Genomic DNA, 72,089 nt, shown 5'->3' with positions numbered 1-72,089 from the left:
TGTCTGCTTGTCATACTTAGCGCATATGAAACATCTGGGCGAGTACTTATCATTGCATACACGATAGATCCAATAGCCGAGGCATATGGCACTCTACTCATGCGATCCCGCTCATCAGCAGTCGAAGGACACTGAGTCTTGCTGAGATGTATGCCATGTGACATAGGCAAGAATCCTTTGTTTTCCTCTTCCATCCTGAACCGCTTCAACACTTTGTCAATGTAAGTTTCTTGGCTTAAACCTATAAGCCTTCTCGATCTATCTCTATAGATCTTAATGCCCAGAATATATGCCGCTTCCCCTATGTCCTTCATCGAAAAACTATTTTTTAGTGAAGTCTTTACGGACTCAAGCATAGGAATGTTATTTCCAATCAGTAATATGTCATCCACATATAAGATTAGAAATACTATAGAGCTCCCACTAACCTTCTTGTAAACACAAGACTCTTCTTCATTTTTGGTGAAGTCAAACCCTTTGACCATTTCATCAAAATGAATGTTCCAACTCCTAGATGCTTACTTCAATCCATAAATGGATCTTTGAAGCTTGCATACCTTTCCAGCATTTTTCGGATCGACAAAACCCTCAGGCTATATCATATACACGTCCTCAGCTAGGTTTCCATTTAGGAAAGCTGTCTTGACATCCATCTACCATATCTCATAATCGAAATATGCAGCTATAGCTAGAATAATCTGAATGGACTTAGCATCACTACGGGCGAGAAAGTCTCATCGTAGTCAACTCCTTGAACTTATCGAAAACCTTTTGCGACAAGTCGTGCTTCATAGATGTGAACATTTCCATCCATGTCCTTTTTCTTCTTATAGATCCACTTGCACTCTGTGGCATTAACACCATCAGGCGGGTCAACCAAGTTCCAAACTTGATTGTCTCCCATGGACTCTATTTCGGATTGCATGGCACTCTGCCATTTTTCGGAGTCTGGGTCCATCATTGCTTCTGCATATGTCGCAGGCTCATCATTGTCCAACAATAATATTTCCCGCATTTCGCGGAGCCTTGCCGACCTTCGTGGTTGTGGTGATGCTTCTCTTGCCATGGGTATCTCAACTTTTTCTGCTACGTTAGCATCACTCATTGATTCTTGCTCGATCGGTTCATCTTAAACTTCTTCAAGATGCACTGTCTTTCCACTCTTTTCTCCTTTGAGAAACTCTTTCTCTAGGAAAACCCCGTTCTGAGCGACAAATACTTTGCCCTCTGACCGGTTGTAGAAATAATATCCCAAAGTTTCCTTTGGATATCCCACGAAAATGCACTTATCCGACTTGGGTGTGATCTTGTCCGACTGAAGTCGCTTGACAAACACTTTGTTGGGATACGAGGTAGGCTATACTAGCGCAAATCAAAATTTCTACCGCGTATAACCAGTAAGAACTGCCGTATAAGGATCACGGGATTACCACTCGACGCACCACTGGTGCGGAAGATGTAGATATGCGTCGATGCAGTGAAGACGATCACGTAGTCGTACGTAGTCGATCAACGTAGTCGTACGTAGTCGATCACGTCCAGCAGCTCCTCAGCAGCTCGTCCACGTGCAGCAAGATCGCCTCCGGTGCCGCGGCTCATCGTCGGCTCGTCGGTGGCTCGTCGGCGGCTCGTCCAAGTGCTGCAGGCGCAACACCTCCAAGGTATCCACATGTGCAGGAAGGAAGCGTCGCAAGCCGGACTGCTAGATCCGTGAGTTGCAACAGGTGAGGGCGTGGGAGGCGCGGCAGGTGTGTTTCGCCAAAAGGTGTAAACCCTAGGGCGCCCCCACCCCTCTATTTATAGAGGTTCCTGATGGGCCTCTGGATCCGAGGCCCATTAGTACTCCTAAACCTAATCCAACTCGGATCACATCCGAATTGGGCTTCCAGCCCCTTAAGTGTGTGACCCTATGGGTTTGGATACGTATAGACATGGTCCGAGTACTCCTACTCGGCCCAATAGTCGGTAGCAGCCTCTAGCAAGACGTGCCAACTCCTATACGCACACGAAGATCATATCAGACGAACCATCACAACATAATATACATGCTATTCCCTTTGCCTCACGATATTTGGTCTAGCTTCAAGCCGACCGCTCTTTCTCGATCCTGTGATTCGGAATCGCTTTGTAGGTTAACTCTTAACCGTACGTAGCATGGCCATGCATTTTCGGATCCAATCACTCGAGGGGCCCAGAGATATCACTCTCAATCAGAGAGGGGCAAATCCCATCTTGACGGACCATGTCTCATAGCATGCTTCTTGACAAACCCGAAAGCTACCTTTATAACTACCCTGTTACGGCGTAGCGTTTGATAGCCCCTAAGTAGGTCGATCCACATCTAGAATACATGCGACAGTCTCAGGTCTAAGGACAAAGCATATATGTTGTTTAAAGAGAGAACTACTTCTCGTGTTGGGTCAGTCCTAGCACATGTCTCCACATGTGTCTACATTATTAGTTCAACATCTCCATGTCCATGACTTGTGAAACATAGTCATCAACTAATACATGTGCTAGTCTAATATTCATGTGTGTCCTCACATGAACTCCGAGTAGGGACAACTTTAGAATAACCATACAAGTAAAGAGTTTCACATACAATTCACATAATTGCAAATCAATTCAAGTAGCCTTCAATGGATATTCAATGAACACAACATACAAATCATGGATACAAATGGAATATCATCATCTCTATGATTGCCTCTAGGGCATACCTCCAACAGTCTCCCACTTGCACTAGAGTCAATCTAGAAGGTAACTAATACCCATAGATCTTACATGTGCATCATGCTTAGCCTGCGGGAGTGGTTTTGTCAACGGATCAGAAATGTTCAGATCCGTGTGTATTTTGCATATCTTGATCTCACCCCGGTTAACGAAGTCTCGAATGAGATGAAATCGCCGCATTACGTGTTTGTTCTTCTGGTGGTTCCTTGGCTCCTTTGCTTGCGCAATTGCCCCATTGTTATCACAGTAGAGATTCAATGGGCTGGACGCATTCGGGAACACACCAAGCTCAATGAGGAAATTCCTTATCCAAACACCTTCCTTCGCGGCTTCCGAAGCCGCGATGTACTCGGCTTCTGTCGTAGAATCAGCCACCGTCTCCTGCTTGGAACTCTTCCAACTAACAGCACCACCATTCAGCGTCAACACAAATCCTGATTGTGACTTTGAATCATCTCTGTCGGTTTGGAAACTAGCATCGGTGTAACCTGTTACAACGAGCTCCTCCTCACCTCCATAGACGAGGAACATATCTTTAGTCCTTCTCAAGTACTTAAGAATGTTTTTCACCGCTGTCCAGTGACTCTCACCTGGATCAGATTGGTGTCTGCTTGTCATACTTAGCGCATATGAAACATCTGGGCGAGTACTTATCATTGCATACATGATAGATCCAATAGCCGAGGCATATGACACTCTACTCATGCGATCCCGCTCATCAGCAGTCGAAGGACACTGAGTCTTGCTGAGATGTATGCCATGTGACATAGGCAAGAACCCTTTCTTTGCCTCTTCCATGCTGAACCGCTTCAACACTTTGTCAATGTAAGTATCTTGGCTTAAACCTATAAGCCTTCTCGATCTATCTCTATAGATCTTAATGCCCAGAATATATGCCGCTTCCCCTAAGACCTTCATCGAAAAACTATTTTTCAGTGAAGTCTTTACGGACTCAAGCATAGGAATGTTATTTCCAATCAGTAATATGTCATCCACATATAAGATTCGAAATACTACAGAGCTCCCACTAACCTTCTTGTAAACACAAGACTCTTCTTCGTTCTTGGTGAAGTCAAACCCTTTGACCACTTCATCAAAATGAATGTTCCAACTCCTAGATGCTTGCTTCAATCCATAAATGGATCTCTGAAGCTTGCATACCTTTCCAGCATTTTTCGAATCGACAAAACCCTCGGGCTGTATCATATACACGTCCTCAGCTAGGTTTCCATTCAGGAAAGCTGTCTTGACATTCATCTGCCATATCTCATAATCGAAATATGCAGCTATAGCTAGAATAATCCGAATGGACTTAAGCATCACTACGGGCGAGAAGGTCTCGTCGTAGTCAACTCCTTGAACTTGTCGAAAACCTTTTGCGACAAGTCGTGCTTTATAGATGTGAACATTTCCATTCATGTCCTTTTTCTTCTTATAGATCCACTTGCACTCTATGGCTTTAACACCATCAGGCGGGTCAACCAAGTTCCAAACTTGATTGTCTCCCATGGACTCTATTTCGGATTGCATGGCATTCTGCCATTTTTCGGAGTTTGGGTCCATCATTGCTTCTGCATATGTCGCAGGCTCATCATTGTCCAACAATAATATTTCTCGCATTTCGCGGAGCCTTGCTGACCTTCGTGGTTGTGGCGGTGCTTCTCTTGCCATGGGTATCTCAACTTGTTCTGCTACGTTAGCATCACTCATTGATTCTTGCCCGATTGGCTCATCTTGAACTTCTTCAAGATGCACTGTCTTTCCACTCTTTTCTCCTTTGAGAAACTCTTTCTCTAGGAAAACCCCGTTCCGAGCGACAAACACTTTGCCTTCTGATCGGTTGTAGAAATAATATCCCAAAGTTTCCTTTGGATATCCCACGAAAATGCACTTATCCGACTTGGGTGTGATCTTGTCCGACTGAAGTCGCTTGACAAACACTTCACATCCCCAAATCTTTAGAAAAGACAAACTAGGAACCTTTCCAGTCCACATCTCATATGGTGTCTTAACTACGGATTTAGATGGTACCCTATTAAGTGTGAAAGCTGCTGTTTCTAGAGCGTATCCCCAAAATGACAGCGGTAGGTCCGACTGGCTCATCATTGATCGAACCATGTCTAACAAAGTTCGATTACGTCGCTCGGACACACCGTTTCTCTGAGGTGTTCCAGGCGGTGTAAGTTGTGGAACAATTCCGCAACTCTTTAGATGATTGCTAAACTCGTGGCTCAAATACTCGCCTCCACGATCAGATCATAAGGCCTTAATTTTCAACTTCATTCTGAAATTCCTTGAACTTTTTAAAGGTTTCAGACTTGTGCCTCATCAAGTAGACATAGCCGTATCTACTAAAATCATCAGTGAAAGTTATGAAGTATTGGAATCCTCCTCTAGCCGTCGTGCTCATTGGTCCGCATACATCACTATGTACGAGTTCCAACAAGTCTATTGCTCTCTCAGGAAATCCTGTGAAAGGCGTCTTGGTCATCTTGCCTAGCAAGCAAGCCTCACATGTCTCGTATGATTCAAAATCAAACGAAGTTAGAAGTCCATCAAAATGGAGCTTCTTCATGCTCTTTTCACTTATATGACCCAAACGACAATGCCACAAGTAGGTCGAACTCAAATCATTAGGCCGAGGCCTTTTAGCACTTACGTTACAGACAGGTGAACCATCAAAATTTAAAACAAATAATCCATTCACAATGGGTGCAAAAGCCATAAACATATCATTCTTATAGATCACACAACCATTGTTTTCACTCGCAAATGAATAACCATCCTTCATCAAGCATGAAGGAGACCAAATGTTTCGACTTAAACTAGGAACGAAATAACAATTATTCAACTCCATAATAAATCCTGACAGGAGGTGGAGTTGCATCGTCCCGACAGTCAATGCAGCAACTCTTGCATTATTGCCCACGCGGAAATCAACTTCTCCTCTTTCCACGCTTCTACTTCTTATCGTTCCCTGCATCGGATTGCAAATATGAGCAACCGATCCGGTATCAAATACCCAAGAATTAATAATTGTATCAGTGAGAAAAATATTGTCTATAACATTAACAACAAGCGTACCTGAGGTAGAAGTACTCTTACTTCCGCCATTCTTCAATGAAGCTAGGTACTGCTTGTAGTTTCTCTTCTAGTGACCAGGTTCGTGACAATAAAAGCACTCTTTAGCCTTGGACGTTGGGTTTGGCTTGGACACTCCAGCCTTACCCTTCTTCTTCCAAGAATTGCCCTTCTTCTTGAAGGTAGGCTTGTTCTGTACAGCCATCACATGGCTGGTACTAGCGCGTTTCTTAATGTCTACCTCTGCTGTCTTGAGCATACCACACAGTTCATTCAGACCCTTTTTCGTCCCATGCATATGGTAGTTCAAGATGAAGTTTCCATAGCTAGGCGGAAGAGATAAAAGAATGAAGTTTGTGGCCAACTCGTTGCCCATTGGGAAGCCCAGCTTCTCCAATCGCTGAGTGTAACCAATCATCTTGATTACATGTGGTCCTACTGCTGCGCCTTCTGCTAGCTTGCACTCCAGAAAGGCTTCGGACACATTGAACCTTTCAGTCCTAGCCTGTGTCTGAAACATGTCCTTGAGCGCCACAATCATATCGTGTGCCTCATGATTTGTTTCGAACTGCATCTGCAGCTCGGGTTCCATGCAAGCAAGCATAAGGCAGCTTACCTCAAGATTAGCATCAAATGCCTTCTTGTAAGCAGCCTTAATGGCAGCAGATGCATCATCAGCAGGTACTGGTGGTAGTGGGGTGTCTAGAACATCTTCCTTTTTATCAGCCCTGAGAATAATTCTCAGGTTACGGATCCAATCCGAGTAGTTTGTTCCATTCAACTTGTCCTTCTCAAGGACCGAACGCAAAGCAAATGGTGTGGTGTTGCTAGGTGCCATTTAATCTACAACAAAAGTAATGCAAAATATACTAAGACAAACGTATCCATGATAGAGCAAATCACATTAAACTATTTTAACAGAATCTACTCCTACTAAAATCAATATCCCTCTATTGATACTTAGTGATTCAGGATCCACAACTAACAAGTCTACTAGTGAGCTTTAGCATCACCGCTAGCAAACAAGGTAGATCGGTAAGCAACTTTTGCTAATCATATCACATATGACTCCTGTTGTTGGGTGACATCTCCATGTCTCGGCGCCCAACCTTTATGCCCCAAGGTCCTTAACCATTAAGTTAACCTTGTTAAGCAAACCAACCCTTATGCGTGTAAGTGTCCGACACAAACCCGTCTAATCAAGGAAAACTAGTGGCACCCTAATTTCATAGACCCACCACTAATTGTACAAGACATGGGATGGTGCAAGTTTTAGTTGGGAGGGCATACTAACTTAAACTTTGTGAGGGATCATTCTACTTCTAACATCACAGCATGCAGAAAGTAAAACATAAACAGAATAGCATTCACACAGTTGTGACACAGTATGGCCCGTTTTCATATGGTGATCTCCATCTCCATAGAACCTGTTCACCATGGTGATCTCCATCTCCATGTTCCATGTGTGCCATCCTCCTGGTGATGAGTCCTCCAAGAACTAGAACATGCTATTACACCTAATAGCTAGTAAAGAAGCTAGTAATGAAGATTACATAGTTGATTGGATCATCACAGATTGGTACACAGACCATTAAATCCATTAAGGTGACAACACATATGGCTCCTGCCGTGTTGCCGTACGTGCGACACGCAGGTCACGAATGAGTTACACACATGCATCACATACACAAAGGGGCCATACTGATCACAAGATACATACATCCTGCAAAACAGAGTTAAGCGTCCTAACGTTCCAAACTTCGGAGGCCCGAAACTCCATCTTCCAAGCCGAATTTGGAAAATCTAATTTCGTAGAAAATGGCAAAGACATTGAATTTCATGTGTAACTTTTTCTTTAGATCAATTTTCATATAAAATTCGCCCCGATCCGAGATCGTACCGAAAAGTTACGGCTGATTTACCGAAGCATACGCACACGGCAAAATCCCGACCCCGGCAGTAGATCCCATCTACTATTGCACATCTCATGCGCCTGGCGTATAAACCTGGATTTTGATTCGACCAATCACATTGATCTTCGCTCACTGCAATTGGAATTACGTGTATCACTTAACTCCGATGGCGGAAACCCGACCGGTAGGAGTATGTCGTTACACTACTATAGCACCAAGAACACGAAACCAGGACATAGATCAAATTGAAAACTCGCATATCTCCATATGCACACATCCCGAATCCAAAACTAAATAGCTACAACTCTGATACCACTGTTGGGATCCCAGGTAGGCTACACTAGCGTAAATCAAAAAAAATTCTACCGCGTAAACCAGGAAAACTGCCGTATAAGGATCACGGGATTACCACTCGACGCACTACTGGTGCGGAAAATGTAGATTTGCGTCGATGCAGCGAAGTCGGTCAACGTAGTCGTACGTAGTCGATCAAGTCGATGTCCAGCAGCTCCTCAGCAGCTCGTCCACGTGCAGCAAGATCTCCCTCGTGCCGCGGCTCGTAGTCGGCTCGTCGTGGCTCGTCGGCGGCTCGTCCAAGTGCTGCAGGCGTAACACCTCCAAGGTATCCACACGTGCAGGGAGGAAGCGTTGCAAGCCGGACTACTAGATCTGTGAGTTGCAACAGGCAAGGGCGTGGGCGTGGGAGGCGCGGTAGATGAGTTACACCAACAAGGTGTAAACCTTAGGGCACCCCCACCCCTCTATTTATAGAGGTTTCTAACGGGCCTCTGGGTCCGAGGCCCATTAGTACTTCTAAACCTAATCCAACTCGGATCACATCCGAATTGGGCTTCCAGCCCCTTAAGTGTGCGACCCTATGGGTTCGGATACGTATAGACATGGCCCGAGTACTCCTACTCGGCCCAATAGTCGGTAGCGGCCTCTAGCAAGACGTGCCAACTCCTATACGCACACGAAGATCATATCAGACGAACCATCACAACATTATATACATGCTATTCCCTTTGCCTCACGATATTTGGTCTAGATTCAAGCCGGCCGCTCTTTCTCGATCCTGTGATTCGGAATCCCTTTGTAGGATAACTCTTAACCGTACGTAGCATGGCCATGCATTTTTGGATCCGATCACTCGAGGGGCCCAGAGATATCACTCTCAATCAGAGAGGGGAAAATCCCATCTTGATTGACCATGTCTCATAACATGCTTCTTGACAAACCCGAAAGCTACCTTTATAACTACCCTGTTACGGCGTAGCGTTTGATAGCCCCTAAGTAAGTCGATCCACATCTTTAATACATGCGACAATCTCAGGTCTAAGGACAAAGCGTATATGTTGTTTAAAAAAGAGAACTACTTCTTGTGTTGGGTCAGTCCTAGTACATGTCTCCACATGTGCCCACATTATTAGTTCAACATCTCCATGTCCATGACTTGTGAAACATAGTCATCAACTAATGCATGTGCTAGTCTAATATTCATGTGTGTCCTCACATGAACTCCGACTAGGGACAACTTTAGAATAACCATACAAGTAAAGAGTTTCACACACAATTCACATAATTGCAAATCAATTCAAGAAGCCTTTAATGGATATTCAAGCAACACAACATAAATCATGGATACAAATGGAATATCATCATCTCTATGATTGCCTCTAGGGCATACCTCCAACAAAAGAGAAGGTAAAAATCGGGTACTCCTAGAGGGGTATGTCGCAGACAGATTCGTAACAATTGGGACAAATCTCAGCCCAGATGAAGAGTGTGACCTCGTCGAATGCCTCAATAAGAATAAGGACATCTTCGCTTGGTTCGCAAGTGATCTAAAGGGAGTGGATAGGGAAATCATTGAGCACAGCCTCGACATTAAACAAGGAGCTAGGCCAAAGAAATAGAAGCTAAGAAAAATGTCCAACGAGAAGGTCCAAGCAGTAAAGGTCGAAGTTGACAGGCTACTCGAAGTCAACATAATCAGGCCAATACAGTACCCCGACTGGCTAGCCAACACAGTACCAGTTAAAAAGAAAAATGGCAATTGGAGAATGTGCATAGACTTCACAGACCTCAACAAAGCCTGCCCAAAAGATGACTACCCCCTCGAAAGAATTGACAAGGTGGTAGATGATACTGCAAACAGCGAAATGCTCTCGCTACTTGACCTCTTCTCTGGGTACCACCAGATCAGAATAAAAAAAGAAGATGAAGGCAAAACAAGCTTCGTGACACCCTTCGGAACATTCTGTTTCGTCCGTATGCCAGAGGGGCTAAAAAATGCAGGCCAAACATTCTCAAGAATGATAGCAACAGTCCTGGATAGCCAACTTCGGCGCAATATTTTGGCCTATGTAGACGACATCATCGTAAAAAGCATCAAACGAAGCGACCACATAAAGCGATCACATCAGGGACCTCACAGAAACATTCGATAACCTGAGGTCGGCCAACTTAAAGCTAAACCCAGATAAATGTGTATTCGGAGTCCAAAGGGGAATGATCTTAGGCTGCTTGGTAACCACAAAGGGCATCGAAGCCAACCCAGACAAAATCATGGTGCTAGCCAACATGTCAGAGCCAACGTCACTCAAGCAGATGCAACGGCTCACTGACAGGATTGCAGCACTAAACCGCTTTATTCCAAGAGCAGCAGAGCGAAGCCTTCCTTTCTTCAAAACGCTCCGAAGCTCCAAAACATTTGAATGGGGACACGAGCAAAGTAGAGCATTCCAGAACCTCAAGGACTACCTGCATTCCATGACGAAGCTATGCCCACCAGAACCCAAGTCACCACTGCTGCTCTACGTATCAGCCTCTGCAACAGCTTTCAGTGCTGCATTGATCCAAGAAAAAGAAATCGAAGGCAAAATCAAACAGACACAAGTTTACTTCGCATCCGAGGCGTTGAGCGGTTCAAAGATGCATTACTCTGAGTTAGAAAAAATCGCATATGCGGTTGTCATGGCAGCACGGAAGCTACGACACTACTTTGAGGGGCACAAAATAGTCGTGGTGACCAGCCAACCTCTTCATGACCATTTCTCAAACAGAGAAGCTTCTAGCCGCATCGCCAAATGGGCGTTTGAGCTCTCGGAGTTTGTCGTCGATTTTGAAAGGCGCACAGCTATAAAATCCCAAGTGCTGGCTGACTTCGTCGTCGATTGGACCTCGCCTAAGCAAGAACCAAAGCAGCTAGAAAAGCCATGGGTCGTCCACTGTGACGGAGCATGGTGCCGCAGAGGAGCAGGTGTCGCAGCAGTGGTCACCTCGCCAATAGGTGTCAGAATCAAGTACGCGGCAAGGCTAGATTTCCCACCAACTGCGAAGTCAACCAACAACACCATAGAATACGAAGGACTGCTCCTGGCCCTAAGAAAAATGAAAGCCATAGGGCAGCAATCATTCGTCGTCAGAAAGGATTCGAAGGTGATCCGTGATCACATCGAGAAGGATAGCGAGGACAAAGAGCTAGAGCTTGTCAAATACCTCCAGGCAGTCCGAGCCATGGAAAAACATTTCAAGGGGTTTGATGTCAGAAACATACCGAGAGCACAAAATGACAAAGCTGACAAGCTTGCAAAGGCAGCAGCAGAAGGCGAGCCAATCCCGCCAGATACATTTTACGAAGTCATAACTTCGCCGTCAATCAAATAAGAAGACCCAGCCACCGTCAACGCCATCCAGCGTTATGATTGGCGCACAAGCATAATGGCCTTCCTCAGAGGCCATTTTGAACCTCAGAACGAAGCTGAATGCGCACGCCTAAAGCAAAGAGCAAGGGGCTACGCAATCATTGAAGGCCAGCTATACAAAACAGGCATCTCAACACCATGGCTTCGGTGCGTCGACTACGAAATAGGCAGTGAACTGCTCAAAGAAATACACGACGGTTTCTGTGGAGCTCACATTGGCTCAAGAGCCCTGGCAGGAAAAGCGATCCGTCAAGGGTTCTACTGGCCATCAGTCCACACGGATGCACACCTGCTTGTATGAAGCTGCGAAGCATGCCAAAAAACAGCAAGGCAAACACATGCACCCTCACTCCCCATCCAGCTCATACCACCCTCGTGGCCTCTCCAAAGATAAGGGATGGACCTTGTCGGCCCACTCCCAGCAGCACAAGGAAACTGCAGGTTTGCAGCAGTGGCAATAGACTACTTCACCAAATGGGCCGAAGCCAAGCCACTCGCCATCATCACGTCAGCTTCGGTGCAAAAGTTTTTCTGGCAAAACATTGTCTGTCAGTTTGGAGTCCCAAGGGAACTAACCGTCGACAATGGCAAGCAGTTTGATTGCATTTCATTTACAAACTTTTGCGCCAGCTTAGGCACAAAGATAAAATTCTCCTCCGTATACCACCCACAGTCAAACGGAGCTGTAGAAAGAGCCAATGGCACGATATTTACAGCAGTCAAGAAATGTCTCTTCAACCAGAAAAAGGGAAAATGGGTCGACGAGCTCCCAAGAGTCATATGGTCCCATAACACAACACAATCTAGAGCAACAGGCTTTACCCCATTCAAGCTCTTATTCGGGGCCGAGGTTGTAACACCTGAAGAAATAAAAAACAAAAGCCTAAGAGTCCTCAAGCACGGTGATGTTGATGAAATCGCATGAGTAGAAAAAGACATGATCGAGCTTGACATCAACGAGGCCATTGAGAACCTGGACAAATACCAAGAAGAAACCCGAAGATGGAAGAATCAACACATCCGAGAAAGACAGATCAATGTCGGTGACCTCGTCATCAAAAGGAAGAATAATTGGGAAAACCCAGGCCAACTGCAAGAGGCCTGGGAAGGCCCCTACATTGTCGCAAGAGCTGGCAGGCCCAGCTCCTTCCATCTCACAGATCAACAAGGAAATGCTCTCCCACACACATGGAATATCGACAGTTTGTGCAAATACTACCCATAACTATACACGTTACCTTCGGCCTGCAAAACTATAAGCAGTGCTGAAGGCAACAAGTAATTTTTCCCTTTCTTTCTTTCTTCCTTTCTTTTAAGCTTACCTCGTTTGCAAGGTCATAGAGTTTGGGCTGCACTCTTTTCCTTGCTAGGGGCTCCATAATGGAGGCAAGGTTTTTAACGAGGCAGATCCATGTACACCTTTTCCCATAAAGAAAGGAAAAAGTTCTCCCCTAAGAATGTTTTTTCATTGAGAAACAACAACAAGTTGCGTAACCTCGCGCTAGTGCGCGGAGGAGCTTTTTGATTGAGAAGCAACAACAAGTTGCGTAACCTCGCGCTAGTGCGCGGAGGAGTTTTACGTGTAAGAAAGCAACAACAAGTTGCGTAACCTCGCGCTAGTGCGCAGAGGAGCTTTTTGATTGAGAAGCAACAACAAGTTGTGTAACCTCGCGCTAGTGCGTGGAGGAGGTTTTTGATTAAGAAGCAACAACAAGTTGTGTAACCTCACGCTAGTGCGCGGAGGAGTTTTACCTGTAAGAAAGCAACAACAAGTTGCGTAACCTCGCGCTACTGCGCGGAGGAGGTTTTTGATCAAGAAGCAACAACAAGTTGCGTAACCTCGCGCTAGTGCGCGGAGGAGTTTTACGTATAAGAAATCAACGACAAGTTGCGTAACCCCGCGCTACTGCGCGGAGGAATTTTCTCATTTGGGGCACAAACAACAGACTGACAAGCAAGCTTCTCCCATGCAGCCTCGGCAAGGCTTCAACAACGCTTTTTCGAAAAACGTGGAAAGTCTCTGCGACCTCGCAAGAGAAGAGCCCGCAAGCTTAAGTCATCTAACCTCTCTCTCGCAATGTCGCAAAAGGGGGGTGACGTTTTTCGAAAACATCTTCAAGAACACCTGTTTCCAAAAACAAGTCACCACACAAATCTCACGCGAAGTCACCACACCGCAAGTCGCTGTATCAACCAGCTCTCGCAGCAACTAAGTCAGCAGGTTGCCCCGCATGGCAACCCAGCTTCGACTTATCTAAACTGGCAGTTGGCCCATGATTAAACGCAGTTAAAACTACAACGTCTTAACCAAGATACACATGCACACAAATATTTCACAAGGCGTAACCTCATATACAATTAAAAGTATCTGACCTCGTCATCTTTACATAAAAACAAAAGACAAAAAAACAAGTCCATGAGTAAAAACATCTACTCCACAACATCACCCTCCTCATTAGTGGCGCTAGGCTGCGAACGAAGCTGAGCTAATCGCTCGCAAGCGAGTTTCTTCACGTACTCCTACCCAGAGGATGACCACATGCGCTCAAACAAGTTCTTCTTTGCATTCTTCACAATGGAAGACTTCGGAGCGCATCCAATATCTTGGGCAGCCGGCGCAACATAATTATCTTCAGAAATATTCCTTATATGTTCACATCCTTGTTGCTCCAGCAAGTGAAGGGCACTCTCTAGGCAAAACACCGCGGCGTAGTCGTTCAGGCCCTCAAGAACCTCGGGAAGGCTCTTAACCTCGTCCAGCAGCCACTCGAACATGTGCTCGCATCCTTCGTCCAAAGGGCAATCATCGGGCTCAACACCAAACACACCAAGGGAGTTTTTATATCTTCATACCATCCACACACATGCACATCTTGATTAGGTTGTATGAGTTGCTTCTCCAAAGTATCAATTCTTTGACTTAACAACATATGACGAACAGGTATGCCTTCATTCTTGCCTACCTACAACTCCACATACAAGACCATTAGGAGTAGGTTGTGAAAGAAAGGCGATCCTAAGCCTTGGTGAGGAATCATACACATTGAGTGATCCGAGAGTATCATTTGAGGAACTTTGATTATTTTCTTGAAAAGCTTTGCGAAACCTCTGGATTGATAGCTGATCAAAGGATGAGTGAATGGTGCTGTATGAAACCGTTCTATCACTCAACTGCCCAAGACAAGGTGAACCTACATGCTCCACTGAAGTAAGGTAAGAGGTAAGATCAATGCCAACTTATTCAATTCTTGGTAGAATATTTTATTTTCTGCTTGGCATAAGTTAGGATATTTGGTCGAGACGAGCAAAGGGCTAGCTTGGGGGAGTTGTTGATGGTCGTTAAGTACCAAAATTTAACCATCAATTACTCAAGAATAAAGGAGGATTGGCATTTCTTATATGGATATTTGGTTGCAAATAATGTAGTTCCACTTGTCCTTGAAGAATACTTGGTTGTAGGTAATTAAGCACAAAAGGATGGAGAAAGCACCCTCTATGGATCCAAGAAACACGATTCTGACCAATGGGAGGTTGCCACGCGTACATCCCATGGATTGATGTAACACCCTGGGTGTTAATTATGATCATTAATATTGAACATGTCTTTATCATTTATGATCATGTTGTAAGAAATATAGTTAAGAATCTGAACCGACAATGAACTAGCTGTCCAAAAGTGGTGTTTGAAAAATCTTGAATAGTTTTATACCTAGAAACAAAACTTTATTTAAAAGCAAAGTGGTTGATACCTATGTTGACGCTAATTTGGAAAAGTAAACTTTTGAAATGGATTTCAAAAAGTCAAAATCTTTAATACAAGAAATGTTAGAAATCACCTTTTGAATGGCTTTGTAAATAAGTTGCCTATTTGGACTTTGCAAAACTCAATCATGTTATGAATAGAGTTTAATCTGTATACTAGTTGATGTCATCTTTAAATAAGAAAAACTCATAGTTTGAATTTCTAGTATTATTTGCATGGAAATTCTTAGAGAAGTTTGAAAGAGAGTACTTTTATAAATAAAGAAAATCCTTGCTTGAATTAAAATATTTCTTAAAATACATATGATGGTGAAATATCGTGCTCCTACTAATCAAAATGTTTTAAGTAAATGAAAGTAGAACTCATGAAGTTTGGTCTTCAAGGTGGAAATCTAATTCTAATGGGAAGTTGAGTAATAATATTAAAAGCTTCAAAATGGAAATTACAGGTTTAAATCCTTTATAATGAAAATCAGATGAATAAAACTTAAAATAACCACTAGAATTCTTTGTGCATGCATAAATAACTTCTCCTATCATTTTCTATGCTTTGTTGACATGTTCTAATGACTTTCTTATTAAGTACAATATTATGGAATGCCTTAGCTAATAATCAAATTAAATACTAATGACAAGTATAAACATGGAAATATGAATTTAATTCCAAAATCATGCATGCATAAACATATTCAATAATTTTTCTAGCACTTGATCAAATGTGATGTTGCTTTATCTTTCTAAATGCAATTTAGTAAGGATTTTGGTTATTTTTCTTAATTAAATAAAACTGAAAAATGTGCATATGGAAAATATGTTAATTATACTCAAATAAATTTGGAAGTATTAAATGAATCAATTTTGAGTCATGAACATGTTTGAGTATTGAAATAAATTCGAAATCCCAGTTTTAACCTTGTTTCATTGTTTGCCTCAAAACTCTTTTGAAGTGTTGGTTTACTCCAACTTAGCCATCTTGGACTGCTATTTAAAATTCATTTTTGCTAAACACTCCACTTTTAGCTAATTTTTCAAATTTTGTAGTACTTCCTATTTAGCTTCACATGGATATCATCTTGAGATGTGAAAACCTTATTTAGTAGTTCAAATTCGAGAACAAATATTGGTCAAACCTCTGTTTTCACTCAAACTCTGAAAGTTTCCAAGTCCTTCAATGGATGGCTGAAACCCCATGTTTAGGAGTGGTGAACTCCTTATTTTTTTTAAACACATAACCAAGGTCTTGACCAAAATTAGTCGTACTATGATTGAAGTTTACATGAACGTGCTTATTGTTAAATTTGGATTATAGTTGGACCTCCAAAAAATCAACTTAAAGTCACCCAAATGCAAATAAAATCTGTCACCTATCAATCTCTGGAAATTCAGTTAAATCATGTTTTTCCCAAACTTTGAGCCCCAGTAACTTCAAATACGTAGATTTTTAGGCCGATCACCTTTACTGAAAGTTGTAGGTAGATGATTTATATACAACTTTGGTATACATTATATGTATAGGTTATGCAAGAATTTTGGGAGAATTCATCAGTCGAACATGGTCAATTCAAACATACACATACACAACTGAATCACTCAGTTAATTGGCTTGGTTCATCCATCATGGCCGACTGTCAAGAGACAAGCCATGACACACGGTGTCGATGTTCTGCCAATGCGCTGTGGCAAAGACACGGTGATGACCATGTGCCGCGTCCTCCTCCACACAATCCCTCTCCTCTCTTCCATCTCCACTAAGTCTCTTGGCCATTTTTTCTCTCTCTCTCTCTTTCTTCTTCCTCAGGAAACCAAGAACTGACCCAAGTAGCAGCTTCAATCGCCGACCTTCTGTTGGGATACGAGGTAGGCTACACTAGCGCAAATCAAAATTTCTACCACGTAAAACCAGGAAGAACTGTCGTATAAGGATCACGGGATTACCACTCGACACACTACTGGTGCGGAAGATGTAGATTTGCGTCGATGCAGTGAAGACGATCAACAAAGTCGTACGTAGTCGATCACGTCGACGTCCAGCAGCTCCTCAGCAGCTCGTCCACGTGCAGCAAGATCTCCCTCGTGCTGCGGCTCGTCGTCGACTCGTCGCGGCTCGTCGGCGGCTCATCCAAGTGCTGCAGGCGCAACACCTCCAAGGTATCCACACGTGCAGGAAGGAAGCGTCGCAAGCCGGACTGCTAGATCCGCGAGTTGCAACAAGCCTGGCAGATGTGTTTCGCCAAAAAGGTGTTAACCCTAGGGCGCCCCACCCCTCTATTTATAGAGGTTCCTAGCGGGCCTCTGGGTCTGAGGCCCATTAGTACTTCTAAACCTAATCCAACTTGGATCACATCTGTCCACCAGCCTCCTCCTAGGGCAAACCAGGCCGCGTCCGCCCGGCGGACACCACCACCCGCGGGAGGCAGGTCTCAATCCGTTCATCGACGTGTCGGCCCCATCCGCGATGCCCGCGACACCCTGAACGCGCGAAGGTGCTCCCGCGCAGATAGGAAGGACGGGGTAGATCGCGGCTACCACGTCCACCGCGGCGGGCGCTACGACAGCGAGGAGGACCGCAGCCCGAGCCCCGTCCCGGCGGGGCCTCGGGCCTTCTCCGCGCACATCCTGAATGCGCCCTTTTTGCCGCGCTTCAGGCAACCGACGAACGTAGCCAAATACTTGAGGGAGACGAACCCTGGGGTTTGGCTCAGCGACTACTAGCTCGCATGTCAAGGCGGGGCAGACGATGATCTGTTCATCATCCGCAACCTACCACTCTTCCAGGCCAACTCGGCACGAGTCTGGCTGGAACATATCCGTTCGGGATGGATCCGCTGCTGGAACGACCTGAAGAAGATATTTATAGGAAACTTCCAGGGCACGTACACGCGCCCCGACAACTCCTGGGATCTGCGGAGCTGCCGCCAGGGATCGAACGAGTCCCTCCGAGACTACATCCGGCGCTTCTCCAGGAAGCGCACCGAGCTCTCCAACGTCGCGGATGCCGACGTCATAGTGGCCTTCTTAGCGGGAACCTCCTGCCGACCCCTCGTCCACGAGCTAGGGCGCCGGGGCCTGCGAACCACGGAGGAGCTCCTCAACATTGCCACCAGCTACGCCTTGGGCGAAGAGGCCGTTGGAGCGATCTTCGACCGCTCCAAAGGCAAGGCAAAGCGGGAGGAGGATGCTGACGAAGGCACCTCCAACCGCCAGCAGAAGAAGAAGGGCAAACAGCGGCGCGAGGCTCCCCTCGTAGCCGCTGTCGAGTCCAAGCGAGGACAGCCGCCCCCGGAGGGCACTCCTAGCTTCTTCGACAAATTGCTTGAGGGACCGTGCCCGAACCACAAGTTCCCCGTGAAGCACGGCTACAAAGACTGCAACCTCATGAAGAGGTACTTTGTAGGCAATCCAGTGAAGGGCGACCGGAAGAGAAAGCCCGATGAAGAGAAGAAGGGCAACGAAGAGAAGGAAGATGGCTTCCCCAAGGTGGACGGCTGCTTCATGATCTTCGGCGGCCCAGCGGCGTACGACTCCAAGCGCTAGAAGAAGCTGGAGCGCCGAGAGGTCTACGCGGCCGAGCCGGCAACGCCGACCTTCCTCGACTAGTTGGGACCGGCCATCCCCTTCGATCGGTCCGACCACCCGGGACGCGTCTGGCACCCAGGACGCTACCCCCTCGTTGTCGACCCCATCGTCGGCACGACGCGCCTTACCAAGGTGCTCATGGATGGAGGCAGCGGCCTCAACATCCTCTACGCCGAGACCCTTGACGCTATGGGGATTGACCGCTCCCGCCTCCGTCCCAGCAAGGCGCCGTTCCACGGCGTCGTGCCGGGAAAACAGGCAATGCCTCTCGGGCAAATCGACTTGCCCGTCACTTTTGGGACCCCCTCCAACTACAAGAAAGAGGTCCTCACCTTCGAGGTGGTGGGGTTCCGCGGAACCTATCACGCCATCTTGGGGCGACCATGCTACGCGAAGTTCATGGTCATCCCCAACTACACCTACCTCAAGCTCAAGCTGCCGGGGCCCAACGGGGTCATCACCGTCGGCACGTCTTTCCAAAAGGCGTACGAGTGCGATGTGGAATGCTGCGAGTACGCTACAGCCATCATCGTCACGGGCGATCTGGCGGTCCAGCTCGCGGAGGGCGCCGAGGACCAGCCCGACTCCAAGCAGTCGACCACCTCCTTCGAGGCCACCGAAGGCGTCAAGGAGGTCCTCCTCGACCCCAGCAGCTCCAACGGCAGGACCGTGCGGATCGGCGCTATCCTATCCCCCAAATAGGAAAGCGCGCTCGTCGACTTCCTCCGCGCGAACAGCGACGTCTTCGCGTGGAAGCCCTCGGACATGCCCTGCATTTCGAGAGAAGTCACCGAGCACTCCTTGAACATCAAGGCCGGCTCCAAGCCAGTGAAGCAAGGACTGCGCCGCTTTGATGAGGAGAGGCGCAAGGCCATCGGCGAGGAGCTCCAGAAGCTTTTGACGGTCGGGTTCATCAAGGAAGTGTACCACCCTGAGTGGCTAGCTAATCCTGTTGTTGTACGAAAAAAGAATGGGAAATGGAGAATGTGTGTTGATTATACCGGTCTCAACAAGGCGTGTCTGAAGGATCCGTTTCCTTTGCCACGCATAGATCAAATAATCGACACAACTGCCAGGTGCAAAACACTTAGCTTCCTTGATGCGTATTCCGGCTACCATCAGATCGTGATGAAAGAGTCCGACCAGCTCGCTACCTCTTTCATCACCCCCTTCGGCCCCTACTGCTACGTTAAGATGCCATTCGGCCTCAAAAACGCGGGGGCTACGTTCCAGCGATGCATGCTGAAATGTTTTGGGGACCTCATCGGGTGGACCGTTGAGGCTTACGTCGACGACATTGTAGTCAAATCCAAGAGGGGCGACCAGCTCGTCCCTGACCTTGAACTAGCCTTCGAAAGGCTTAGGGATAAGCGTATTAAGCTCAATCTCTAAAAATGTGTTTTTGGAGTTCCAAGGGGCATGCTGCTAGGCTTCATCATCTCCGTGCGCGGCATCGAGGCCAATCCGGACAAGATAGCGGCCATCAGCGACATGGGGCCAATTCGAAACATAAAGGGGGTCCAGCGCGTCACGGGATGCTTAGCGGCCCTGAGCCGCTTCATCTCGCGCCTTGGCGAGTGGGGGCTTCCTCTCTATCGACTCCTGAAGAAGACTGACCGCTTCGAATGGACCGGTGAGGCCCAGGAGGCACTTGACAGGCTCAAGGACCTCCTGATGAAGGCCCCGATCCTGGTCTCACCAACCGACGGCGAGCCCCTCCTGCTCTACATCGCGGCGACCACCCAGGTGGTTAGCACGGCCCTGGTGGTGGAACGAGAAGAGGAGGGACACGCTCTCAAGGTGCAACACCCAGTGTATTTCTTCAGCGAAGTCTTGTCCGAGTCCAAGGCGCGCTACCCGCAGATCCAGAAGCTCATCTACGCCGTCCTCATCACGAAGAGGAAGCTGCGCTACTACTTCACCTCCCACCCGGTAACGGTTGTTTCGTCGTTCCCGCTAGGCGAAGTGATCCGGAACCAGGATGCCACGGGACGGATCGCGAAGTGGGCGCTCGAGCTCATGGACCAGGGGATCACCTACGCCCCCCATACCGCCATCAAGTCCCAGGTGCTCGCCGATTTCGTAGCAGGGTGGACGGAGATCCAAACACCATCGGCGCCGGAGAAGTAGGAGTACTGGACGATGTACTTCGATGGGTCGTTGATGAGAGCCTGTGCCGGAGCGGGCCTCGTCTTCGTCTCTCCTCTAGGCATGCGCATCAGGTACATGATCCGCCTCCACTTTCCTGTGTCCAACAACGTCACCGAGTACGAGGCCCTCCTCAACGGGCTTCGCATCGCCACCGAGCTGGGCATCCGTCGGCTAGACATCCGGGGAGACTCCCAACTAGTCGTCGAACAAGTTATGAAGGAGTGGAGCTGCCACGACCCCAAGATGGCAGCCTACTGCAACGAGGTCCGCAAGCTTGAAGACAAGTTCGATGGGTTGGAGCTCAACCACGTCGCAAGGCGCTTTAACGAGGCCGCCGTCGAGCTGGCGAAGGCAGCATCCGGCGGAATGCCCATCCCCGACGGCGTCTTCGTCAGCGACCAGTTCAAGCCTTCAATCCGCTACCAAGAACCGGCGAGGGTTGGTGAAGCGCCACTGGCTCCGGGCTCGGGTCCTGACCTAGGGGAGGTCGGCAGCGCGCCACCTATCCCAGGCCCGGGCGCCAGCCCCGACGGGGTCGGCACCGCTTCGCCTGACTCAGCCTCGGAAGCCGACCCCCCCAGCCCCATGGTCATGGAAATTGCGGCAGACCCCGCGGCGGGGCCCGACCCCCCAATCGACTGGAGAGCCCCATACCTCGACTACCTCGTCCGCGACACGCTCCCGGTGAACAAAACGGAGGCCCGTAGGATCGCGCGCCGCGCCAAATCCTTCACCGTTATCGATCAGGAGCTCTACAAGAGAAGCCACACCGGCATCCTCCAGCGCTGCATCCCAATCGAACAGGGAAAGGCACTGATCCAGGACATCCACGCAGGAGCCTGCGGCTACCACGCTGCGCCAAGAACCCTCGTTGGTAACGCCTTCCGGCAAGGTTTCTACTAGCCGACGGCGGTCGCCGACGCCACCCAAGTAGTCTGCACCTGTGAGGGCTGCCAGTTCTTTGCACGCCAAACCCATCTGCCCGCGCAGGCGCTCCAGACCATCCCCATCATGTGGCCGTTCGCGGTCTGGGGGCTGGATCTCATCGGGCCCTTCAAGAAAGCGCCCGGGGGCTTCACCCACCTACTTGTCGCCGTCGACAAGTTCTCTAAGTGGATCGAAGCGAGACCGGTCGTGCAAATCAAATCGGAGCAGGCGGTGCAGTTCTTCACCAACATCATCCATCGCTTCGGGATCCCCAACTCCATCATCACCGACAACAGCACGCAGTTCACCGGGAAGAAATTCCTCCAGTTCTGCGACGACCACCACATCCGTGTGGACTGGTCGGCCGTGGCACACCCCCACACGAACGGGCAGGTCGAGCGGGCCAACGGCATGATACTCCAGGGTCTCAAGCCGGGATCTTCGACCGCCTCAAGAAGTTCGGCGGACGGTGGGTCGCCGAGCTTCCCGCAGTCCTTTGGAGCCTGAGGACAACCCCCAGCCGGGCGACTGGCTTCACCTCGTTCTTCATGGTCTACGGGTCCGAGGCCATCCTGCCCACCAACTTGGAATACAGATTGCCGAGGGTCAAGGCGTACGACGAACAGGGGAACCAGGCATCGCTCGAAGATGCACAAGACCAGTTCGACGAGGCACGCGACGTGGCCCTGCTACACTCGGCTAAGTACCAGCAGGCCCTACGGCGTTACCACAGCCGCAAGGTGCAAGGCCGAGCCTTTAACGTTGGCGACCATGTGCTCCGCCTCGTCCAGGATAACAGGGATCGGCACAAGCTAACTGCCACGTGGGAAGGTCCTTTCATCGTCGCGCAAGTACTACGGCCAGGCACCTACAAGCTAGCAACCCCTGACGGGCAGATCTTCGGCAACGCTTGGAACATAGAACAGCTAAGGCATTTTTACCCCTAGTTTTCGTTTCCAAGTTCTGTACATAGACTTGTCTGTAAATTCGAAGCTTTATTTTTGCGGAAAAAGGAATTTCAAGCCGCTTCTTTTCAATTTTTTCCCGTCGAGCTCAGGGATATCCGACCCTGGCTTCGCCCTAGGGTCGCATATCCCTCGGGGGCTATCAGGGGCTCCGGCTCAAGCCACTTGCACCATCTAAAGAATGTTTTTCCCCTTCCAAACCGAGCCTCCCTTTCTGAACTTTTGGGCATAAAAAGGAGAGAGTGCATGAACGGTGTTCAGGCAAGATTGATCGAACTGCGAAAAAACCTACGCCCCAGCGGCTACGGCGCCCTCGCTCATCAAAGCTTACTGACATACCCGGCAGCGCACTCTAAACTTTCCAGTCCAAAAAACAAGAAAGGGAATCGAGAACTTTCTTACGATAAGTTAGGGAAAAGGCCCCCATGGCCGTTACAAAACGAGTTTGAACCTAACGCATTTACAACTTGGGCGCCAGCCCGGTACAATTAGCTCGCCGGGGGATCTTCGGGAGGGACGGCTTCATCCTCTAGGAGCTTCGCCAAGGCCTCCGCTGGGGTAAACACCGATGCGTCGATCTCATCCTGCTCAGCCTCGGAGTAGCCAGCGGCGTATCCTCCGCTCATCCCGGCGAAGTTGATGCCATAATAATTTAAGCCGAAGACCCTGAAGGCCCGCCGCACGCCGGTGTGGAGCGCATCCACGGCGATCTCGCGGGTCCGGCGGTACATCCTGGGGACACGAGCCGTCAGGGAGCTTGACCCCTCCCCCTAGACCACGTCGAGGCCGTCGCAGACGACGTGGACCGCATCCCGTAGGGCGCCGTGCTCACCACGCTCCGTGTAAAGTAGGTCCGTTAGTTTGGTGATCTCGTCTGCAAGAACCACTCAGAAAGACCCACCAAGTTAGAAATTACAGCAACACCACGGAGACACGGAAACAAAAAGGAGTCTCACCGTCAGACTGGGCCTTTAGCTCACGCTCCCGGTCGGCCCCCTGGGACACAGCGGTCTGGAGCCCCTGCACTTGTGCCCGGAGCTGACCGACCTCCACGCCAAGCTCAGCCGCCATCTTCTCCGCCTCGTTCCTCCGGGCTGCCTCGGAATCCCGCTCCTGCCAGGCCTTTTGCCGCTCGCGCCGGATGCGCTCGACGGTGTTCTAAAGGGCATCAAGCTCCCCCCTCAGCCGTCCAAGCTCCTCGGCATCAAGGCGGGCCTTCTTGGCAGCAGCAGCCTGGATTTCCTCACGGTCGAGGCAGGCCTTATCGACGATGGCTTGGAGTTTGGCTTCCGACCGCCGCACGTCCTCCTTCGCCGCCTGCTCGCGCCTTAGTAGGTCATTAATGGCCCCCTGGGCGGCAGCAACCTGCATGGTTAGGTCCCTGGTTCGCTCCCTCTCCAAGTTGAAGCGCTCCCAGAGCCCCCGCTCTAGCCGGAGGAAATCAGATTTCCGTCGAGTGCACTCTTGGAGAGCCTACAAAGCAGTACACCATCAGGGGTAAGGCAACGAGAAAAGAGACGATCACCGATAGGAAAAGTAACATACCTAGCTACCAGGGAGGACGACCTTGTCCAACTCCCCCATCACTAAGGACAGAGCCGCGCGAGTGTTGGCAAGGCTGCCCTGCACCGCCTGCCACTTGCGCCACTCCGCGGCGTCATACAGCATGAAGAGGTGCCTCGGCGGGTCCTCACGGGACATCTAGTGCAAGACAGACCCTCTCCACGCCCTGGGAACGGTAGCGGCCAAGGCTGAGGTGGGAGCCGATCCTGACTCCGACGCAGGTGGCGGAACAAGTATCCCCGCGGCTACCTCGCCCTCCGCCGCAACCGCCGAGGGAGGCTCCTCTGTCCCTGCCGGAGCCCCTCAAGTGGGCACCTCCGCCCGCGCCGCCGGTGCCACCTCCGCCGGGACCCCCAGGGTGGAGGTCCTCGCCTCCGTCACCGCCGCCTCCTCCGCCGCGGCTGCGGAGGCAGGCCCTCCCTCTTCCGTCGCCGCCGCTGTCCCCGTCGTGGCTGCAGGGACACCCATCCCTGTTGCCGTCACCGCCGTCCCCTCCGCCTTGTCAGCGTCGAGGTCGATCGCCTCCCCGGCTTGAGAGCCCTGGGGAACGACGCTCTGCATCGAGGGGTTGACCGGGGAAGCGGAAGGCAGAGCGGGGTCCATGCCCACTCCCACGCCCGATGGCGCCACCACTCCGCCGGTCGCCATCACGGGGGCCGCTTCCGCGGCGGGACCCGCGACCTCACCGGGGACCCCGCCGCTCGCCGCGGGCAGGATCGCGGCCCGCTCCGCAGAGGTGGACGACACCCGTAGCGCCTTTTTGGGCACCAGCTGTAGAACGAGGCCACGGGGGGCGGCGTTGCGAAACAACAAATAAATGTTAGCGGAAACGAACGCAAGGTGGGGAAATGAGCGAGGTTCACGAAGAAATCCAACTCACGTTCCTCCGGAGCAAGGATGGCGCGCGCGCTTCGCCTCAGAGTCGGACGCCGACCCCGGGGCATCCGGCAGCGATCGCTTGTCATGACTCCTTTGCTCTTGGGTCTCAGGCGCGATGGCGGGGGCGGGCTCCGAAGACCTCCGGGGAGCGCTCCGCGTTGACTCCTGAGGAGCGCTCCGCGCCGACTCCTGGGGAGCACCCCACGCCGGCTCCCGGGAGACGCCCCGCGCCGGACCTTGGGAGGCATCCCGCGCCAACCCTTGGGGGGCGCCCTGCACCGGCTTCTGGGAGGCGCCCCGCGCCGACCCCTGGGGGGCGCTCCGTGCCGACCCCTAGGGCATGGCCACGGAGCCCTGCGGAGCCAAGCCCCGGGCGGACAATCCGCCCGCTTCATCCCTCCCGACTGTTTGCGGGCGCGCCTCCCGAATAACAAGCGCACTCGACCGAGGGGACAAGACCAGCTCTTCCTCCTCATCATCATCCTCCTCATCTTCCTCCTCGTCATCATCGTCGTTGTCACCGTCGTCGTCCGACACGACCTGCCCTCGCCGCCACCGTTGGAACTCCTTGGCGGCCTTCTTCTTCTTTTTCACTGTCTCCTTGTCCTTGCGGCGCTTCTGCTCTTCGGCAAGGAGTAGGTTTTGCAGCCGCCGATCGGCGTCCTCTGGCACCGGCGGGTGCGAGTCCACAACCCGAGTTAGCATGCCCTACGAACACCAAATGGCCCCGCATTAGACAGACGACCAAGAGACACAAAAAAAAGAAGGTCGGCGCACAAATTCCTTACCAGGTCGATGGAGCCCTCGTCCGGGCGCATCGGCGGGTGCTCGGGCACCAGGTAGTTAGCGTCCTTGTCCTCCAACGCCTACCAAATCCGCTGTCGGATCTCGGAGGCGGCGAGCGCAGCCGTCGCCAAGACGGTACCTTCGGTTGGTGCGCCCGGAGTCATGCCAGCGAGCGAACGAGCCCGAAGCATCAGCGGAGCCACCTGCTGGGCATGATACGCCCCGATGACCCCGGCTCCGGTAAGCCCTCTCCTTTTCAATTGCTCGATGGCTTGCAGCAGGTCGAGGATCCGCTTCTTCTCGACCGGTCCGTACGCCCACACCTCCGACGCCGCGTCGATGGTGCGGCTGGTGAACTCCGGCAGGGGGGAGTTCGAGTAGTTCTTCACATACAACCACTGGTTGTGCCACCCCTTGTGGGATGCCGCGGTGTTCATCGCCATGTACTCCTTGGAGCGAGTGTGGCGGAGGTGGATCCCGGTGTTGGAGGTATGCCCTAGAGGCAATCATAGAGATGATGATATTCCATTTGTATCCATGATTTGTATATTGTGTTCATTGAATATCCATTAGAGGCTACTTGAATTGATTTGCAATTATGTGAATTGTATGTGAAACTCTTTACTTGTATGGTTATTCTAAAGTTGTCCCTAGTCGGAGTTCATGTGAGGACACACATGAATATTAGATTAGCACATATATTAGTTGATGACTATGTTTCACAAGTCATGGACATGGAGATGTTGAACTAATAATGTGGACACATGTGGAGACATGTGCTAGGACTGACCCAACACGAGAAGTAGTTCTCTCTTTAAACAACATATACGCTTTGTCCTTAGACCTGAGATTGTCGCATGTATTCAAGATGTGGATCGACCTACTTAGGGGCTATCAAACGCTACACCGTAACAGGGTAGTTATAAAGGTAGCTTTCGGGTTTGTCAAGAAGTATGCTATGAGACATGGTCAATCAAGATGGGATTTGCCCCTCTCTGATTGAGAGTGATATCTCTGGGCCCCTCGAGTGATCGGATCTGAAAATGCATGGCCATGCTACGTACGGTTAAGAGTTAACCTACAAAGGGATTCCGAATCACAGGATCGAGAAAGAGCGGTCGGCTTGAAGCTAGACCAAATATCATGAGGCAAAGGGAATAGCATGTATATAATGTTGTGATGGTTCGTCTGATATGATCTTCGTGTGCGTATAGGAGTTGGCACGTCTTGCTAGAGGCCGCTACCGACTATTGGGCCGAGTAGGAGTACTCGGGCCATGTCTATACGTATCCGAACCCATAGGGTCACATACTTAAGGGGCTGGAAGACCAATTCGGATGTGATCCGAGTTGGATTAGGTTTAGAAGTACTAATGGGCCTCGGACCCAAAGGCCCGTTAGAAACCTCTATAAATAGAGGGGTGGGGGCGCCCTAGGGTTTACACCTTTTGGCGAAACACATCTGTCGTGCCCTCGCCTGTTGCAACTCGCGGATCTAGTAGTCCGGCTTGCGACGCTTCCTCCCTGCACGTGTGGATACCTTGGAGGTGTTGCACCTGCAGCACTTGGACGAGCCGCCGACGAGCCACGACGAGCCGTGGCACGAGGGCGATCTTGCTGCACGTGGACGAGCTGCTGAGGAGCTGCTGGACGTTGACGTGATCGACTACGTATGACTACGTTGATCGTCTTCACTGCATCGACGCAAATCTGCATCTTCCGCACCAGTAGTGCGTCGAGTGGTAATCCCGTGATCCTTAGACGACAGTTCTTCCTGGTTTTACGCAGTAGAAATTTTCATTTGCACTAGTGTAGCCTACCTTGTAGCCCTACACCCGGTGCACCCGATCGGCACCGGGGGCGTTCGCTGCTGGTTCCCCCTCCTCTCCGTCTTCTGTTACAGGCTGACCGTGAAGAAGTATTTCCACAACGATAAATTGGGCTCGATGCCCAGGAACCCCTCGCACAGCGCGACGAACGCCGCAATATGCTGGATCCCGTTGGGGTTGAGGTGCTGCAGCTCGAGCCCATAGTAGTGGAGGAGCCCACGGAAGAAGCGGCTCGGCGGAGTCGCGAACCCCCGCTCGTGGAAGTGGGCGAAGGAGACGACGTAGCCGGCGGGAGGCGTCGGCACCTGCTCCGACCCCGGGAGCTCCCACTCGCCCACCTCAGTCCTCTCGCAGAGGAGGCCTTTCCTCACTAGGCCTTCGGCGCGCGAGGAGTTGAAGTGAGAAATCCCCCAGGATCCCATCACCGGAGGAGGAAGGAACTTGACGGGGATGGGAAGAAAGGGCGTAGCTCTGAGTGGGGGAAGACGAAGCAAGTGCGGATGAGCTGAGGGCGAGTTTCGAGGGCAAAAAGACTTGAAAGCAGAAGGCGGGCGGAACCAGTGAGGCGGAGCCTTCGTTTTATAGGGAAGGCGCGAAGGAAGCGGAACCGACGCCCTTGTCGCCATAAATACGGCGCCAGGTACGCCCCCGTCATGCCCACTTTCTTTTCGGGAACCACGCGCACGATCGGCCGCAGAGACATCCTCTCCTCCTCGATTCATAGGTCAGCACTCTCCATAACTCCGCCTCCCGGAAGACGCGCACGCGATGTCCCCCACGTTCGGCCCAAGACGCAACATCCGCCCCGATTCAGCCCAAGGCCCACCGAAAGGTAATAAGGGATACGGGGCTGGAAACGCCCCTACAGCCCATTATGATCCAGAGGTTCGAAGGCTGGCCTGCTACGGGTTCGACAGCTACCTCAGGACATCCCCCGAGCGAGGGGTGAGACGGGACGGGTCCGCTAGCGGCCACCACCCAGGCGAGTGAAAGCCAAGGGCATCCCGACCTCACGTTCGAGTCTAGACTGGCATCAAAGTTCATGGTTTTTCCACGAGGAAAGGCAACGAGCCCCCAGATCTGACCGAACGGACTCGGGAACTATATGAACTAGCCGGCTGGAGCCTGGAGTACGCCACCAGCTTGGCCCGAGCCGGACCCCCCCCCCCCCGAACGTGGACCAGGACTCCACTCGAACCAACCCATTCATAGCTCAAACGAGAACCACGGTTCGTCCAACAAGGATAACGTGGCACGGCTCAACCCCTCCGTCCCAGCGAATGGATGCTTGAGGGATAACGATCAAAAGCCGATCGAGCCTCCCGATCGGTCTCCCGCAACGCGCGGGGGCTCAGGGGCTAGCGCGCAACCAACGACCACGCGTGTGGTCGCGATGTGAGGACTCCCTACCCCTGATCAACCGCAGCTTGCAGGGCGAGCAAAGATCTCCAGCGAAACAATGAAAGAAGCCTCTGGAGGAGCATTCTTGCTCCACCACAGGCTCGGGGGCTACTGTTGGGGGGAAATATTAACGACCTCCTAATACCGCTCAAAGCGACAGTCATGAAGGCCTGGGCCCACCTGCGGTAATTACGATTACATTCGGCCTAGTGGTGGCAGAGAACACCCCACTCTGTCTCGCCTAACCCAGGGTCCCAGGGTCGGACAATCCCGACCCCTCGATGGAGGGACTTCGCCTCGCCCGACCGCGGTCCCAGGGTCGGGAGCACCAGACCCCTCGCCGAAAGGCTCCGCCTCGCCCGACCGCGGTCCTAGGGTTGGGAGCACCCGACCCCTTGCTGCAAGGCTCCGCCTTGTCCGAACCGCACCAGGGCGATCACTCAAACAGGAGTTAAGCAGATTCTCCCGGGTCGTGTGTCCGATGCTGAGGATTCGGTTAGCCGATTTCTAGCGCCAACACACTTTTGGCACGCCCGGTGGGACCGATACAACCGCCACTATGTCGAAAGCTGCCGAAGTCTCGGAAGACAACGTCATCGAAGTGGCAGAAGCAGACCTCAGGGACGACCAGAGGGAAGAATTGGAGAAGCAGATGGCATACTACCGGAAGACATGTCTGCAATCCTTCAGTCGTACCAGGAGCGGAGAAACTGTCAAAAAGACTCCGTTTCCAACTCCCCGCCAGATCACAATCACCGAGGACTCGGACAAGATGTCCGAGATGGTTCAACAATCTGTCTATCAAGCTTTCATTGATCAATCCCCGGTGATTTCTAATACGGTATACAATGCCGTCATCAGCTCCTTGGCTAGCGGCGTATCCCAAGGGTACCAGGGGCCGGCATATGCTCCACCAATTACGGCCCCGACCAGGAGTTATTCAAGTACACCTTATTCGGCTCCTCAGCCGATCCAAATTCCAATTGGAGGACCCAGCGCTTCCTCATCTTCAATTCCTCTGGGGTCTAACGGTGCGCAATATCTCCAGCCGCGTCCCGTTCAGTTGTCCTCCGTGCAGTTTCCTCCTTTAAATTCAGCGCCTTGGGGGGCACCATTAGTGACGGCCGTCCAGGATCAATTGGCCAGCCATGGAAGTCCTCAACTCCAGGCATCTTTCCAAGCGGCCGTTAGGCCGACGATGCCACAGTATTAGCCTATCACACCGGAGATGAGCAGGGGGGCAGAAGCAACGGAAGTACTTCGGGGCGTTGCGCCGCTCGTACTGTATGACGAAGCGGCCAACTTATTCAAACAGCCGACCTCGACTACGCAGCCGGCTATGATGCATCAGGTGCCGCACTCTTTCGCTCATCACCCTGTCATCCCGCCGCCAGTATACCAACACGCGCCGGTCCCCCAGCCGATAGTCCACCAGCAACAGCCAGACTGGACAGCACGCATAGCGGAGGTGATTCAAGAGCAATTCGGTTTAAAACCGAAGGTGTAGACCTACACATACAAGACACCATACCCGCCTACATATGACTTACTGTTGTTTTCCCATCGGTACAAAGTTCCCGATTTCACTAAGTTTTCGGGGCTGGATGACACCTCAACTGTGGAACATGTGAACAGATTCATCATCCAATGCGGGGAAGCAGCGGTGCAAGATGCTCTACGGGTGTGCCTTTTCTCGTCATCCCTGTCTGGGTCAGTCTTTCAGTGGTTCACTACATTACCGCCCAACTCGATAATTACGTGGACTGATCTGGAAAGGCAATTTCATAAATACTTCTACGCCGGAATACATGAGATGAAGCTGTCCGATTTAACCAGCCTCAGACAGAGAAGCGACGAGCCGATTTCCTCATATGTGCAAAGGTTTAGGGAAATCAGGAACAAGTGCTACTCCCTAGCCCTGACCGATGCGCAATTGGCCGATATAGCCTTCCAGGGTCCCCTGCCTCATATCAAAGAAAAATACGCTTCACAGGAGTTTGAGAGCTTAAGCCAAATTGTCCACCGACTGTTTGGTCAAGAAGTACGCCCTTTTGATCCACGGAGAAACTTCCAGAAAAAGGTGGAATACTTAGAAGAGTTTGAAACGGAAGAAGAAACAGAGATTGGCCTTGCGGAATGGATTAAAGGGAAAAAGCCAATATCGTGTCCATTCGGAAAGAAGGAGCTGGAAACGTTCGGATTTGACACGTCAAAGGCTGATAAAATCTTCGACCTTCTCCTCCAGGAAGGACAGATCAAACTCTCGCTGTACCATACAATTCCGTCTGCCAAACAGCTGAAGAAGATGAAATATTGCAAGTGGCATAACGCCACCTCCCATGATACGAATGAATGCAAAATCTTCCGGCAGCAGATACAGTCGGCCATCGAGCAAGGCAGACTCAAATTTGAAGTTCCAACAAAACCAGCCAAGCCGATGAAGATCGACCAGCACCCCTTCCCCACCAACATGGTTGACCCAGGGAAGAATTCGCTCCAAACCAAGGTGATGACATCCGAATCGGCTAAAAAGAGCGGCGCCGTGGACCCCAGAAATCAAGCGGCGCCTGAAGACGTCAAGGGGAAATGGCGGATGGAGGATGATGACGACGGATCGGGAGAACCACGCAGGCCCATTACTTCCCAATTTCTGCTCAACAAATATCAATGGCAACATGAACGTTCAAGATCCCGGGAAGAGGCGATGCGGCGACATGAAGATCATTGGCGATGCCCATTCTTCATCCACTGTTGGGAAAGCAACCTCAGGTTGCCATCGGCCGATAATTGCCCTGAATGCAACGGCCCGTATCATAACAATCGGCTGTTCAGGAGGTCTCGCTCCAGAGATGGAAGACTAGAGCCGATCAGCAGGAATTGGCGCGAACAAGAAGACCGACGCCCTCCAGTGCATGATTGGCTGGGGGGCAGAAGTGACCGATATGACCGGTTGGAAGATAGGCGCGAGCGGAACGATAGGCCGGGGGGCAGATTCGATCGACACAATCAGCCAGAAAACAAGGTCAGTGTTCACGACCGACTCGAAGAGATGGCCGATGCTCGGGTATCAGACGAGAACCCCTTAGGATGCGAACCAGAATGGGAACGCGCCAGGCCACGAACCAAACCAGTGAACCCCAGGTGGTGCCCCGATGGATTGACCAAGTCTCAAAAATGAAGAATCCAACATCTCCGCTAGTGGGAACAGCAGGAAGAAGAGCAACGGCATACGGCGGACGAGAAAAATGGCAGGTCTCAGGTCTGGCGCTCCAAAAGAAACGACAGGGGAGGCGACGAATCGGCAGCCGACATCGGCATGGTTTTCATACTGCCGATGGAATTCATGACTCCTGCCGACCGAAAGAACATGTCGGCAATAGAAGAGCAGATGGCACAATTGGCTTTGGAGCCAATGACAGCCACGTTCGAGAAGCCCGAAGATGACAAACGACAACACCTGAAGGCATTGTTCCTTAAAGGGCATGTCAACGGCCGGCCCATCACCAAATTACTAGTAGACGGAGGAGCTGCGGTTAACATCATGCCGTACGCCATGTTCCGGAAGCTAGGGAAGAGTGATGACGACCTGACCAGGACAGATATGATGCTCAAGGACTTCGAAGGCAACGTGTCCCCCGCGCCGCGGCGCACTCTGCGTCAACCTCACCATCGGCAGTAAGACCCTTCCTACTACTTTCTTTATAATTAATGGCAAAGGGTCCTACAACATGCTACTCGGCCGAGACTGGATACATTCAAATTGCTACATCCCGTCCACGATGCACCAATGCCTCGTGCAATGGGTCGGCGACAATATCGAGGTGGTCACCGCCGATTTCGCATACAGCGTCGCGGCGGCCGACACGCAGTAGTGGAGCTGCGAGAACGTCAAGTGCATATCCGAGAGAATATGGGACACTGATTTCCTGAAGGTGTCCGATTTTGGCCTGCAGCTGATCCGAGCAGTCGGCTTCGAAGATTTAGACTAAATGGATCAGTTCGCCCGAGAAGATGGAAAGCTGGGACACGGGTTCACGTCGGCCGATTCATTAGAAATGATAGACTTAGGCGATGGCACCAAACCAAGGCTGACATATATTAGTGCAAATTTGGATCCGGAATACAAATGTAAATTGACAAATTTATTAAGAGAATTTAAGGATTGCTTTGCTTGGGAATACCATGAGATGCCCAGATTAGACCGATCTATTGCCGAGCATCGGTTACCCATAAAGCCGAGGTATCGGCCGTATCAACAGCCTGCACGGCGGTGTAATCCTAAAATCCTACCTGATGCCGTAATAACGCGGCTAATCGAAGCAAAATTTATTCGGCAATGCCGTTATGCCGAATGGATCTCCAACATTGTACCAGTATATAAGAAGAACGGAAAGCTCTCCTAGGTGGGAGCCAGGCCATGCACGGGTTGGAAATTTTTAGAGTTCCACGAATATCAATATTATTCTGCGGATATATGTAGATATTGTTTTTGAAAGTTAATGTGTCCATTTTAACAGATATACTGTAACAGAAAATAATTGCCCAAAAAATTTAGTATTCATGACTGTGAGGTTGTTGCACATGAAACAAATAATACAGCAACCCGAAAAAGCAAACAACGAACTGCTCAGATGATCACACTGTTGTCGTTAGTGCTCCACCTGAGCACTCACCAGCCGCACTACCGCCATTGCCGTCCTTGTCGTCCACCGCTGTTGCAGCAGCCTCTTTCTCCTTTTGTGCAAGATTGGCCTTGTCCCAGTGCATCCGAGTGTAGAGGTGCAGAATCATGCCATCCTTATTGCAGCCGTGCACGCCGCACGTCTAGCACGAGAGCCTGCCATTCTGTTGCTGCAGCACAGTGAACACCTTGCCCTCCACCTGGATCTTGATTGTCTTACCAGACACAGCATTGTCATTGGTCTCCACGGATTGCTTCGCTTGGGCCATAGCCATTTGCTCTGTCAGCTGAGTGCTCTCCTCCAGCTTCCTCAGTAATCTCGCCATCCTCTATAGGATCAACGTAAGGTTGAACTTCTGCCGGTCCATCTACTTCCATAGGCGCCATGGCTGGTATGTTTTTCACTGTTGGTGCTGCCATTGACCGTGTCTACTCAAGCTAACTTTGATGATCTGCACGTACTCGAGCCGGCGATGGATGCGGAGAAAGCAGCTGCTCTGGCCATGCAAGACAGGTTGCCGGTCATCGAGGAGGTCATCAAAATCGAAGATGATCTAGAGCCTCCTGTTGTTGAGGTGGACCCTGGTAGCGCAAGAACAACTCAAACAGCACAGGCGATGGCTAAGGCTAGCGATGATCGTGCTACGACCATTCAAGCCGCGCCAAAGAAACTATCTCCGACCATCAAGCCGCTGCGCCTGATAGGTGAACCCCTTTTGAAGTTGAGGATATTGACAAGGTATGTCTTTACTGCTCCTTTGAGTTCTAATTGTGGCTCATGATCAACTTGTCATGTCTCAGAGGCTTTGTCAAATCCTCTTCTATGGACTTGGGAGGGCCAAGCTTGAGGCCCGTGACTGATGGCGGTAGCTACTCAGTCCAGAACGTCACCCTGGCCCAAGCAAGTCTGCAGCTAGAGAATCAGCCCACAACAACGAGTAATCTAGGTGATGTGCCTCTTGTAGCAGCGTTGATGCAAGATGTCATATGATCATTGACTGACGTTTTAGTGCCAGCCCCCGAGCAACAAGTACCCGAAGACGTGGTGGCGACTACCTCTGGCACCATGGATACTATCGTAGCCCCCGAGCTAGAGGTGGAAATTGAAGTAGCAACAATGGTGGAAGTCATGGCTGTCGACCTATCTTCTGAGCCCGGTCTGTCGACAACCCTTGCTGTAGTTCCTGTTGGAGGTATGCCCTAGAGGCAATCATAGAGATTATGATATTCCACTATATCCATGTTTTATATTGTGTTCCTTGAATATCCATTAAAGGCTACTTGAATTGATTTGCAATTATGTGAATTGTGTATGAAACTCTTTACTAGTATGGTTATTCTAAAAGTTGTCCCTATTCGGAGTTCATGTGAGGACACACATGAATATTAGACTAGCACATGTATTAGTTGATAACTATATTTCACAAGTCATGAACATGGAGATGTCAAACTAATAATGTGGGCATGTGTAGAGACATGTGCTAGGACTGACTCAACGCGAGTTACATAGTTCTCTCTTTACATAACATGTACGCTTTGTCCTTAGACCTGAGATTGTCGCATGTACTCAAGATGTGAATCGACTTACTTAGGGGCTATCAACCACTACACTATAACTGAGTAGTTATAAATGTAGCTTTCGAGTTTGTCAAGAAGCATGCTGTGAGGTATGGTTAGTCAAGATGGAATTTGCCCCTCTCTATTTGAGAGAGATATCTCTAGGCCCCTCGAGTGATTGGATCCGGAAATGCATGGCCATGCTACGTGAGGTTAAGAGTTAACCTAGAAAGGGATTCCAAATCACAGCATCAAGAAAGAGTGGTCGGCTTGGAGTTAGATAAAATATCGTGAGGTAAAGGGAATAGCATGTCGTGATGTTATGATGGTTTGTTTGATATGATCTTCGTGTGCGTATAGGAGTTGGCACGTCTTGCTAGAGGCTACTACTAGCTATTGGGCAAGTAAGAGTACTCGCGCCATATCTATACGTATACGAACCTATAGGGTCACACACTTAAAGGCCTGGAAGCCCAATTCGGATATGATCTGAATTGGACCAGGTTTAGAGTACTAATGGGCCTCAGACCTAGAGGCCTGCTAGGGACCCCTATGTATATTGAGGGGTGGAGGTGGCTTAGGGTTTTATCCCCTTTCACACCAGCAGCAGTCGTGCCTCCCACGCCCTCGCCTTGTTGCACTCGCGGACCTAGCAGTCCGGCTTGTGATGTTTCCTCCCCGCACGTGTGGATACCTTGGAGGTGTTGCATCTGTAGCACTTGGACGAGCCACCGCACGAGACCTCTGACGAGGAACCTGATGAGCTAACAAGGAGCCGACGACGAGCCTGACGAGCCGTGGCATGAGGAGGGCATCGCTGCACGTGGATGAGCTACTGAGGAGCTGCTCGACATCGACGTGTTCGTCTACACTGCGTCGACGTGTGATCGACTTCGCTATCCCGATGCATTTCTACAACTTCCGCACCTGTGCGTTGAGTGGTAACCTCGTGATCTATAACAACAGTTATTCCTTGTTTATGTGATAGAAAAATCTTGTTTTGCGCTACTTTATTGAATTGTAATTCTACAACTAGGGCCGATGTACATGGACATGTAAATCAAAATTTACGGATAAAATTGACAGAGTTGCTCGATATTCCACGAGTTGTCAACATCTTCACTAGAGAGATGTTAGAGCCTATACAACCCAGGTCCAGTGACTTTGGAGATGATGAACGGTCCCTCCCATGGTGACTTTAGCTTGTGCAGCCCCTTGGTGTCTTGGATACGCTTGAGGACCCTATCGCCTACATTCAACGAACATTCTTTGACATTGCAATCATGATAGCGGTGGATTCCTTCAAGGTACCTTGCAAACTTGACGAGTGCTGCATAGCGAGCTTCTTCGAGGTTGTCTAAGTCTAGGTGCCTTATTTCTTCTGCTGCGCCCTCCTTGTACTTCTCGAATGTTGGAGATTTCCACATGTCATCAACAGGAAGGATAGCTTCAAATTTGTAGACCAGGAAGTAGGGCGATTGTCCTATAGGCTTGGATGGCTCGGTACACAGCCCCAAGAGGACATTGGGTAGTTCTTTGAGCCACTTGCCCCCTTTCGTGTTTCCGATATCGTGTAGCCTTTTCTTGAGAGCTTCTAGTACCATCCCATTGGTGCACTCAACCTAGCCATTGGCCCACGAATGAGCACCAGAGACATACCAGACGTCGATCCAGTGTTCTCGTAGTATTCCCAAAACTCATGATTGTTGAAGTTCAAGCCCTGGTCTGTGATAATGCAATTAGGAAAGCCGTAGTGATGGACAATTTCATTGAGTAAGTCGAGTACTCTGCCTGCCTTAGGGCAGGTTATTGGCTTCACCTCGGTTCACTTGGTAAACTTGTCAATTGCCACTAGTACTCAGTTGAATCCTCCAGTTATCGTGGGCAGTGCGCCAATCATGTCGATCCCCCAACATGCGAAGGGCCAAGAGGGTGGTATGGTGATCAGCTTGTAGGTAGGGACAAGCTATTGTTTGGCAAAGAATTCGCATCCTTGGTATGGGCGAACTAGTTCCTCGACGTTAGTGAGAGCTATAGGCCAATAGAACCCTGCTTTCAAAGATTTGCCCACGATCGTTCGTGAGGATGCGTGGTTGCTGCAAATGCCTTTGTGGATTTCCACCAATATGTCCTTGCTGTCTTGCCGTGAGACACACTTCATGAGTACTCCTGATGATACACCTCTTCTATAAAGCTTGTCTCTGACTAGAACATAATTCTTGCTGCATCGTGAGACTTGCTCTGCTTATATCTTGTCTGGAGGTAACTTGTGTTCTTTAATGTAGTCGATGAAGGGTACTCTCTAGTCCACGTCGATCATCATGAGCTCACTATCTGGTGCGGTAGGACCTCGATCAATGGTTGTTGATGATGCTGGCTCCGTTATGGATGGCTTGTGTAGCTCATGGACGAAAACTCCTGTTGGAACTTGAGCACGAGTAGATCCAAGCATGGATAGGAGTCCACGGCGATGTTGTTGTCGCGAACTACATGGTGGAACTCCAGACTAGAGAATTTGTTCTCTAGCTTGCGTACTTCTAGACAATAAGCATCGATGTTTTCCTTGTGGCGACCCCAGTCATTGTTGACTTGATTGATTACCACCAGTGAGTCGCCGTAGACTAGCAATTGCTTGATTCCTAGCAAGACTGCTAGGCAGAGCCCGTGTAGAAGAGCTTCGTATTTAGCTTCATTATTGGATACTTCCCAGAAGATTTGTAGGACGTATTTGAATTGTTTGCCTTTGGGAGATATCACGAGTACTCCTGCACTGGCACCCACGAGCTTGAGTGATCCGTCGAAATACATGACCCAATGCTCTCGATGTTCTCCTGATGTTGGTAGTTGATTTTCCCACCATTCTACCATGAAATCGACTAGGGCCTAGGACTTGATTGTAGTCCTCGACTTGAATTCCAGGGACAATGCTCCGAGTTCTACCGCCTACTTAGATATTATTCCCGTTGCATCCCAATTGTGGAGAATTTCTCTCTGGGGGAAGTCTGTGATGACAGAGATGTTGTGCTCCTAGAAGTAGTGCTGTAGCTTTCGCGAGGTGGGCAGTATTGTGTATAGCAATTTCTGGACTAGCGGGTATTTGACCTTGGAATCTAACAATACCTCACTAACGAAGTAAACGGGCATCTATACTTTGTATACATTGCCTGGTTCTGGTCTTTCAACCATGGTCATTGTGCTAACGATGTTGGTAGTCGTGGTGATGTACAACAGCAAGTATTTGTTGGGGTTTGGCGCCGTGAGGACCGGTGGCTTTGATAAGAAGTCCTTTAATTGTTGTAGGGCTTGATTTGCCTCCTCGGTCCACTAAACTTGTCTTGCCACTTCAATAGTTTGAAAAAAGGTAGGCCCCATTCTCCAAGCCTTGAGATGAGTCTATTGAGGGCCACCATACATCCAGTCAGCTTCTGGACATCCTTGATGCATCATAGGGCATGCATGTCAGTGATGGTGGAGATCTTTTTGGGGTTAGCTTCAATGCCTCGGTGACTAATGATGAACCTGAGTAGTTTCGCTGAAGGCGCGACAAAGACGCACTTTGTCGGGTTGAGCTGCCACCAAAATTCTCGCAGGCTTGCGAAGGTTTCTTCTAGATCCACAATCAGGTCATCGGGATTTCTGGTCTTTACGACCACGTCGTCCATGTATGCCTCCACGTTGCGGTGTAACTGTTTCTTGAAGCACTCCTAGATTGCCTATTGATAAGTAGCGCCTGCATTTTTTAACCTAGAAGACATTGTTGTGTAGCAAAAAGCTTCCTATAGGGTGATGAACACGGTCTTGATCTGATATTTTTCTTTGAGAGCTATCTGGTGATACCTCGAGTAGCAAACAAGGAAGCAAAGTAAGGTGCATCAAGCTGTGGAGTCGATGACTTGATCAATCTTAGGGAGCCCGAAGGGATCCTTTGGACAGTGTTTGTTGAGCTTTGTGTAGTCGACACACATCCTCCACTCATTGTTATTTTATTTCGCACGAGGACAAGATTAGCAAGCCACTCTGGATGATAGACTTCTTTTATAAAGCCCGCCATGAGTAGTTTGGCTAGCTCTTTCTTGATGCCTTCCCTTCTGTCTTGGGTGAATCATCGTAGGCGTTGTCTTTTAGGTGTAGCTTTTGGGTTCACATTGAGTGAATGCTTGATCAGCTCCCTAGGCACCCCCGGCATGTCCGCTGGTTTCCACATGAAGATGTCTCAGTTGGTCCGGAGGAAGCTGACGAGGGCGCTTTCCTATTTAGGATCCAGCCTTGTGCTGATCAAGGCTGTTTTGGAGCTATCACTAGTCTCAAGGTCAATGGCCTTGATGTCTACTTCACTTGCTGGCTTGACCTTGGTTGTCCCTGAGTTCTTTTTTGGGATTTCAAGTTCTGATGGGGACAGCTTCTTGAATGCAGCGAAGACTTGCATCATCGAATTTGGTACTTATGTAGTTGCTGCTAGCTCCACGGCTGCTGTGTCGCAGTCATATGACCTCTTCAAGTCTCCATGCAGGGAGAGTACTCCCTTGGGTTCCGACATCTTGAGAACTAAGTACACGTAGTGTGGGATGGCCATGAATTTGGCTAATGCTGGTCTTCCGAGGATGGCGTGGTACGATGTTTCAAAATCCACTATCTCAAACCAGATGTATTATGTCCGGTAGTGTTCTTTGGTCCCAAAGATAACTAGCAAAACCACCTATCCAAGGGGTACAGCTGCCTTGCCTGGGACGATCCCATAGAATGGAGAGTTCGTTGGGGTGAGCATATCAATGATGTCAAGGCCCATATTCTTTAGTGTCTTGGCGAATAGGACATTGAGACCGCTACCGCTTTTGATGAGTACTTTAGTAAGTCTGGAGCCAGCGACAATTGGGTCCAGAATGAGGGGATACCATCCTGGGTCTGAGAAACTAGTCCATTGGTCTTTCCTGGAGAAGGTAATTGGCACCTCAGCCCATTTGAGGAATGTTGGCATCGTAGGTTCAATGGACATTATCTCTCGAAGAGCGAGCTTATGGGACCGCTTAGTAGCAGTACCCGAGGTTCCACAGAAGATGACGTTGACGGTGTTGGATGGGTTCTGAAATTTGCCATTGTCACCATCATCTTCGTCTTCCTTGGCCTTGCCCTTGTCTTTGGTTCTAGATGGCTCTAGGAGGTCCGTCATGACTCTACATAAGGTAAAACAATTTATTGCAGAGTGCTTGTGGTATGGGTGCCATGGGCACTATTTCTTCAGGAGCTCATTGAACGAGGGTTTATCTTTATTCTTGTTGCCACCTTTTCTTGGATGACTGCGACATTGCCGTGATAGTATTGGCTAGCTTTCGCTTGCGGTTGTGATCTCCCGAGAAGTTATTTCGGTTGTCATTGTAAGGGCGATTGTTGCGGTTCTTGTCGTTGCGTTGGGCATTGTGCTGATTGTTGTTGTTCTGGCCTTTGTTGCGATTGGATTTGAACCTTTCAATCTCCTTTGTCTTCTTCATCAGCCCACGCCTGCACCATGATCTTGTGAGATTTGACATCAGCGGGACATCTTCTGCCGATGTCCTGGAACACTCGGCGGTCATGGAGGCCGTTCTGGAATCAATCTATAACGTCATGCTCTATGATGTCCAGGATTGTGGCCTTCTTATCGAAGAAGCAATGTCAGTAACTCCGCAGGGTCTCGCCTTCTTGTTGTTTAACCTGAGACAAGTCGATCCTGTTGCCAGGATACTGCATTGCCCCTGCGTAGTTGTTGGTGAACGCTACCTTGAGGTCCTTCCACGAGTCAATGGAGTTCTTGTCCAATGATTCAAGCCATGTGAGTGGTGCTACCTCCATAGAGATGTGGAAGTAGATGACTTTGGTGTCGTCGTTTCCCTCAGCCGCTATTACTGACAGCGAGTAGCACCGTAGCCATTGAACTGAGTCCTACTTGCCATCGTACATGGTGATAACTAGGGGTTTGAATTTTTTAGGTAGCATTATCCTCCTTGCACTTATGGAGAAGGTAGGGAACCTGTCAGAATCATCCCCTAGGTGTTTAACTTCTTGCTCGCGCTCGCGACACCGTCCGTCAATGATGGTATGACGTTGATCTTGTTGCGAAGGTCTTCTACTAGGCGTTCAGGCTCTGGGTTAGCCCCACGGTGGCCAAGGCCTCCAAAGGTTTCTGCCCAACTACCCTCTGCTGTAGCTTGGCTTGGTCTGGCGCCTCCAAGTTGGCTTGGTCTGGACGGAGGGCCTCTATGGCTGCTGCCATGTTGACTATGCTAGGATGGGGAGCGTTGGACTGACTGTATCGGATTCTTTTGATTGAGTTGTTCGTACGCGCGTTCTACCAGTTCAACTAACTGCCTAGTGTACTTGTTCTACGACATTGCGCGGGTGATGAGGTTAATGGACGTGATGGTGTTGAGGGGAGTATGATGGTGACGTGTTTGAACTGCCTCAAAGGCACTATCCAGGTTCATTATTGGTAGGTCCACTGCAAGGCGGTGGCGGTATTCTCCTCTTGTGGCATTCCTTACTCGTTGTTGAGTTCTTTGAGCTTTAGTCTCTTCTCCGACAACATTAGTAGTGAGATCATCCTGTGAGACGTCATCCGAGTGACGTTCATGTCACGGGTTTCTATCCCTTTGCTCTTCTTTTTCATCCTCTTGTCTAGCAATGGGGGCGAATAGTTCTCGCTCTGGAGAGTAGCTTCCCAAGCTTGAAGTGATGACCTCTGTGGTGTCACCTTCCTCGTAGGTGGGCGACAGAGGAGTTCCCTTCTGGTACGGGAGGGTGTCGAGGTAGGCGATGAGGCGCGAATTGTTGTCTTTGGTAAGAGCAGGTGGCTCCATGTTGGGCTAGTAGATGAATCTGCCTTGGGGAGTTGATGTGATCATCAGGCCCTGCTGCGGACTTGATAAAGGAGTCTCCTCATCTAGGTCTGAGTAGTAATCGGGGTCCTCAATCATATGTTTATCAGGCTGTAATCTGGACAGGGCTGCCTAATAAACAGTGGCCACGTTGAAGAGTTCGAATGAGAGTCAACTCTGGTTGCAATCCAATTCGCACGATGGCTTATAAGCCAGCTCGTGCGAGTTAATCCATCTGGTGGAAGAAGTTGAGTTGTACTCGGACTCGTCCCCCCCAGCCTCTAACTAGGTCAGAAATTTAAAATTCGCCAAAATTCTCGATGAGATCCTCCAGAGTTTGGTGCTGGAGCTTCATGGCTTGCTGATTCTTCTCCGGGGTCGACGCAATGTGGCGGTGGAAATTTCCAGCGCCGTCTGTGATGTAAACCCAGGAGTCGAAGATGAACGTCGCGCCTGCTTCAAACGCGACGATTGGCTTGATGATGACTTGTGCCATTGAGTTCGCCAACGCATTCACAGCGAGCGCCCCTACCTGGCGCGCCAGCTATCGGTGTTTAGACCCGGCAACCCACCGAGGGGGTTGCTCGAGGTAGTGTTTTAGTCAGTGGGGCTCGTCGAGATCAGGAACTCGAAGGTAAATGCAGACACATGATTTAGACTAGTTCAGCCGCTAGATTGCGTAATACCCTACGTCATGTGTGTTGGTTGGATTGAATTGCTTTGGAGGGGGTCCCTGCCTTGTCTTATATTGCCGAGGGTAGGGTTACAGGTCGGTGGGTTACAAGAATACCAGTTGGATATGACTAGAAGAGTTCTACTCTAATTTCTATGAGTAGTCTTCCTAATCCTCGACTAGTTCCTGTCTTGTCACGTAGACTACGCTGTTCTGCACCATAGTCTCTCTGTCAGATACATCTCGGTGTCGAACTCCATATTTAAGACTGTCCAAACATTCTGGTAGGCCCATAGATGTATGTACGACAGGAGCATTTCATGAATCTGTGATCAGTTCGATTCAATGTTAACATTCATCATAGGATTATATGGTGATAGCCATGAAGGGAGCAAAGGATGAATCGGTTTGATAGGCTCAGCCCAAATTGGGCTATGGAGTTTTTTTGCATGGGATCAATTAGTGATCATAGTATGGTACAGTGATGGCCATGAAGTGGTTATAGTATAAATCGGCGATCACTGTTTTTTGTGACAGTTTGAGCAACGGCTAGTTTCTTGGCTTTAGGCTATTCATACCCCATTGCCCGGCCAATTCGTCTATGTTAGAGTTTTGGAGAAGCTATAGGCTTAGTTTCCAGATATACACAAGTTTTCTATTCACCTAAGTGCTCAAGACAAGATTAACACATTTAGGTATTGATTAGTGCTAGTTTAGGCAGATTAGCGCATTACTTTAGGGATTAGCCTAGAGTTTTGAAAGGTTTGCACACCTCCTTGTTATTGGTGCTTCCACGCACCAATGGTTGTAAATCCGGGGCTTGTAAGTCTTGCAAGACCCTCCAACTATGTAAGTGTAGTGGCCGGTAGTGCTTGTGAAAGGGAGGAGAGGCTCTTGGGCATTTTGACAAAACTCTACCAAGTGAAGAGTGGCAAGAAGCATCTAGGAGGGCCTTAGGCAGAAACCCACTTGCACGTGGGGAAGACTCATTGACTATCCTACGAGTTACTTGACTAGGAAGCATATGCCCTTGCTTGGGCATTTCCTTGAGAGGGGCTCCAACAATGAGGACTAATGGAAAGCTTTGCGTTCAATCTCGATAAAAATTGTTGTGTCGCCGTACCGGGAGTTTGCCTTCTCTACCTCATTTACCTTCCGCATTTCTTATTGCACTTTACATTCCGCGTTTACCTTTCCTAAAATTGCTATATGTAATTTATTGGATTGGAACCTATAGTGCAAAACTCTTTTGGATAGAGATAGCAACATATAGAAAAACCTAGTGCACATCTAGATAGAAATTGCAATAAGCTTTTATATGTGTTTGAAGTCTTAGTTTTTAAACACCCAATTCACCCCCTCTTAATGTGTCACGATCCCTTCAGTATCGAATGACGTTACATTGTGCAGCCAAATAAAATTCGTAATTGCCATCATGTAATAAGATACGCCGCAATCTGATTCCCTTTGCATTTGCATTACCATTTCACGTACCACCAAACAGCACCAAAGTTCATTTCATCAGTGATGGTGATTTTCAAAGCGTAGGAAAGCCTATAGCAGATTAGCAATGTGCTTGTTAGGTTCCTTATTCTGACAAGGCACGTTGTCCATAAGCACAGGTGACCAACATTGGAAAATAACCAGCATGTAGTGTATTTAATTATCATTACAGATCCAACATATTTACATGGTCTTCACATGAAATGCACAGATGTCCTAAAATAGTAGATGAATTTGTATATATAACAATTTACTGACAATAAGAACAGACTATATATACATGACGAGACAAAGAAGCATCCATCTTTATTCGACGTAAGTCTATATACATACGAATCTGAGAAATACTAAGGTAAACCTACTCCATGGGGTAGGAAGGCTCCATGGCTAGGCCGCACATACCCCTCTTGTCCGAAATATCCTTCTCCATTCTCAAGTAACCGTTCTGACCCTATGTGGTGCCCCAAGAGTTCTTCATCAGCCAATAGTTTGTGCCATCACTTGCCTTTCCATAACCGATTGCTGCAATTCCATGATCCAAGTCTGTGCGGCAAGAGCCAGTCATCACACCACCGGAGTAGAACTGAAATGTCATGTCTCCTCCATCCACGGCCACCGAGACAGGCTGGTTAGCTACAGCCTTCATGAGGGCTACGTCATTGTTTGCCGGCACATCTTCATAGCCCTTGATGGTCGCAGCGCTGTTCGATCCACTCTTGCACTTGCCATCCGCAGCTGTGTAAGGATAGGCGGACTCGGTGGTTAGGCCACCATTCTTGATGATGAACTTGAAGGCGTCGTCCATCAAACCACCCTCACATCCCTGATCCTCTCCATGGACATCGCAATCCACCAACTCTTGCTCCGAGAGCGAGATGAGGTTTCCGGTGCTGATTTTCACAATGCCCTCCGTGGCGGCCACAGCCGAGAACGCCCAGCAGCAGCCTGCAATTGGTTAATTATGTTTCAACGTATGGATGCCATCAAACACTAGTTGCAGAAAAATAGTGTTGACACAAGTGTATCATCCTTCTAATTAAATGTACTTACCACACTGTCCCTGATCCTTGATGGGAGTCACAGCACCTTTGGTTCTCCAGTCGATGGTCGCTGGAAGCGCATCAATGCTAACATCCTCGTACCTAAATCCGGTAGGGACCTTCACTGGGCTAGGTTTGAAGCCCTTGTTAGTCTTGGTGGCCCTGAACTCATCGTTGGTGAGGTCGGCGAACTGGTTGACGCCAAGCCAGAACTTGCGGTTCCCAGTGGCGTTGAGAATGACTCGATGAACTTAACATTGGCCTTGAACACCTCGAACCGCCGAGCCTTCTCGGCAGCATCTTTGTAGACACGGCTGTACTGTGCCATCTATTGCTCGTGCCTTGCCACCATGGCTGAGTCGTCGCTCAGGTCGCGAGCTGCGAGAGCACCACTGAATAAGAATGCACAGCCGAGGATTGCGAGGAGAAAAGCTTTAGGGCTGACCATGGTCGATCAGGCCTTTCAATAGGTTGCTACTGGTGGCGTTGTGCACTGTGCTTTTGATTTGGTGATTGGATATGCAAGAGTTGCACGGGTATATATAGCTACGGGCCTGTATTTTTGTAAGTATTAAGATACGGTTCTTGTACGATGTACTGTGTGGAAAGGGACAAGTCCGTGGCCGTGAAGTACGGTGTGGTTGACAGATGGTATAAAATACTTGTGCTTGAAACGTGCGTTCGCCGCACTGCTGAGAATGCCCGTTGTTTATGCCCAGCGTTCTAAAAGCATAATAAAGATTAAGCCCCACATTTGATCACAGGCATTAATAATATTCGACATATAGAATAAAAATTGGAAAAAAAAACCTACCACCAGGGACAGCAATGTGATTTTGACATATAATTCCAAAATAAGTTTTTCCTTGTTATCCTTGTATCCTATACTTGAAGGTTCACTTGTTATAGATATCTATAAACTTAAAAATTAACATAGTCGGTCGTGCTTGAACACTTTAAACGATGCTATTCAACTTATTTATATCAGTTTGCCACTCCACAATTTTCCTTATTATCCTTATATCCTGTACTTGAACGTAACGATTCACTTGTTATAGATATCTATAAACTTAAAAATTAACATAGTCGGTTGTGCTTGAACACTTTAAACGATGCCATTCAACTTATTTATATCAGTTTGCCACTCCACTAAAAATCTTCAGTGATATATTGACGCAGACTTTGTGAGATAAATCCTTTTTACTGATGGTCTTTATCACAAACCATAGTGCTATCCGTCACTGTCGGTTCTGTTAAAAGACCTCAAAAACTAGACACTTAATTTTCCTAAGTTCTCCGCTGCCTCCTTTCCCCTCTGCTGCATGCCTCCACGACCATGATTTCTCGCCTAGGTGGGAGCCAAGCCATGCACGGGTTGGAAATTTTTAGAGTTCCGCGTATATCAAAATTATTCTGCGGATATATGTAGATGGTGTTTTTGAAAGTTAATGTGTCCATTTTAACAGATATACTGTAACAGAAAATAATTGCCCAAAAAGTTTAGTATTCATGACTTGGTTGTTGCACATGAACAGATAATACAGCAACCCGAAAAAGCAAACAACGAACTGCTCAGATGATCACACTGTTGTCGTTAGTGCTCCACCTGAGCACTCACCAGCCGCACTACCGCCATTGCCGTCCTTGTCGTCCACCGCTGTTGCAGCAGCCTCTTTCTCCTTTTGTGCAAGATTGGCCTTGTCCCAGTGCATCCGAGTGTAGAGGTGCAGAATCATGCCGTCCTTATTGCAGCCGTGCACGCCGCACGTCTGGCACGAGAGCCCGCCATTCTGTTGCTGCAGCACGGTGAACACCTTGCCCTCCACCTGGATCTTGATTGTCTTACCAGGCGCAGCATTGTCATTGGTCTCCACGGATTCCTTCGCTTGGGCCACAGAGCCATTCGCTCTGTCAGCTGAGTGCTCTCCTACAGCTTCCTCAGTAATCTCGCCATCCTCTATACGTTCAACGTAAGGTTGAACTTCTGCCGGTCCATCTACTTCCATGGGCGCCATGGCTGGAATGTTTTTCACTGTTGGTGCTGCCATTGACGGTTCTGATTCTGCCTCTTCATCAGCTTTCATTGACTTTGAGGTGTTGTTTTGCACCCGAGTAATCTCACCATCCTCTGCAGGTTCAATGCGAGGCTGAACTTCTGCCAGATCATCTACTTCCATGGGTACCATGGCAGCAGCATTTTTTACTTGTAGCACTGCTAATGGCGGCACTGGTTCTGCCTTTTCACCAGCTTTCACTGAATTTGAGCTGTTGCTTTGCACCTGAGTAATCTCGCCATCCTCCGCAGGTTCAATGCCTTTAACCTCAGCTGGACTATCTACTCCCATGGGTGCCATGGCAGCAGCGTTTTTTGCTTGTGTCACTATCGGTGGTGCTGATTCTGCCTCTACATTGGCTTCCATGGACTTTGAGCTCTTTCCTAGCACCTCATCACCCCCGGTGGAAAGGACAGATGCATCCTTCTTGTTGTTTCGTACAGCAAGTCTCATCTTGTGCTTGTGCTTCTTCCCAGTAAGGTGCGACCGCATGATGATCTCAGATGGTGCCTTAGCGTTGCAGCAAGGGCAGACGAGGAAGCCATCCACCCGCTGTATAGGATGGCATACATTATCTACTTCCATGGTCAGAGAGTCAAAACGACAGAAATTATTTTCCTCAGCCACAGCAGCACTTGCACTGGCCTTCATCTCTTTATCTCCATGAGTCTCGGTACTGTCCCCAGTGGCAGCGTCTTCTTTTGTGGAAGCCATAGTTGTTACTTGCAGCTCACTATCATCACCAACCTTTGCTTCCACTGACTTCGCCAATGGTGCTTCCACCTGAACTGCCATGGCAGCGATGACAGCTGTGTCATTGTCCATCAGTTGTACTTTTGCTGCCGCATTTCCACCTGTGGAGACGTTGGCAGAGACATCAGAGCTAGCATTTGCCTTATTCTTGTGCTTCTTCCCTAACAGATGGTGCCGAATTCCATTCATCGATGGGGCCTTCACATTGCACAGCTCACACAGCAGGAAGCCTTGCAACATCCGCACGGTGTGTGACACACCATACAACTCCAGAACCAGCGTTTCAGGATCAGCAGTGGCAACAGCTGATGTGTCAGCTTCTGGCACAGACAAGCCTTTCACGCCCTCCTTTGCAGCCTGGTCTGGTGGCTTGCTGGACGCTTGACCCTTATTCTGGCCCTTGGATATGTGTTTGCTCCCTTCGAGGTGGCACATCATGGTGACACGATCGGCTGTCCTCACGTTGCACACCTCACAGAGAAGATACCCGTCCATCTGCATCACCTCGTTCAGCGCTCCTGTGTTCGTTAGCATTGTGAGCTTAGTTGGTGTGTAGTCCCCCGATTGAGCCAACTCTCCGTCCCTTGCCTCGTGCCCTGCCTCAGGCTCTGGTTCTGTCATTGGCTTTGGCAGCTCCAAAAGTGCTGTGGCCTTCCTCTTGTGCACCTTCCCATTGACATGGTCCTGCATGGCCTTCTCGCTGTTTGTCGAGATGCCACACACCATGCAGGTTAAGGTGATCTTCTGCTTCTTGCTCCTTGTTGCTGCTGATACTGTGGACGCTGCCGCATGATCAGGGCTCTTCCGCTTGACCCGTGAGGTGGCTGCTACGTTTGCTTCAGGATGGGCCTGCGCATGAGATTATCACAATCAATTTCTTCAAGAGTAAATTTCTCAATGAGCAAAAAACAGAAGTACCTATGAAGTCCAATTTTCACAGCAATATATATTGTCTTGATCATCAAACCCATGATTATATGTTATGTATACAAAAGAAAGTTCCATGTATTTGAATATTAAAAAGGTTCAATACACTAACAAGACACATTAAATTTGGTTAGTTTTTAGTTTAAATAAACAACATAATAGCTTTTCAGTCAACATAATAGGAGTTAAAAAAATGAACAAACATGCCGTGGGTATTCTTATCAAAGAGCAATTCCTGTCAAAGTTTACTATTAAAATTTCAAGACTGTAGGTGTCTTTTTGTTAGACAATTGAAATGTGTACCAGTTTTGCCATTGGCATCATATACCGCAAAGTCTACAATATGACAAACTGGTTATCCAATTTTTTGTGCATACCGAAATACTGTTGTTATCAGTTTTAAGCATCCCTGATCCAACAAACCATATATGAAATAAAAGGAAAAATAGACATTTTTGTCCCTTATGTTTGACATGAGGTCCAAGTTTCGCTCAATTTTAATTGGTCCCTCAACTTCCGTTTTTAGGTCAAACTCGCCCTTGTGCCAATACAGTGCAATTTGTTGGCATGAAACTAAGGCGACAAGTGCTTTTTGCCCTTGACACATGTAGGCCAAACATGTATGTGCTCATATTCCCCTTGATATATACACGCAAAAATATATTTGTTAACTAACACATAATATGGTTTCTAAAAATGTATGTAGTGATAGTCTTTAAAGTCATGCATGTGCTCATACAAATTCAATATGAAAATTTATGTACTCATACTTTTTGGTATATATACAACTCAATATATGTATGCATACTCTACAATCAGCATGTGCTCATATACTCATGGTACAATATATAGGCTCCATATATGTATTCATACTCTCTCAGCAAATATGTATAAACAGTTTGGATCATACTGTTCAAGCTGAGAAGCTGCTATGAAGCTCAAACAAACAGGCCCTTATTGTACTTAACCACGGAAATTGAGGAGAGGAAGAAGGAGCCAAAGGCAAAAAGAACTTTTCATATTAGTCGCATGCCAAAATGGAGCCCCACATTAGCACAAGAATGAGTTTGACAAAAAGCAAAAGTTAAGGGATCAAAACGCCCATTTTGCCGAAATAAAATAGACAAATTTTGCAGTCATAGAAAAGGGAGGAACACCTATGGCAACTGACTAAAAGGGATTATTTATGAGAAATAATTTACAAGGATACTTCTACACGAGAGTTTATCATTCGAAGTAATTTCAGGAACAACATATTTGGTATGTTATATAGAAGCTTCACTTATGGTTCGTGTTTTAAACATCCAAACAACAAAGTTGGCATGAATTTTAACATTCCAAGCATACTTCAGGAGGAAACCGTGCATGTTTCGAGCAAGTTTCAATCAGCATTCAAGTATGATAAGCAAGTGTAGCACTTGTCTCAGTCCAGTTTCATATTTTGGTAACATATTTGAGACCAAGTTATGACAAATCATAAGTTTCAACTCATTAGTAGAGAATTCACCTTCCATATGCCCCATTTTGTCCCGGTTTAAAGTTGGCCCGGGATAAAAGGTTCACCAACTGGGATTAAAGCTCGGTCACTAGTGGGGGCTCACCAACCGGGACCTTTTATCCTGGTTGCAAAGGCTAGTGGAAAAAAAAGACCCTGAGAGGCCTTTTATCCCGGTTTGAAACACCAACCAGGATAAAAGCCCCCCCTTTTATTATCCCGGTTTATCATACCAACCGGGATAAAAGGGGGTCTTTTATCCCGGTTAGTGTTTCAAACCGGGATAAAAGGGTCCCCAACGGGGTGGCTGAAAGAGGAGTAAATCCCTCGAACCCTTTTATCCTAGTTTGTAATACAAACCGGGATAAAATGGGGTCTTTTATCCCGGTTGCATATTTCGCGTGAAAAATTGCGTGACTTGTGATTTGTGGCGTGCGCATGTGGGGGGCCTCCTGGGAGCCTGGGATTTTTTTTTTTGCAGCGCCTGCCGTGGTGACCCGTTTTATCCCGGTTGGTATCCCGGTTGGTATTACCAACCGGGATAAAAGGGGGGTCTTTTGTCCCGGTTGAGTGACCCGGAACAAAAGGACCCCCCTTTAGTCCCGATTGGTTTATCCCGGATGGATTTTCGGGAGATTTGCACCTTACCAACCGGGACTAAAGGCTCTACCAGTGACTAAAGTCTTGCTAGAAAAGTACCTACCTTGAAAACGGGGGGGATTTAGAAAATTTGAAGAAAACAAAAAAGTTCTTTTCTAGAAAAGGATAAAAATAGCTGTGTAAAAACAAACGATGGCTAAGTGTGGGGCTTTGTCAATGATGGCCTTGGTTAATTAGTGAGTAGAGCTGTAAGAAAACTTATGCAAAATGTGCTCTACGGTAGCACACTTGGGGGTGTTTGGGAGGAGGGGGCTAAATTTTAGCCCCCGTCACATCGAATGTTTGACACTAATTAGGAGTATTAAACCTAGACTAATTACAAAACTAATTACACAACCTCTAGGCTAAATCGCGAGATGAATCTATTAAGCCTAATTAGTCCATGATTTGACAATGTGGTGCTACAGTAACCATTCGCTAATGATGGATTAATTAGGCTTAATAGATTCATCTCGCGATTTAGCACAGGGGTTCTGCAATTAGTTTTATAATTAACTTATGTTTAGTCCTCCTAATCAGTAGTTGAACATCCGATGTGACAGGGCTAAAGTTTAGCCCCTAGTATCCAAACGTCCCAGGCACTTACTGCAACAAACAATCAAACTTTGGTAGCATAAAAGCATGCTACTTTAATATGGTGGCGACATACATGTCTCCAAGTCATAGTTCGATTTGTTTACATTATTGGCGTGGTTTTTATTAGCACATACAACAATGATTGGAGTTCAGCTAGTGGTACACAAAAAGTTGTTTCGCTAATTGGACTATTCGTAGCATGAGTTATATCTTTGTTGTCGTATATTAGCACTTGTCCTTTTCGAAACCATTATTTGAGTGGGATCAGTCATATACTCATATCCATCAAAGCAAGCTAAGGAGTCTCACATGACACATGTTGGATGCCGACAAAACAAAAGCAGTGCTGTAGACTCCTGGCCTATGGAATCAAGAATCAACTCAATGATCCAAAATATTATGCAGCAACCCACATTTGAAATGAAATTTCTACCAAATATCAGATCTACAGCATGATCTAAAGATTTCATTATCTGGAAAAAAAACAGTGCAATTTGATAGGTAACTGGATTTGCCATTCGCTCAGGTGAAAAATCTAACACAGAAGACGATCAAATGACACATGATTGCTCGAAAGATGCAGCAGAAAGTAATGCAGCAATGATGGCTGCAGCTAGTGCTCAGCAGAAAAGATTTGATGGGACGTAGAAAACGTGAGGCCGACCAAGATGGACAAACACGTAAATTACCAAACAGAAAAAGGCGGAAAGACAGCCGTACCTCACGCGCGGCAACAGGCAGAGATGCGTTGCCGGTGACAATCCTCGCCGGCGGCGGCGCCACCGGCGCTCCCGATCCCGCCGCCGAGCTCCCGAGCGCGGGCCACGAGAGGCGGAGCAGCTGCTCCCTGATCTCGCGCCTAACCTCCAGCTCCAGCTCCCACTGCTCCGCCTCCTCCCGCAGGATCCGCTCCCTGATCCTCGCCTTCTCCGCCTGGCGCCTCAACTCATCAGCGGAGTCGGCCGCCGCCGTCGCGGGCGGTGGGGGCGTTGCAGGCGAGAGCGAGGGCATGACCGGATTCCCCACGCTCTGTGCCGGACCGCCACCGCCGTGGCTGTCTGTAATCGAACAGCATGCATCGCGCGCGATGAAAACATTGAGAAGGAACAGGGGGATCGATCGACCGATCGGTGAACAAACCGAGTTAGAAATTAGAATCGGCTGGGGCCGGGATAGGAGTAGGGAGAGATCTCACCTGCCGACCCGGAGCCGGATGTACTCGGCGCCGCTGGTGTCGAGGGCGTGGTCGGAGGCAGAGAGCGGCTCCGGCGCTCGTCGCCGGCGCGGTACTGGAACTCCATGCCGATTTTCGGGAGAGAAAGAGGGAGAGAGGGTTTTGGGTTTTATATGGTGATTAAAAGGCCTGTACGCCGAGACGGCGCATGGAAAAGAGAAGGGCCCGGAGGGTCAGTTTTGGCCATGGCAAGTGCACGACAATTAATGCACGGGCGTGCCACACTGCCAGCGATCGGAACATACCTGGAGGAAAGTTTGTTCTACTTCTTCGCGGAAAGGGAATCGGATCGTAAACATAGATAATAGAGTATTTTAGGTAAGAGAGACGCCTGACCCCGCTCCGCCATACCTTCCCATCCGATGGCATCCAATGGAGTTGAGCTGAATTGCAGAACAGTAAAGTTCTCATGGCCTAGTAGCGGTGGGCATTCGGGTAATTCGAGAATTTCAGGTAGGGTAATACGAGTAATATAAAGTTCGGGTTTTCAAAACCGCTCGACAAAAGAGGGACCTAAATTTCCAGGTACCTGAGTTTTCGAGTACGGGTATCGAGTAATCCAGATTACCCGAGTTAAGAACGCTGGCAGATGCAACATCTCAGACTCACAGGGACATATCACATGTATTGACACATGACCAAATTAAACTACTTCGGGGTGCGTTTGGCAGAGTGTTGTGTCTCAAATCCTAGCGTGGTCAAGAAACAACGAGGTTGGGATTTCACTTAAAACGTCTTTTCCTTCAACAGTGAACGTTAAATTTACAACAGGTAGAGCTCCCTTTTTATAATGTCTCGGAGGGCATTTTACATTCCACAAACGCCCTTACTCAACCACTACATTTCAAGAATATGCTTTACACGAAGTTTATTTGGAGGTCACGCTTCTTACACCGCCCAACAGCTTCGTGAATTGTGCTCTCACAAGGCTCTGTGATTTCCGCCTTGACCGCTTCAACGTCGCCACACCATTTGACCTCGCGTCTGAAGCCATCGCCTTGTACTTGGGATTAACTTAGCCTCGGTAGTCCAGATTCCCCTGGCCTCGTGACTGAGATGCGCCTAGCTTCGCGTTCTGCCCCCTGCTGCAAAGGTGCGGTCCTGCAAAGATAACAAACGACTTGGATAATGTGGATGTGCCTAGCCTCGAACGAACCCCACGGTGGGCGCCAATGTTGTTTCTCAAATCCAAGCGAGGTTAAGACACAACGAGGTTGGGATTTTATGCCATTTTACATTCCACAAACACCCTTACTCAACCACTACATTCCTAGAATATGCTTTACAAAATCTGCCAGGACTTGTGATTTTATGGCACTCCTCCTTTCAAAGTCGACCACAAATACTGACAATTCTGATGCCCATTTAGTGATCCTGCTCAAAGCTTCCCTATTTGAGAAGAGATCTTGAAGAGGCTCATTTGTGACAGCCACAATTCTATGACCCTCGAAGTAGTGGCACAGCTTGTGCGCTACCATGACTACTGCATAAGTGATTTTTTCCAACTCTAAATAGAATAGCTTCGAGCCGGCGAGTGCTTCTGATGTGAAGTAAACTGGGATCTGCTTTAGCTTGCCATCCATTTCTTTTTCTTGGATCAGGGCAGCATTGACGGCTGTGTTCGAGGCTAAGACGTAGAGCAATAGGGGTGATTTTGGTTCGGGAGGGCATAACTTGATCATGTTCTGTAGGTAGTCTTTTAGTTGTTGAAAAGCCTTGCTCTGCTCCTCAACCCATTCAAACATTTTGGAGCTTCTCAAAACTTTGAAGAACGACAAGCTTTGCTCTGCAGCTCGGGGAATAAACCTGTTAAGGGTGGTGACCCTTCCGATCAGTGAACATCATTTACCGAAGATGGCTCTTTCATATCAAGGAGTGCTTGGATTTTGTCAGGGTTGGCCTGAATGCCTTTGGTGGTGACCAAACAACCTAGAACCTTACCTCGTTGCACTCCAAAAACACACTTCTGAGGGTTTAGCTTCAGGTTGGCTGCTCTTAAGTTGGCAAAGGTCTCCGCGAGGTCATGGATGTGGTCTCCCCTCTTATCACTCTTTACGACTATTTCATCCATGTAAGCAAGAATGTTCCTGCGAAGCTGCTTGGTGAGGATGATTGTGATCACTCTTGAGAAGGTATGTCCTGCATTTTTCAGCCCCTCTGGCATCCCGACGAAGCAGAAGGTTCCATAAGGGGTTACAAACCCTGTCTTTCCCGCATCCTCTTTATTGATTCTGAATTGGTGGTAGCCTAAGAAGAGATCCAGTAGTGACAACATTTCACTATTGGCAGCATCATCCACTACTTTGTCCACCCTTTCTAATGGGTAGTCATCTTTGGGGCAAGCTTTGTTCAAGTCAGTAAAATCTATGCACATCCTCAACCTTCCATTTTTCTTTCTAACTGGGACAGTATTGGCCAACCATTCCAGATAAATGATGGGCCTGATCACATTAGCTTCCAGCAGTCTGTCTACTTCAGCTTTCACAGCTTGGGCTTTCTCATTGGACATCTTTCTTAGCTTTTGCTTTTTTGGCTTCGCACTGGGCCTGATATCGAGGCTATGTTCTATGATCTCTCTACCAACTCCCTAAAGATTGCTTGTAGACCATGCGAAGACATCCTTGTTCTTGTTTAGGAAATCAATTAACTCCTTCTCTTCATCGGGCTCGAGGTTAGCCCCTATTGTGACATGCCTTTCCATAACAGAACCGTCCAAGAGGACCCTCTTTGTTTCACCATCTACACTTATTTTTATTGTTTCTTTGTCCCTCTTGGGTTTGACATATGGCTTCATCTTTTCTTGTTCTTTAGCTTCACTGGGTGTTGCAAGATGGTGAACATTCTTTTGCCCTGGGGTTGCACCCTTCTCTATGTTTCTTGCCATTTGTTGATCACCATATACCGTGATGACTGCTTTTAGAGCCAAAATTTTCATACACAGAAAAAGTTGCCTGATAGACGCATCGAATTTGTTGATCAAACCTCACCCGAGGATGGCAAAATAGGGGTAACGCATATCGACCACGTCGAAAGTGATGCACTCTGTTCTTGCATTATCAAGATTCCTGAACGATACTGGAAGTGTTATCTTTCCAAGGGCCTTGACTGGTTTCCCCTCGAAGCCAAGCAGTGGGACTTCCGCTGGTTCAAGTAGGTGTGGATCAATCTTGATCTCTCTGAATGTATTGGCAAAAATTATATCTGCAGAGCTACCGTTGTCCACCATGATTTTTCCTATCTGCCAACCGGCAATGATGGCTTCAATTACCATCGCATCATTGTGTGAAGCTGTCTTCAACTTGAAGTCTTCCTCTGTGAAAGTGATTGGCATGTGTGCCCATTCTAGCTTCATTGAGAGGCTGTCAAGTATGATTGTATCACTTGTTTGAAGTAGTCTCATTTCTGCCTTTTGCTTTTGAACTTGATGGCAAGTTTGTGTTGGAGGTATGCCCTATAGGCAATCATAGAGATGATGATATTCCATTTGTATCCATGATTTATATTGTGTTCCTTGAATATCCAGTAAATGCCACTTGAAATGATTTGCAATTATGTGAATTGTATGTGAAACTCTTTACTTGTATGGTTATTCTAAAAGATGTCCCTAGTCGGAGTTCATGTGAGGACACACATGAATATTAGACTAGCACATGTATTAGTTGATGACTATGTTTCACGAGTCATGGACATAGAGATGTCAAACTAATATTGGGTACATGTAGAGACATGTAGAGACATGTGGATTGACTTACTTAGGGGCTATCAAACGCTACACCATAACAGGGTAGTTAAAAAGGTAACTTTCGAGTTTGTCAAGAAGCATGCTGTGAGGCATGGTCAAATCAAGATGGGATTTGCCCCTCTCTAATTGAGAGTGATATCTCTGGGCCCCTCGAGTGATCGGATCCGAAAATATATGGTCATGCTACGTAAGGTTAAGAGTTAACCTACAAAGGGATTCCGAATCATAGGATCGAGAAAGAGCGGTCGACATGGAGCTAGACCAAATATCGTGAGGCAAAGAGAATAGCATGTCGGGACTACTCCCCAAACCCATGAGTAGGCCTTGGATGACCCACTAAGGGACGTACTCGGACATGATCAGGACAAGGATGGGCGTATCCTACTCGGACTAGTCTTGTATGTTTATGGAAAACTACTCGGGCCGATACCGAGTAGAACTCTGTAATAGTACCCGGCTAGGACTCAGACTTGTAACCCTGCCCTCCCGTGTATATAAGACCGGGCAGGGACCCCCCTCAAAAACAATCCTCAGGACCAAAACATACATCAATACAAACCAACACACAGGACGTAGGGTATTACGCGATCTAGCGGCCCGAACCTGTCTAAATCGTGTTCCTTGCGTCACCATTGATTCCTTGATTCTCGACGACCCTTACCGCATAAAAGACCACCTAGGGTACTCCCTAGGCGGGTTGCTGGTCTAAAACACCGACAGCTGGCGTGCCAGGTAAGGGAACTCGTCGAGTTTCTCAGCGTGAACTCAATGGCGAAAGTCATCATCAGGCCCGTCTTCTTCATCGAAGCCGGCGCCACCTTCGTTTTTGGATCCTGGCTCTGCGTCACCGAAGGCTCGGGATCATTCCGGCGCCAGATCATCGACACTCAGGAGAAGAAACCAGAAGAAGTGACCAGAAAAAATCAAGATTTCAAAGTCAACAAGCTCGAGTTCGACTACGCGTCGGATTCGACTTCACCTCGGACTACTCCAACGTCTCCCCCAAGGGTCGGGCTCCGCCGACCCCAGTACTCAGGGTCGGGCGAGGCGGAGCCTCCCTCGAGGTCGGGCGAGGTGGAGCCTCCCTCGGGGTCGGGCGAGGCGGAGCTACCCTTCCAAAGGGTCGGGCTCTGCCGACCCCAGGCCTCGGGGTCCGGCGAGGCGGAGTCTCGCTCGGGGGTCCGGCTCTCCCGACCCCAAGCATCGGGGTCGGGCGAGGCGTTGTCTCGCTCAGGGGTCAGGCTCTCCCGACCCCAGAACTAGGGGTCGGGCGAGGCGGAACTACTCCGAAGGGTCCGGCGCTCCCGACCCTAGGACTCGGGGTCGGGCGAGGCGGATTTCCACTCAAGGTCGGGCGAAGCGGAGCTACTTCCTCAAAGGGTCGGGCTCAGCCGACCCCTGGACTCAGGGTCGGACTCGCTTCGGATTCAGCAGCCTCAGTCAGCATCCAAATCAGTCTCGACTTCAAGGCGGTCCCCGCACGGACTTCGCAACGCGACAAAAGTCTACCAAGGTTTTCTTGCTCGAACCCAAGCTGAACTCGGGTATGACGAGGACGTTGATTCCGACTCATCCTACTCACCAGAAATACCATTATCTGGCCCAGCCCAAGGGCTGGTAATAACTTCGACACCACAAGGCAGATTCGTCCACTGGCCGGGATTGCGTCCATCTTTCTTCGACCGTGACTACGACTCGTGCCTCGTCGCCCATATAGACAACCTACCATATCAAGAGGGTGTTCCACTTACGTCCAACCATGAAGAAAGCTATACAGAAATCGCTACGTCAAGTTCCGGAAGCTATTACCCGGACAGGGAGATACTGGTTATCACTCAGAATAACAATCCGGGTACTAGCCAGAATAGAACCCCCAGGCGACTAGCACAAGTCAACAACATCTCTGAAGATGAGTCTACAGCCGACAATGAAACTCCCGAGCAGCGCAACCAACGAAGGGTGCGCAATACCACTCGAGCTGAACGTCGACAGTCGATGGCTACAAATATCCCAATTACAAATCTCGAACGGGCTTTCAACGCAGTTCAGGCTCAGGAGCATAATACTCCACTCGCGGCTATTGCTTCAATCAACCTTTTGACGACACTGATGCCTCAAGATAAGGATAACGCAGCCACAGCTCAACTCATGCAGCGTGGCAACGGACTAATCGCACAACTCGCGGAGCAAGCTTACAAGCTGCTTGACAAAGAATCACCAATCCCGTCCGTTCCTCGCATTACAGACGGAAGCAGGAGGGTTGCAGATAAAAATGTCGCCCCTCAAAATGATGATGCAGTAAACCAACCCCGGCAACACAGCTAAGGTCGAAGCAAGCATAAAGCTCCTACTCAACAGAAGGATGTGGGTGAAGCCAGCTGTACCAACTCGGTTAAAAGTATTCGCCCCACTTGGAAAATCCGCGAGATGTCCAACGTCAGTGATCTACGAGAAATCCTCAACAGTCGGCGCGAACGGGAAGTCGACAGCTACAACCACTTTCCTGCTTTCACAAACCGGGTAATGAAAACAAAATTACCCGAAAAGTTCAAACCGATCAGCATTACCAAATACGATGGAAAGCAAGACCCAGTTCAATGGCTACGCTGTTACTCGCTAGCCGTCCAAGCAGCCGGGGGTAACAACAACACCAAAGTCATTCATTTCCCCATATGCATGGAACCCGCACCACTGACCTGGCTCGAGTCACTCAAACCCAAGTCCATCGACTCCTGGGCAGACTTGAAAAAAGCTTTTACCAACAACTTCACCGGCTCCATGGCTAGACCAGGCAACAAGATTGACTTACAACAAATTAAGCAGAAAGAGGGCGAGACCCTGCACGACTATCTATGATGGTTCTTCGAAAAGAAGGCTACCATAGTAGATATCTCCGAAGCACACGTCATCGAGTGTTTCGAAAATAGACTCTATGATCGATGAACATACCAAGACTTCGGTCGCCGACGGCCTGCCGATGTCAAAGAACTCAAACTCATGGTGCAACAGTGGGCCGATGAAGAAGACAAAGAACGCGAACGGTTCGGTTCCCACCGTAACCGCGGACGCGACAACACCCACAACAATGACACAGATAAAACTCGTCATAACGATGCTCGGAATTCCTATCTAGGTAATCATAATCGCAAAAGGAAGCCCGACAACACTGTTGCTGCCATGACCAGCTCCAGGAAAAAGGGACAGCGCAGAAACGACGACGGACCAACCTTCACGGAGCTACTCAAAAAGCAGTGCCCATGGCACCCGACTAGCAAGCACTCTGCATTGGACTATTACAGCATGCGTCGAGTCATGCAAGACTTCCCCGCACCACCAACTCCTAAAGAGTACGCCAAAAACAGAGACAAGGGTAAAAACAAAGCCCGCAACGACGAAGATGAGGATGGCGATTTCCAACCAGCCTCAAAAGCTGCCAACGTCATTTTTGGTGGCATTCCTGGCACAGATCCAAGCGAGCCAACAAACTCGTACTCAGGGAGATCATGGCCATCGAGCCAAAGGACCCAACACCACTTATGTGGTCGGAAGTTCCAATTTCTTTCAGCAAAAAAGATCAATGGATGAAATTTTCAGAACCCGACCATTTTCCACTAGTCTTGGATCCAGTCGTGGCAGGATCAAAGTTAACCAAAGTACTCATCGACGGCGGGAGCAGCCTCAACGTTATCTTCGCCAACATTAAGGAAAATGTGCCTCGACATCACGGACATGCTTACTCCAACGGATTCACCTTTCTACGGCATTGTGCCCGGAAATGCGGCCATACCATTGGGGCAAGTTTTCCTTCCCGTCACCTTCGAAACTAAGGAACATTACCACACCGAGTACATCAGATTTGAGGTCGCCGACTTCGAGACATCTTATCATGCCATACTCGGACGGCCAGCACTAGCCAAGTTTATGGCCATACCACATTATGTCTACCTGGTACTCAAAATGCCAGGTCCCAAAGGAGAGCTCACGCTACGAGGAGATCTCCGGAGATCCTACGAGTGCGACACCGAAGCCGTGGAAATTGCTGCGACTACTCAATCTCCTAGTCCCATGCAGCAAGTCTTCACAGCTTCACAGAAACTCCATCCAACTGAACTCGAGATCCCGGAAAACAAGTCGGGCTCCACAAAGGTGAAACCTGCCAGTGAGCAAGACTTCAAATCGATCGACCTGCAGACCGGTGATCCTTCTAAGACAGCCCTGATCGGAACAGGGCTGGATCCTAAATAGGAATTCGCGGTCATCAGTTTCCTTCGGGCTAACCACGATATCTTCGCTTGGAAGCCGGCCGACATGCCAGGTGTGCCCAAGAAACTGATCGAGCATTCCCTCAACGTCGATCCCAAAGCTACTCCAAAACGGCAACGACTACGCCGGTTCGCTCAGGATAGACGCGACGCCATCAAAAAAGAGTTAGCCAAGCTACTCACGGCAGGATTCATCAAAGAAGTCTTCCATCCTGACTGGCTCGCCAATCCTGTGCTCGTTCGTAAGAAAAACAATGAATGGAGAATGTGTGTCGACTACACCGACCTCAACAAACACTGCCCGAAAGATCCTTTTGGGTTACCCAGGATCGATCAAGTGGTCAACTCCACCGCTGGGTGCGCCTTGCTATGCTTCCTCGATTGCTACTACGGCTATCATCAGATAAGCCTCAAAGAGGAAGATCAAGCCAAAACAGCATTCATCACGCCCTTTGGAGCTTTCTGCTTCAAAACAATGTCCTTCGGACTCAAGAACGCAGGAGCAACTTACCAAAGGGCCATACAGATGTGCTTTGAAAAAAAACTTCATCGCAATGTCAAAGCTTATGTTGACGACGTCGTCGTCAAAACAAGACACCGGGAGGAACTCATCGCCGACTTGGAGGAAACTTTCTCCAGTCTCCGCGCTTTCCGATGGAAACTCAATCCTACTAAGTGCGTCTTCGGAGTACCTTCCGGCAAACTACTCGGGTTCATCATTAGCCATCATGGCATTGAGGCCAACCCGGAAAAGATATCTGCCATCACAAACATGCAGGCACCAGCCAGCATTAAGGATGTGCAGAAACTCACAGGCTGCATGGCCGCTCTCAACTAGTTCATCTCGAGACTTGGAGAACGAGGACTACCCTTCTTCAAGCTTCTCAAATGCCAGGACAAGTTCAAATGGATGGAAGAGGCTGATCAGGCTTTCACACAACTCAAAGACTTTCTGTCAAAGCCTCCTGTACTCACCGCTCCCTCGCCGAACAAAGACTTGCTCCTATACATCTCCGCTGCTACTCATGTCGTCAGCACGGCAATAGTAGTCGAACGGTCTGAACCGGGCCACGCTTACAAGGTCCAAGGACCTGTCTACTTCGTCAGTGAAGTACTCTCGGACTCCAAAACTCGGTATTCACCGATACAAAAGCTATTATATGCTATTCTGCTCACCTCCCGGAAGCTGCGCCATTACTTCCAAGAGCACAACATCACAGTCATCTCTGACTTCCCGCTTGGTGAAATTCTCCATAACAGAGATGCCACGGGTAGAATCTCCAAATGGGCAGTTGAACTCGGAGCTCTTACTTTGAGCTTCAAGCCAAGGACAGCCATCAAGTCTCAGGCTTTGGTTGACTTCATAGCCGAGTTGACTGAAAATCAAGTTCCAACTCCAGTCGAACGACCAGAGCATTGGGTAATGTACTTCGACGGATCCCTCAAACTTGAAGGGGCTGGTGCAGGCGTCTTACTCATCTCCCCCAAGGGAGACCAACTCAAATACGTGCTGCAAATATTCTGGGAAGCATCTAATAACGAAGCCGAGTACGAAGCTCTGCTACAGGGCCTTCGCCTCGCAATCTCCCTCGGCATCAAACGACTATTGGTGTACGGCGACTCCCTAGTCGTCATAAACCAGGTCAATGACGAGTGGGACAGAAACAAGGACAACATGGACGCTTATTGCAAAGAAGTCCGTAAACTGGAAAACAAATTCTCCGGCTTGGAGTTCCATCACATCGTCCGCGATAACAACGTTGCTGCTGACGTCTTATCCAAAATGGGCTCAACTCGTGCAGAAGTTCCAGTAGGAATTTTCGTACACGAACTACGCAAGCCATCCATACCTGAACAGGTCACACCGCCAGTAGTCCCAACTACTGACGCCTCCGGAGAGATCATGATGATAGAAGTTCATTGGAGGACACCCTTCATCAACTACATCAAAGATCACCAGCTACCATCCGACAAGAATCAAGCTGAGAAAATCTCCCGACGAGTAAAGAATTACGTTCTAGTCGGAGACAAGCTCTACAGAAAAAGTGCATCATCTGGAGTACTCATGAAGTGCATCACCAGAGAAGATGGTTGAGAAATCCTAAAAGAGATTCATAGAGGAATCTGCGGCAACCACGCCTCTTCGCGGACTCTACTTGGCAAGGCTTTCAGAGCAGGGTTCTACTGGCCAATGGCTCTGGCCGATGCCAAGCAACTAGTCCAAAAATGAAAAGGTTGTCAATTCTTCACAAAACAGCAACATGTACCGGCTTAGAAGCTAGTCACAATACCTCCAACATGGCCATTTGCCTGTTGGGGGCTCGACATGATTGGCCCGTTACCAACTGCGCTAGGAGGATTCAACAAAGTACTCATGGCAATTGACAAGTTCACCAAGTGGATCGAGGTCAAACCAGTCACTTGCCCAAAAGCGGACCGAGTCCTTGACTTCTTGGATGAAATCGTACACCGCTATGGTTTTCCCAATAGGATTATCACAGATCTCGGGTCAAACTTCAACAATCAGGGCTTTTGGGAATATTGCGAGAACAGCGGCATCGATGTCCGCTATGTCTCGGTTGCTCATCTGTGAGCCAACGGTCAAGTCGAGCGCACTAATGGCATGATACTCGATGCTCTGAAGAAACGACTACATGACGTCGGCAACACCAAAGGCGGTCGATGGCTCAAAGAGTTACCCAATGCTTTGTGGGGCCTACGTACCCAACCATGCAAGACTACGGGACTATCACCTTATTTTCTGGTATATGGCTCCAAAGCCATACTACCCGCCGACATCATGTGGCAATCTCCATCCGTTGAACAATACGACGAAGAGCTTGCGATAGAAATACGGCGAACGGATATCAACAGTCTGGAAGAAACAAGATGCGCAGCACTAGTGCAATCTGTCAGATACCTTGACGGTTTAAGGCGTTATCACGACCGCAACGTCAAGGAAAGATCTTTCAACTCGGGCGATATGGTCCTTAAGTGTATTCAAGACACGTCAGGATTGCATAAACTCAATTCACCATGGGAAGGTCCTTACATCGTATCAAAGGTTACAGGACCCGGATCTTACAGACTCCAAGAGCTTTCAGGAGAACAGGTGCCAAACTCCTGGAATATAGAACACCTCTATCGCTATTACCCATAGCAGCACTCGAGTACTCACTTCAAGGCAACTACTCGGGATGACTACTCGACTACCGACTTCAAGGGGTGTTAGCTCCGGCGAGCTATCAGTACAACAAGGAAACTTGCCCTGATACAAATTCTTCATATCAATCTTTACTAAAACAAGAGTACATCAAGTTACATACGAGTACAAGGACTCAGCTTAACAACGACTACAAGCAACTGCCTACTGGCGGGCTGCATTTAAGCCTCAGGCTTTTACTATATCACAGGGCCACTCAGGTCTGCCGACCGCAGGAAGGGCCCACACGCAAGGAAGCTGCGCAAAACGCAGCCGCGCCCAGGTATCCTACCCAAGGCACCGCCAGGTACTCCATCACCGCCATCGCCTGGACAGCGGTGACGTCAAATCTGGCAAGACGCGCCTAGAGGGAACCAAGGCTGCTCTTTTGCTAGCCTTGCGAAGCCCATCTACTCTACGACCGCACCTCCACTTTCAGAGCGGGATGAAGACCATGGCACTCGTCACCCATCACTCCGTTGGATCAGTAGCTGCAAGATGAGGCACGTGACGAACCCTCCTACGAGGATTCTTCTAGCATCGCGGCTATCCCTACGAGCACAAGAGTCTATGGAGGGAAGGTGGCCTTAATCTATGAGGAATCTTCTAGCACCGGTGCGCTCTTTGCTGGCTCTCTACACTCAAACAGAAGCAACCGCGGGCAATCCATTGCTACTCAGGAGCTTGAGTTGGTTCGACCAGCAGATGGCCCTATTTATAGCCGAAAGCTCCAACTACCACCGGCCTAAGAGTTACTGTGCACCCGTGATCAATAAGCCTGACAACTCCTGACTCTGCCCATGTGACTGCACTCATGCTGCAATAGACAAAGGAGCACAGTACACCCGTGCCTCCGCAAAGGACAAAAGAGCACAGTACACCCGTACATCAACAAAGGACAGATGAGTACAGTACACCCGTGCCCTTCAGAAGACAAGTACTTACACAGTATTACGACTACTCGACACTCGGGACTACTACAAGCCAAGCTTAGCCTACATGTCAGGGGTTCCGACTACTCCGACCCTGGGACCTAAGGTCGGGCGAGGCGGAGTTTCACCCTCGAAGGGTCGGGTGCCTTCGACCCCAGGACACGGGGTCGGGCGAGGCGGAGTTCCACCCTCGAAGGGTCGGGCACCTCCGACCCTAGGACATGGGGTCGGGCAAGGCGGAGTTCCACCCTCGAAGGGTCGAGCGCCTCCAACCCCAGGACTCGGGGTGAGGCGAGGCGGAGTTGCACCCTCGAAGGGTCGAGCGCCTCCGACCCCAGGACTCGGGGTCGGGCGAGGCGGAGTTCCACCCTCAAAGGGTCGAGCGCCTCCAACTCCAGGACTCGGGATCGGGCGAGGCGGAGTTCCACCCTCGAAGGGTCGGGCACAGCAGAGTTGCAATACTTCAGGATGCTCGCACTGATGCATCTTTCGGTCCCACTGATGCTCGCATGCAGCTTGTGCTTTAGTGAGTGCGGCCCGAAGATGTTTTGGCTTCATCTGCCACTCGGTCATGAGCGTTCCTCCAATCAATAACTTGGCTCCTTGCAGACGCCTCCTGTTTCTTGAGCTCTACAAAGCAAAAGAACTCAGGCCACAGCCAACTACAGTTGGACACACCCAAAGTCGTCGCAATGCTTACCTTGATACTTCTTGTTCAAGGACTTATAGCAGCTCTCCAGTTTCTCCTGCAGAATGGTGTGATCCGCGCATTCCACGGCAAAGGATTTCGCCCCGACTTCATGAACCCGAAGCGCTTCTCTCAGTCGGACATTTTCCTGCTCCAGCTGATGGTTTCTTTCCTGAAAGGATCCGAGTACGCTGTGGTGAGTTTCACGCCTCACGACTACTCGGGTCATGTAGTAACATCAGCAATATCTACCTGGATGCCCCGGAACACATCCATGGCCCTCTGGAGCTCCAAGTCAGAAGGCGGGCCGAGTACTGGCCTTTGGGTACTCTCCACAAGATGAGGAATCGTACCCAGAGAAGCACCTACAAACATTAACCATATCAACTACCGACTATGATTACAATAACAAATTACAGGCACTTACCTGGATCAGTCGACTGTCTGGATTTCTCAACAACAGCCAGCGCTCCACCAGAGGATGATGATAGGCCAGCACTCCCTGAGCCTGATGCAGCAGCGGGTTCCTCCACTGAGCGAATCACGTCTTGAAGCATCGACATAGTAGCTCCAAGACGGCCATCGTCAACCTCTGGTATTTCTTCAACAATGAAGTCCTCCAGCGGAATAGATGCTGTAGTCAAAGGTTTCGACACTATCCCTGTCTCTACAGGAATAGTTTCCTCTGCATCTTTGCACCACAAAAGTGTTACTACATGAGTTCAAGACACTTCAATGTCATTCAAAAAGAAAAAGAAGGCTCACCGGGTTGAACGTGGCGGCAGTCGCACACGCTTCTTCTCAGCGACAGACGGCCGAGTATTCGGAGCTGTGGGAACAGTCGCCGGCACCGTCTTCTCACCAAGACCTGCAAAATCGAAGTCAAGACCAACAATACTACTCAATTGAAAACAATCGGAAGAGACAACGCTTACCACTAGCGATCACATTGGACAACAAGGTGCCAGTAGCAAGTACTGGTGACACTTCCTTCGCTACTCCAGCAGGAAGCCCCCGAACCACCTGGTCGGCAATGGGCGGCATGGCAGCCGGAGGAGTTGGCGCAGTTAACTCGGGGGCTACCACAGTTTTTGTTGATGGTACCCTCTCCAGCACTGTGTCAACAGCCGCATCACCGACTTCAGGGTCGGACGCGGCTATTTCTTCAGAGGCAGCCTCATCTACAGCCTTCCCGAACCAAGACAGGATTCACCTCATCAATAACGCATTTCAAGCTTCTCAGTAACATACAAGTTATTGACTACATACCTTGGTACCCCGAGACTTTTCAGTGGTTGAAGAAGACTTAGCCGCAGCCATCTTGCGGACTACTCTGCGTCTCTTGACAGGAGGAGAAGGCTCATCCTCCGACTCCTCGACAACGGCTTCCGACTCTTCTTCCGACTGTGCCACATAGCCGTCAAGAACTCGGGACTTCTAAACAACAAATCGGTGCTAGCAACAAGAATCCCAAGTCAAAGAAGAACAAGTTAGGAGGAAAAACTTACCACTTCTGGCTCATACCAGGATTCATACTAACGAAGGGCTGCAGGGATTAGTGGTATTCCCTGATAGTTCCTAAAAAACTTATCCAGCAGCGCCTCCACGTCATCATCAGATATGTCCTCCTCAGACATACGCGATGGATCCTTCAGACCTCTGTACTCACTTCCCGGGGGAGCACGTTTTTGAAGTGGCTGGACCCTTATTTTCAGGAAGCTGGCTGCCACGTTGATCCCAGTCAGAACGAGTGCTTTCAACTCGGTGATCTGCTACATCTGGAGATCAAGCTCAGGGGTGTCCTCAGGCTCGCTTACCCAGTTTTCTGCATGCTTGGGCGCGTGACCAGTCACCACAGGCAAGCGAGGATCATGGTTCCCGATGTAGAACCACCTTTTCTTCCAATCCCCATGGGAGTCGGTTAGATTATACTCAATATATGCATTCGAGTTCCTGAGTTGGAACCCAGCGCCTCCAAAGACCTCCGTCCACTGGGCACTCGGCTGAGGCTTGCAACGGAATAGTTTCCTAAATAGCTCGAGACTTGGAGGTACTCCTAGGAAAACTTCGCACAGATGTACAAATATAGCCATGTGCAGTACTCCATTGGGATTCAAGTGGACGAGCTGAAGATTGTAGTACTCGAGAATACCTCTGAAGAAGTCGGAGGTGGGCACGGCCAGTCCCCTTTCCACGAAATGAGCAAGCATCACCATCTCGGCAGGATGTTCCTCAAACTGCCACGCATTGAGGAACGCGGGGCGCCACTGCATGATTTCCTTCGGCTGAAGGAGCTTGGCATCAACTAGCGCTTGGACTGCTTCCTCCTTCATCACTGAGTGTTGCCAAGTTGCCCCAGGTGGCGGCGGAGCTGTCTGGTTTGTCGGCCCCACCTTCGGCGCCGGTAGCACCAACTCCTTCCCCTTCCCCTTCTTGGATCTGACCTTGCCCATCACCGGGGCCTTGCCTTGGATCTTCTCGGGTTTCTTGCCCATCTTCTTGGAGCGCATCCGATGGACTCAACCTCAAGTTAAGGAAGAGGTTTCCACTCGGATCTAAGCGGCAATGGTGGAGGCGGCGGCACTGGTGGCGGCGAAACAGCGAGTGAAGGCACAGAGGAGAAGGAAGAATAGATCTAATGCCCGTGCGGCGTCACAGCAACCGAAAAGGGGCTTTCTAGATTTATCTCCGCCCGCTCTGGTTTTGACGCGTCAGTTGCGCAAAGGGTAGATTAATCGCGTATTAATCGCAATAAACACCCAACGGCTACTGCATTCAACGGATTGCTTACCACTTCAATGACAAGAATCGCCTAAGTGCTCGGGGGCTGCGGGTACCGTACCCGTTGGTCAGTTTTTTCTCTTTCAAGATCTCCGAGGGTAAAATGGGCAAAAGCTGGTTTGACCCTAAGTCTGATTCTTCGACTCAACCTAAGGCTCGGGGGCTACTCCATATGGAGTGTGATTGACATTGCACTACCATATAAAAATTACTCGGGATGGGGACAACTCGAAGCTGCAGAAAGAGTACCTTCCAGCCACGTGATAGTACTCGAGCACTTCAGTCGACAAAAACTACTCGTAGGGTATTACGCGATCTAGCGGCCTGAACCTGTCTAAATCGTGTTCCTTGCGTCACCATTGATTCCTTGACTCTCGACGACCCTTACCGCATAAAAGACCATCTAGGGTACTCCCTAGGCAGGTTGCCGGTCTAAAACACCGACATAGCATGTACGTGATATTGTGACGGTTCATCTGATATAATCTTCCTGTACGTATAGGAGTTGGCACGTCTTGCTAGAGGCCACTACCGACTATTGGGCTGAGTAGGAGTACTCGGGCCATGTGTATACGTATCTAAACCTATAGGGTCACACACTTAAGGGGTTGGAAGCCCAATTCGGATGTGATCTGAATTGGATCAGGTTTAGGAGTACTAATGGGCCTCGGACCTAGAGGCCCGTCAGGAACCTCTATAAATAGAGGTGTGGGGGCGCCCTAGGGTTTTATCCTTTTGGCCGAACCACAGCTACTGCGCCTCCCACGCCCTCGCCTATTGCAACTCACGGACCTAGCAGTCTGGCTTGCAACGCTTCCTCCTTGCACGTGTGGATACCTTGGAGGTGTTGCACCTGCAGCACTTGGACGAGCCGCCGACGAGCCACGAAGAGCCGACGACGAGCCGCGGCACGAGGACGACCTAGCTGCACAAGGACGAGCTGCTAAGGAGCTGCTCGACATCGACATGATCGACTACGTGTTCGACTACGTGTTTGACTACATTGATCGACTTCGCTGCCCCGACGCGATTCTACAACTTCCGCACCTGCGCGTCGAGTGATAATCCCGTGATCTATATAAGGTAGTTTTCCTAGTTTACGCGGTAGAAAATTTTTATTTTGCGCTAGCGTAGCCTACCTCGTATCCCAACAGTGGTATCAGAGCTGTAGCTATTTTGTTATGGATTCGGGATGTGTGAATATGGAGATATGCAATTTTTCAGATTGATCTATAACCTGATTTCGTGTTCTTGCAGCAATGGTCGTGTGACGACATACTCCTACCGGTCGGATTTCCGCCATCGGAGTTAAGTGATACACGTAATGCCAAGTTGCAGCGAGTGAAGATCAATGTGATTGATCGAATCGAAACCCAGGTTCATACGCCAGGCGCATGAGATGTGCAATAGTAGATTGGATCTACTACCGGGTCGAATTTTTACCGTATGCGTGTGCTTCAGTAAAACAGTCGTAACTTTTCGGTACTATCTCGGATCGAGGCAAATTTTATATGAAAATTGATCTACAGAAAAAGTTACACATGATTTCGGCGAAATTAGATTTCCTAAATTTGGTTTGGAAGATGGAGTTTCGGGCCTCTGAAGTTTGGAACATTAGAAGGCCTAACTCTGTTTTGCAGGATCCTATGATTTTGTGATCGGTATGGCCCATTGTGTATGTGATACATGTGTGTAACTCATTTGTGACCTGCGTGTCATGCGTACGGCAACACGGCTGGAGCTATATGTGTTGTCACCTTAATGTATTTAATGGTCTGCATACCAATTTGTGATGATCCAAGCAACTATGTAATCTGCATTGCTAGCTATTAGGTGTAATAGCATGTTCTAGTTCTTGGAGGACTCATCACTAGGAGGATGACGCACATGGAACATGGAGATGGAGATCACCATGGTGAACAGGTTCTATGGATATGGAGATCACCATAAGAAAATGGGCCATACTATGTCACAATTGTGTGAATGCTATTCTTTAGATTTTACTTCCTACATAATGCGATGTTAGAAGTTGAATGATCCCTCACAAAGTTTAAGTTTGTATGCTCTCCTAACTAAAACTTGCACCGTTCCATGTCTTGTACAATTGGTGGTGGGTCTATGAAATTAGGGTGCCACTAGTTTTCCTTGACTGGACGGGTTTGTGTCGGACACTTACACGCATAAGGGTTGGTTTGCTTAACAAGGTCATCTTAACGGTTAAGGATCTTGGGGCATAAAGGTTGGGCGTCGAGAAATGGAGATGTCACCCAACAATAGGAGTCATATGTGATATGATTAGTAAGGAGTTGCTTATTGATCTACCTTGTTTGCTAGTGGTGATGCTAAAGCTCACTAGTAGACTTGTTAGTTGTGGATCCTGAATCACGAAGTATCAATAGAGGGATATTGATTTTAGTGGGAGTAGATTCTGTTAAATAAGTTTAATGTGATTTACTCTATCATGGATACGTTTGTCTTAGTGTATTTTGCGTTACTTTTGTTGTAGATTAAATGGCACCTAGCAACACCACACTGTTTGCTTTGGGTTCGGTCCTTGCGAAGGACAAGTTGAATGGAACAAATTACTCGGATTGGATCCGTAACCTGAGAATTGTTCTCAGGGCTGAGAAAAAAGAAGATGTTCTAGACACCCCATTACCACAAGTACCTACTGATGATGCATCTGCTGCGGTTAAGGCCGCTTACAAGAAAGCATTTGATGCTAATCTTGAGGTAAGCTACCTTATGCTTGCTTGCATGGAACCTGAGCTGCAGATGCAGTTTGAAACAAATCGTGAGGCGCGCGATATCATCGTGGCGCTCAAGGATATGTTCCAAACACAGGCTAGGACTGAAAGGTTCAATGTGTCCAAGGCCTTTCTGGAGTGCAAGCTAGCAGAAGGCGCAGCAGTAGGACCACACGTAATCAGGATGGTTGGTTACACTCAGCGATTGAAGAAGCTGGGCTTCCCAGTGGGCAAAGAGTTGGCCACTGACTTCATTCTTTCGTCTCTTCCGCCTAGCTATGGGAACTTCATCTCAAACTACCATATGCATGGGATAGAAGAAGGATCTGAATGAGCTGTGTGGTATGTTCAAGATAGCAGAAGTTGACATTAAGAAAAGTGCTAGTAGCAGCCATGTGATGGCTGTATAGAACAAGCCTAGCTTTAAGAAGAAGGGCAATTCTTGGAAGAAGAAGGGCAAGG

General features: G+C 49.0%; 1 protein-coding gene and 1 pseudogene across 1 annotated transcript; both read right to left on the bottom strand.

Moving 5' to 3' along the window:
• Positions 1 to 44,892: 44,892 nt before the first annotated feature.
• LOC101765732 lies at positions 44,893 to 46,022 on the bottom strand (annotated as a pseudogene).
• A 1,026-nt stretch (positions 46,023 to 47,048) lies between these two features.
• Positions 47,049 to 53,410, bottom strand: LOC101765323. The gene is made up of 3 exons (XM_004974500.3): positions 53,235 to 53,410; positions 52,760 to 53,097; positions 47,049 to 49,230 (listed from the first exon to the last, which is right to left on the bottom strand). The coding sequence occupies exons 1-3, from the start codon at positions 53,338 to 53,340 to the stop codon at positions 47,155 to 47,157; spliced, it is 2,520 nt and encodes an 839-aa protein (XP_004974557.2). The 5' UTR covers positions 53,341 to 53,410; the 3' UTR covers positions 47,049 to 47,154.
• Between the last annotated feature and the right edge of the window lie 18,679 nt (positions 53,411 to 72,089).

The sequence above is a fragment of the Setaria italica genome, chromosome VI (assembly GCF_000263155.2).
Source record: "Setaria italica strain Yugu1 chromosome VI, Setaria_italica_v2.0, whole genome shotgun sequence".
Taxonomy (NCBI): domain Eukaryota; kingdom Viridiplantae; phylum Streptophyta; class Magnoliopsida; order Poales; family Poaceae; genus Setaria; species Setaria italica.
The sequence above is the reverse complement of the archived record's forward strand: the minus strand, read 5'-3'. Positions and strand labels throughout refer to the sequence as shown.

Excerpts from the sequence above, each read along its gene's own strand:
- LOC101765323 (XM_004974500.3), bottom strand. The coding sequence starts at position 53,340 with ATGGAGTTCCAGTACCGCGCCGGCGACGAGCGCCGGAGCCGCTCTCTG. Across the intron at positions 53,098-53,234 it reads ATCCGGCTCCGGGTCGGCAG|ACAGCCACGGCGGTGGCGGT; the intron begins GTGAGATCTCTC and ends GTTCGATTACAG. Across the intron at positions 49,231-52,759 it reads TGCCTGTTGCCGCGCGTGAG|GCCCATCCTGAAGCAAACGT; the intron begins GTACGGCTGTCT and ends TCTCATGCGCAG.